Source organism: Triticum urartu, chromosome 1 (assembly GCF_003073215.2).
Source record: "Triticum urartu cultivar G1812 chromosome 1, Tu2.1, whole genome shotgun sequence".
In the NCBI taxonomy this organism is placed as follows: Eukaryota; Viridiplantae; Streptophyta; class Magnoliopsida; order Poales; family Poaceae; genus Triticum; species Triticum urartu.
The window spans coordinates 99160594-99232682 of NC_053022.1; the positions used below are offsets into that span (position 1 = coordinate 99160594).

The 72089-nt window shown below is 47.9% G+C and overlaps 3 protein-coding genes across 3 annotated transcripts; 2 read left to right on the top strand and 1 right to left on the bottom strand.

Annotated features, from left to right (window-relative positions):
* The first annotated feature begins 3497 nt into the window (after positions 1–3497).
* On the top strand, positions 3498–35210 carry LOC125532750 (xaa-Pro dipeptidase-like). Its single transcript, XM_048696684.1, has 3 exons — positions 3498–4432; positions 22394–22890; positions 33976–35210. Exons 1-3 carry the CDS (start codon positions 3498–3500, stop codon positions 35208–35210), a joined length of 2667 nt encoding a protein of 888 aa, XP_048552641.1.
* A 20922-nt stretch (positions 35211–56132) lies between these two features.
* Positions 56133–57948, top strand: LOC125514511 (UDP-glycosyltransferase 91C1-like). Its single transcript, XM_048679876.1, has one exon. The coding sequence runs from the start codon at positions 56260–56262 to the stop codon at positions 57712–57714; it is 1455 nt and encodes a 484-aa protein (XP_048535833.1). The 5' UTR covers positions 56133–56259; the 3' UTR covers positions 57715–57948.
* A 2183-nt stretch (positions 57949–60131) lies between these two features.
* On the bottom strand, positions 60132–60929 carry LOC125514602 (protein SRC2-like). The gene has a single exon (XM_048679972.1). The coding sequence runs from the start codon at positions 60918–60920 to the stop codon at positions 60132–60134; it is 789 nt and encodes a 262-aa protein (XP_048535929.1). The 5' UTR covers positions 60921–60929.
* Positions 60930–72089: the final 11160 nt, after the last annotated feature.

The following is a 72089-nucleotide window of genomic DNA, read 5'->3' on the forward strand; positions in this document are numbered from 1 at the left end:
ACAGGGACTTTTAGTTGTAATATGGTCTTATAGAGAATTATAAGTCCCAGGAACCAAACACGTAGGGACTTTTTAGGGATTTAAGACTTACTAGCAAAACATGCATGTGCGTTGCAACGGGAGAAAAGGTGTCCTTGCGCCGTCCTACTTGAATGCGACATGTAAGCATGTTTATGATCGGAGCAAAATCGGTTGCGACGAATCAGGCGACAATGCGATTCGAACATAGTGCCGGCATGGATGAGCGCAGAGTTGAGGTGTTGAAAATAGCATCGCAAAGACATCCACAACCGTTCGTGATGTTGATCTCTATCTCTAGTGTTGGAGTAAATGAGCGTGGAGCCCAGACGGAAGTTGAAACAGGGCATGTCTTCGGTTGGCGTGAACAGTGTAGTATCCGGACTGTCTCATCTGGTGACAGGGGCATATTTTTTTAGAAGATAGAGCGTAGAAGATGAAAAAATGATACAAATTTTATGTATCAAGCCGGAGTTGTGGGGTTTTATGGGCAGCATGCACGCAACGATCAAGCACCGCTTCCATCATTTTCAACGAAGCCACAACTTCTTTGAACTTCCATAATTCCATTTCCCAGCAAAGCCACAAATTCTTTGAAGAATCCCAGCCTACTATTGCACGCATGCACACATAAGCCTCTTGCATTAATATTAAGCCCAACCAAAGCACTTCTTGCATCACATATGAGCCACTATTTCTTAAGCAAATTTTCAATATATCCCATGTATCATGCAGCCTCCAAAGCACTTCCCCTCTTCCATGTGAGGAGTCCTTTTAATTAGCTCACGTCATACAATGTTGTTAAACATATATAAATTAGTGAAAATAATGTGATTGAAGCTATGTGGGATTATTCAACATGAAATATCCAAAGACATTAATACTGTAGAGTGGGCTCTATTTTTTGTACGTTGATGAAGCCATGTGCACGCGGCCCAGCCGCAAGAGCAACGGCCCAGGCCCAATCCTGATCTAATTACAGGTTGAAGACCATATACAAATAAAGTGCAACTCGAATTTGTTCACAAAAATTAGCTGTCGCAGTTGGTCATCACGTTCCTCCCATTGCAGGCTAGCGGAAAGAAGGTCATTGGTTCGAATCTCCATCCCACTAATTATTTTAGCCTTTTTTAGGGAAAAATAAACCTGGCGTGGACATGCGCAGGGGACGTAGGAAGCCCATACACGTGCAGCGACGGACAAAGGGAGCCCAAGTGGCCACGAGCGTGGTCCAGATGTGAACTTTTTAACGCACATGCCAAGTATATAAAGCAAAACAGAATTTTAGTACCACCTCGTTTATATTACGATTTTGTCTATACGAATCATAAAAGCGTATTACAACTGGGCGAAAGCGTATTGTGACGGTGAACCCACAGAGTCAATCCGTACTTTATTATTAAAAAACTAGCAAAAATGTCCGTGCGTTGCAACGGGAGAAACAAATCCTTACACTTCCCTACTGACCCATCTGCATTACCATTTCTTTCCCTTCGCCGTCATTGTTCATGGTGGTCTTGTTGTGCGCATATTCATAACAAACATGATCAATCCCAAGGCGATGAGCTTGATCATCATACTCGAACATGATGTTTCAACAGCCCCTTCCCGTGCCGACTTGTAATTTTGCGAACTTATAATAATGGTGAGTTATTTTCTCAACTGCACTTGGTGCATGCACCATCACCACACCCATGCTCCCTAGCACAACGCATGTGTTTTGCAACGGTGAAAACACTGGTTCATATGATCCACAATTGGTCTGGTCAAGGAACTGCCCCGGTACACAGTTAATATCAAATTTAAGGATAATATGGTCTAACATTAAATGTAAGTTTATGAATAAGTTTAGGTTCAGACATTTCATGAAGCATCTCAAAGAAATCTAGTAAGTGTGAATTAATTGTCTCAAAATAATTTTGTACCTGACTAAACATATATTTACGATATCAAAACAAAATATGGAACATCATTTGAATCAATTTTAATTCAGAGTACAAATTTTAGAATAAATATTAGGTAAATCTTTTTAACTTTATAGTTGATCTCCAGTCAGTTGCATGACACATTTTGTACATGAATATGAATAAATATGGTTATGATATCAAAAGAATATATGGGACATCGTTTGGATCAAAAGCAAAATAGCAATTCAAAAAATAAAGAATCTTTTTAATTGACCTAAAATATTAGGTAAATCTTACACATAGGTGACAACCTGAATTCAATGGACTTCCATCTTTCTTCAGACTTCACACCGCCTACCCCAAATTCATCACCTTCGTTCCTGCTCATGAATAATTATTTCCTTCCTTGCTCTTTTATTACGTGACCTCGCGCCTCTTTAAATCCAAATTCATCACATTTGTTCCTGCTCATGGATAATTATTTTCTTCCGTGCTTGGATTAAATCTCGTTGAATTAGCCAATGGCAGGGCGCCCCCCAACACTCCTCCTCATGCATTAATTCCTTCCTGACTCATTTTGTGGCCTCCCTTCCTTAAATCTCGTTTAATTAGCCCACGAATCAAGGCCTTCCGTTCCTGACTAATTCCTTCCTGGAAGGTAATTATGTGTTTCCATACACCTCATATTGCTCCTGAGCCAGCTTGTTACCTAGGCCACTTGCGGACATATTTAAACAGAAGTGATTCAATATATGTGGGCGAGGTGGGATTATTTACCTTTTTATGCTATCTCGCATATGTATAAATATAAATATATATATATATATTCCCTCTTTAATAAGACACATCGGTGGTTTGGCCCCGTGGCTAGAGATTGCAACCCCAAAGGTGTTGGTCGTGTGTTCAACTCTTGTGCGTGCCATTTTGCCATTAATTTTTTTCTTTTTCCAGCAGCTGCGTGTGGCCTGTGGAAAAAAAACAGTTAACATGAGGTGGTACTAATTGTTAAGAAAACCAAGCGAAGATAAATAACCAAGCGAAGAGGTATTGCGTGGAAGGTTGTGAGTTCAAATCCTATCGCAAGCATGTATTTTTTATCTCCCTGCGTTGCACTGAAGATGGGCCAACGTACAGCCAGAAGGCCCAAGTGTTTTTTCCTCCCTGAGTTGCAAGCTGGGCCTTTTTTCCTCCCTGCGTTGCAAGCTGGGCCACATACAGAGGACCAAGTTTTAATCATACCGGCAGGATCATAATGTTTTTGACCTACAAGAATAGTACCACCTCAAATAAGTTTTAAAATTCAAAGTGAAAGTGTAAAATAACGGGAAGAAGCGCATTGTGACGGTGAACCCACGGAGTCAATTCATGCTTTATTTATTATTAATTACTACTACTAGGAAGAGATAAATAAATTAAAAGAGAGGAGAGATAAGTTGGGATTAAAAAAAGTCCTAGGCTTATGAACCAAACAAACAAGGCCTATCTATTCGGGCCGGGCGCCGCGTCTTGTAACACCCAGCCCAATCTCGATCGCCGACGTACCACTTGGACGTGCAGGCCCAGGCGTGCAAGATGAGCGAGTCGTCCCACTCCCTCGCTCCACCCGGGGCGTCCATGGCGGAGGTGCACGCCGGCAACCGGGAGCGCCTCGCGGCCGCGCTCCGCGCCCACCTCACCGCCGCCGGCCGCCCTCTCAGCGGCATCGTCCTTCTCCAGGGCGGCGAGGAGCAGACCCGTTACTGCACCGACCACGTCCCGCTCTTCAGGCAGGAGAGCTACTTCGCGTATCTCTTCGGGGTGCGGGAGCCAGGGTTCTACGGCGCCGTCGACATTGCTTCCGGACACTCCATCTTGTTCGCTCCAAGGTTGTCACCGGACGACGCTATTTGGAACGGCAAACCCAAAAAATTGCCGCACTTCAAGGACATGTACAAGGTCGATTCTGCCTTTCATGTCGACGAGCTTGCGCAGGTTCTCCGATGTGAATTCAGTGAGCATGGCCATGGAGAGCCGCTTCTCTTCCTCTTGCACGGAAGGAACACCGACAGCGGGAACTACTCAAGGCCTGCCAGTTTCGAGGGGATGGACAAGTTCGACACCGATTTAACCACGCTCCATCCCATCTTGACTGAATGTCGTGTTACCAAATCTGACATGGAGCTTGCCCTCATTCAGCATGCCAACGATGTCAGCTCAGAAGCACACGTTGAGGTCATGAGGCGGATCAAGCCAGGCATGACGGAAAATCAGTTGGAGAGCATCTTTCGTTTTCATGCATCCATGCACGAAGGCTGCCAACGTTGCGCCTACACATGCATATGCGCCACTGGACAGAACAGTTCCATTCTTCATTATGGACAAAATGATGGGGCGGTGAACGATGAGTACAACTTCTATGCCTTTGACATCACATGTTCATACCCTACCAATGGGAAATTCACAAGAGACCAGGCAGTTGTGTACAACGCCGCCCTCAAGGCTCATAATGACGTGATATCGCGTATGCGGCCTGGTGTCGGTGTACAAAACTAAGGGCACATTTTTGTACCCCTTTTTCTATGCACAGACAGTCAGAGTCGCGCCCGTGACCACACCAAGCAGAGCAAGGGAGGTAAGCCAAGATAAGATTGAAGCCCAAGACGAAGCAAAGCAACGACAAGGACCAAGGCCACAAAGATCAGATGGGCAAAGCACGTTTCCCCGGCAAGGACTCTTGCCGGGGCAGCTCGCCCACGCCAGCCGAGCGAGCCACCCTCGAGCCCACCAACACTCGGCAAATGTATTGGACAGGGCTCGGGAGTCACCTCTGTGGTGGCATGCAGGTCTTCGTGAAGACAAAGAATAGTTAAGATCAAATGAGGATAGGAAGGCAGCCTTCCTCACCGAAGAATCCCACAAGACCCCCGGCGAGATCCTTGCCGGGGACGCCTACACGCCACTGCAAGACCCTCGCCGGGCCACCCGGCAAGGCCCTCGCCAAGCGCACCAGCAGGGCCACCGTCAGGCCCGCACCAGCCAAGTCTCCACCGCCGTTCGCATGCAGCTGCCGACCCAATCAGCTGGGCAGGCACCTGCGTGGCGACATGCAACCCTTCGTGGAGGCTCCACCACCGCACCACCTCAGCTACCTGCCTACCTACATGGCACCGCATGCATCGCTGGCCAGGGCACGTGTCGAAGCTTGGAGGAGCGGCAACGGACGGGACGGGCCTCGCCCCCGCCCCCGATAAAGTGGAGGGACACCTAAGCCTCGCATTTAATGCGCTTTGTCCTGTAATAGCAGGATAACCTCGCAACACTGTTGCCTTTCCACCTCCTGCCTGCCACTGTGGTGACCCCTTTTTCTATAAAAGGAGGCCCAAGGCGACGAGGGGAGGGATTCGGGCTTTTTGAGCTCGTTACACCCCGTAGCTAGTTCAAGAACTCAGAATACATCCACAAAAGTAGGACTAGGGTTTTACGCATCCTCGCGGACCGAACCTGGATAAACGAACCGCGTGCTCTCTGTTAGACCCGCTCTTCTCTCAACCCCGCGCCCCGCAACCGCAGTAGGGATTCTTGTGATCCCATAGGTGTCGTTTCCCACCGACATCTTTGACGCGCCAGGTAGGGGGCGCGTTTGTGAGAATCTGGTCTAGTAGTTAGCCTAGCGGTTCTTCGTCGCCATGGCCCCTAAGAAGATGACGGCCACAGCGATCGGCTCGTTGGGGGCCGAACGGCCCGTGCCGGCGCGGACGAGCAGCGGACCGGTCGCGGACAGGACTCGGGCCGGAGCCTGGTGAGCAGCGTCGTTCGTGCACCAGACGATCGGCCCCACGCCGCCGGATCCAAAGACGAAGCTGGGCCCCCTGCCGGCGGCGCGGGGCCCTCCGGGGGTGTCGTTGCGCCGACTCCGGGCGGTGCGGCGACCTCCAGGACGCATACACCGGCGACCACCGCGCGTTCTTCCCATGGTGTACACGCCGAACAGCGTCACCACGTTGGTGACCCTGGGCACCGCCGTGGGAAGAGCCCTGTGCGTTGTCAGCAAGGCGAAGGAGTTCAACACGCTCGCCGAAGCACTGGTGAAAACGGCACGCAGCCGCTGGGTCGTGATAGAGCTCCTTCTAACATAGTTAGAAGTCGAAGTGTGCCACGATCCACTCAGCTGTCACCGCCACCCACGCGGGCGGAAGCCTTGGCACGCGCGCAGCTGCTCCTCGACTTCCCTCCTGCTGCGGAGAAGCTCGATGAGTGTAGGGCCACCATCCGGAGCCTCGTCGCCATCGCGAACAAAGACGATCCGCGACCGGCGGGGCCCTCGGGTCGGCACTCCACCGAACCGCCGCCTGCTGGCGCTGGGAGGACCCGGGGAGCTGCGGCCACGGTGCACTCTCCTCCTCCTCGCCAGCCGTCGCGGGCGTCGGCCTGTCGCGGCGACGCTGGTGATAACATCTCCATAGCGTCGTCCGACCTACGGACCCTCCGCGACCAGCGCCAGGTCCTTCGGGAGCGAACTCACGAAGACGCTCGAACCACCGTCGAGCGCCGGCGCGAGGCGCGCCGCAAGTCGGACAAGCGGGCGGGACCCACTACGGACCACCCGGCACCGGGGGCCCCGGTGGCCTACCTTACGAGGTGGGCTGCCCGGCTTTTACCCGTGAGCTGAGGCAGTTCCAGTGGCCGTCCCACCGCACGTTCAAGCCCGACGTCGGCGAGAAGTACACCGGCAAGACCCATCTGTCTGAGTTTCTCAGCATCTACACCATCGCGATGTAGGCTACTGGGGCTCACGACGACAAGGTGCTTGCCAACTACTTCCCGCTGGCGCTCAAGCCCAATGTGATGTCTTGGTTGATGCACTTGCCGGCGGACTCCATTTCTTCCTGGTCAGATCTGTGCCATGAGTTCATTGGCACCTTCACGGGAGGCCACCAAGCTCATGGCCAGGCCAGTGATCTGCATATCATTCCCCAGAAGGAAGGGGAGACCCTGCGCAAGTACATCCAGAGATTCAGCCGGGTGTAGTACAACATCCCCGACGTTCATCCCGCCACTGTGATTAGCGCGTTCCATTAGAACATGCGCAATCGCAAGATGCGCAAGGAGCTGGCGATGACCAAGGTTAAAGATGTGGCCGAGCTCTATGTTCTGGCCGACAGGTGCGCCCGGGCTGAAGAGGGAAGGAAGTACCTTGGCGAAAACGCCGGCGCGGAAACTGACTCGACTGAGGAGGACGCCGCCGCCCCGACGGAGAAGGGCCGGCGTCGCAACAGGAAGTGCAAAGGCAAGGCTGTGCTTGCCGTTGAGGGATCTGACGATACCGGTACCAGCAAGAAGGTCAAGGCAGACACCCCCGGTAAGGAGATTGCCGGGTGCGTCGCCTGCCGGGCCTTGGCGGCTACCGACAAGCCAGGAAGCTCCAGCAAGCAATACTGCAAGATCCACCGCACCAAGGGCCACGATCTCCAGAACTGCCGGCAAGTCGAGCTGCTTGCTGAGAAGCAAAAGGCTGAGTACAAAAGGCGGGACAAGGAGAAGGACCAGGATGGTGCCGAGGGATCCGGCAAGAAGCGCGGCGACCAAGGAGGCCGCCCCAGCAGGGACAAACAGCAAGAAAGACCCGCCCGGGGCCGCGATAAGAAACAAGAAGACGATGATCACGACGAGGACGACGAGTCTGGTGAGCAAGGGTTCCAGAAGGCTACAGAGGCCATGTGCGTCGATGGAGGCGCCTCGCTACACACCTCTCACCGCCAGCTCAAGCTGTGGGCGTGAGAGGTCGCAGCGACAGAGCCGTCGTTCGACGCTCAGAAGCCACTAAAGTGGTCCAGCACGCCCCTCATCTTTGATGCCGAGGACCACCCCGATTGCACTACCACGGTCGGGTGTTTGCCGTTGTTTGTTTCGCCAACAATACGCAACCTCAGGGTGAACAAGATGTTGGTTGACGGCGGGGCCGGCCTGAACTTGTTCTCGCCTGTCGTGATCAAAAAGTTGCAAATCCCTGACGGAGACCTCGAGGAAATGGGCACGTTTCAGGGGGTCAATCCGGGGAGAAGCCAGCCAAAGTGAAAGGTCACACTGCCTGTGACATTTGGAGGAGAGTTGAACTTCCGGACGGAGAGGATCGTCTTCGACGTGGCCGAGATCCCCTTGCCCTACAACGGGATCCTCGGCCGCCCGGCATTAGCTAAGTTCATGGCGGCATCACACTATGCCTACAACATGCTAAAGATGCCCGGGCCGTTGACCGTCATCTCCGTCCCCTCCGACAAGAAGGACGCGCTGATCTGCGCCGACCAACTATACCGGGAAGCAGTTGCAGCAGCTGCCGTCGAGGCACCTGCTCCTGCCGCCGAAGGCCCGGGAGGAAAAAAAGAGCCCGACAAGACCTCTCGCACCCACTCCGGCAAGCGCACCTCTTCGGGGTGTTGTGCTACCGTTGAGGACGTGCCAGAGAGCTCTGCCGACAAGAACAAGAGGTCTACCGAACCCCGATCCAGAATCTAGTCGACGCCAACGTTTTCCTCCTCCGACTCAGGTATACCGAACCCCGATCCAGAATCTAGCAGCTGCTGCCTGGATAGCGGAGTCGATCCAACCTTCCCAGTCGGAAGCTGGCCGAGGTCTGGTGCAAATTTGAGCCTTGCTCCGGGCGGCGGGAGAACAGAATATGGTTGTATCTCAGTCGCGGAATAGGATCCATAGTAGGTCCGTGGTTGCGGACACAGTTCAGTCGGCCCATAGCCCAAGATCGCCCCCGAGGCGTGAGGGACGTGGAGATCGACGAGATCAGTACAGGAACCATGAGCAGTATGATCACCGAGTTGATCGTGATGATCGTCGTCGAGTGCCCACTCCTCCCCCAAGGAGTGGGTCGTACGTGCCTCGACAACATGAAGACAGACGCCCTCACAGTGTTGGGCGAGGTATTCCAGTCGACCCCAGGGAGCCAGGCTTTGATGCGAGATCTATTCTCGTTCAGGGTTTGGTCGACAGAAACAGGGCTCACCGAGAAGGCCATGACGGGGGTCCGCAAACCAGCAACAGAGCGCATGTCTTAGGTCCAGAGTGCTTTAGCAGAGCTATCAGAGCTGCAGTGATTCCCCCCAACTTCAGGTTGGCGACTGGAGTCAGTAAGTTCACTGGTGAGTCTAAGCCTGACACTTGGCTTGAAGACTACCGAGTGGCTGTCCAGATTGGTGGCGGCAATGATGAAGTGGCCATGAAACACCTTCCTCTGATGTTGGAGGGCTCGGCTAGAGCATGGCTGAATCAGTTGACGCCTGGCAGTATTTATACTTGGGAAGATGTCACCCGGGTGTTTGTCAGAACATTCGAGGGCACTTGCAAACGGCCGACAGGTTTGACAGAATTACAGTGTTGTTTTCAGAAACCGAATGAAACTTTGAGGGATTATATCCAGAGATGGATCACCCTACACCACACGGTAGAGGATGTGTCAGATCATCAGGAAATTTGTGCCTTTAAGGAAGGTGTCAGGTATCGGGAGTTGAATATGAAATTCGGCCGGACAGGAAATATGACTCTGGCTCGGATGATGGAAATTGCCACCAAGTACGCCAATGGTGAAGAAGAAGAACGACTCCGGAGTGGCAAGCACAAAGCAGTCGCCCACGAAGCCGGAGGAGGAAACTCCGGTCGGAAACAAAAGCGCAAGGCCGAGCCAGCTGCTCCTGGTGAAGCCTTGGCTGTGGTTCAAGCAAAGTTCAAGGGGAAGCCCAAGGGGTCGTGGAACCCCAAGAAAGTAAAAGATCAAGATGGAAATGACGTGTTGGATTTGTCGTGCCACATCCACACCAAAAAAGATGAAGAGGGTAATTTCATTTACCCGAAGCACACCACTCGGCAGTGTCGGCTCCTAATCCAGCAATTCCGAGAGAAACAGCCCAAGGAAAAGGAGAAGGAAGCAGACAAGGCTGAGGATGAGGAAGGGGATGATGATGGTTATCCCCATGTGAATTCCACTCTGATGATTTTTACTGACGTTGAGAGCAAAAGTCGATTGAAAGTCATCAACAGAGAAGTGAACATGGTCGCTCCGGTGACACCCAGTTACCTAAAGTGGTCATAGACCGCCATTACATTCGACCAGTCTGATCATCCAGCACACATAGCCACCCCCGGGAGGCAAGCACTGGTGGTCGACCCGGTGATCGAAGGCACTCGACTGACAAAGGTCCTGATGGACGGTGGCAGTGGCCTGAACATACTGTATGCAGAGACATTGAAGGGAATGGGCATTCCGATGTCCAGACTCAGTGAAAGCAATATGAGTTTCCATGGGGTCATTCCAGGCAAGAAGGTTGCATCCCTCGGTCAGACTGCTCTCGACGTGATTTTTGGTGATTCTAAAAATTACCGCAAAGAAAAGTTGACATTTGAAGTTGTGGATTTCCAGAGTGCTTATCATGCCATTCTGGGCAGGCCAGCTTATGCACGTTTTATGGCTTGACCATGTTACGTGTACCTCAAATTGAAGATGCCTGGTCCCAAAGGGGTGATCACTATCTTTGGTAATCGGAAGAAGGCAGAAGAGTGCTTCCAGAAGGGCTCAAAGATCGCCGATGCTCAGATGGCCGTGGTAGAATTGCAAGAATACCAGAAAAATGCAGATCCGAGTGATTTGTTGCGATCCAAGAAGCAAGCCACGGATTCAGCATTCCAGTCGTCTGGCGAAACGAAGTCGATTCACATTCACCCGACAGACCCCAATGCTGCTCTGACTCACATCTCAACCACACTCGACTCCAAATAGGAAGAAGCGCTCATCCAGTTCCTTCGTGAGAACTGGGACATCTTTGCATGGAAGCCTTCTGACATGCCGGGTGTTCCCAGGGGACTGGCTGAGCATCGTTTGCGAGTCGACCCAAAAGTGAAACCAGTCAAAGAACATCTTCGGCGGTCTGCTGTACAGAAGAGAAAGGCAATCGGTGAAGAGGTGGCTCGGCTTTTGGCAGCTAAGTTTATCCAAGAGATTTACCACTCCGAGTGGTTAGCCAATGTTGTCATGGTCCCAAAGAAGGACGACTCACTTTGCATGTGCATTGATTTCAAGCATATCAATCGGGCCTGCCCAAAAGATCACTTTCCTCTCCCTCGCATCGACCAGATAGTCGACTCGACTGTAGGGTGCGAGCGTTTGTCCTTTTTGGACGCCTACTCCGGGTACCACCAGATCCGTCTGTACGGACCCGACGAGATAAAGACAGCTTTTATCACCCCGTTTGGGTGCTTCTGTTATGTCACAATGCCATTCGGTTTGAAGAACGCTGGAGCCACATTCATGCGGATGATTCAGAAGTGCCTGCTCACTCAGATCAGTCGGAATGTGGAAGCATACATGGATGACATTGTGGTCAAGTCACGTAAAGGTTCTGACCTACTGACTGACCTTGCTGAAACCTTTGCCAGCCTCAGAAGGTATGATATCAAGCTCAATCCATCAAAGTGCATGTTTGAAGTTCCGGGCGGAAAATTACTTGGTTTCCTCGTTTCCGAACAAGGAATTGATGCTAACCCAGAGAAAGTGGGTGCTATACTCCGAATGAAATGCCCTGTGCGTGTGCATGATGTCCAGAAGCTTACTGGTTGCTTGGCCGCCCTAAGTCGATTCATTTCTCGCCTCGGTGAAAAGGCGCTGCCTCTTTACCAACTGATGAAGAAATCAGATAAGTTTGAGTGGACCCCAGAAGCTGATGCAGCATTTGCAGAGCTAAAAGCCCTACTTTCCACCCAGCCGGTGCTTGCTGCTCCAATCAGCAAAGAGCCTTTACTGCTTTATATAGCAGCCACTGGACAAGTTGTCAGTACAGTACTTATGGTCGAGCGGGAAGAAGAAGGAAAAGCTTATAAAGTTCAGTGCCCGGTTTATTATATTTCTGAAGTCCTGACTCCGTCAAAGCAGAGATATCCGCACTATCAGAAGCTTGTCTATGGGATTTACATGACCACGAAGAAGGTTGCACACTATTTCTCTGATCACTCTGTTACAGTCGTCAGCGATGCTCCATTGTCAGAGATTCTGCACAACAGAGATGCAACTGGTCGAGTGGAAAAATGGGTGATTGAACTCCTTCCCTTGGATATCAAGTTTGAGGCAAAGAAAGCTATCAAGTCCCAAGAAATAGTAGATTTCCTCACCGAGTGGATCGAACAGCAACTACCGACTCAAGTTCACTCGGAGCACTGGACCATGTTCTTTGACGGATCCAAAATGCTGAATGGTTCTGGTGCTAGGGTAGTACTGGTATCCCCCCGAGGAGACAGGCTCAGATATGTCCCCCAGATTCACTTTGATTCCTCCAACAATGAAGCAGAATATGAAGCACTCCTATATGGGTTGCGCATGGCCATCTCACTCGGTGTCCGTCGCCTCATGGTCTATGGCGACTCAGATTTGGTAGTCAATCAAGTGATGAAGGAGTGAGACGTCAGAAGCCCAGCCATGACTGGTTACTGCAACGCGGTGAGGAAGCTGGAAAAGATGTTTGAGGGGTTAGAGCTCCATCACATTCCCCGACTGAAAAATCAAGCAGCCGATGGCTTGGCAAAGATAGGTTCCAAGAGAGAAGCCATTCCCAGCAATGTGTTTTTGGAGCATATTCACACGCCGACAGTTCAGGAAGATCCTTTTACTGAAGAGCCCCCGCAGCCTAAGAGCGCCACAGATCCGACTAAAGTTGAGGTCCCAGCCGTGGTCGACCTGATCATGGAGGTTCTGGCCATTACTCCCGACTGGACAGTGCCCTACATTGCGTACATCCTCAGGAAAGAACTCCCATAGGATGAGGAAGAGGCTCGACAGATCATCCGTCGATCCAAGGCCTTTACTATGATAAGAGGACAATTGTTCAGGGAAAGCGTGACTGGAGTCGGTCCGAAATGCATAACACCAGAAGAAGGTCGAATGATCCTCAATGACATCCACTCGGGGACCTGTGGTCACCATGCGTCCTCTCGGGCCATCGTGGCTAAAGCATACCGAGCTGGATTCTATTGGCCACGAGCAAATGAAATGGCGAAGATATAGTCGACAGATATGAAGGATGCCAGTTTTACTCCGACATGTCTCACAAGCCAGCGTCAACCCTGAAGACCATCCCCCTCATTTGGCCCTTTGCTGTTTGGGGACTGGATATGGTTGGACCACTGAGAACTGGCAGGAGCGGCTTCACTCATGTGCTCGTTGCAGTTGACAAGTTTACCAAATGGATCGAAGCTAAACCTATCAAGAACCTTGAGGCCAGCACCGCTGTCAGTTTTATCAGAGAATTGACATTCATATATGGAGTCCCACACAGCATCATCACGGACAACGGGTCGAACTTCGATTCTGATGAGTTTAGAGCTTTCTGCGCTTCTCAAGGCACACAAGTCGACTATGCTTCAGTCGCTCACCCGCAGTCGAACGGACAAGCAGAAAGAGCCAATGGCCTAATTCTCAAAGGACTGAAACCCCGACTGATGCGTGATCTCAAACACGCAGTAGGCGCTTGGGTTGATGAACTCCCGTCAGTTCTGTGGGGTTTAAGGACAACTCCTAATCAGTCGACCGGACGAACTCCTTTCTTCTTAGTCTATGGAGCCGAAGCTGTTCTGCCAAGTGACCTACTCCACAACGCACCCCAAGTCGAGCTCTTCTCCGAAGAGGAAGCAGAGCAGGACCGGCAAGATTCAGTCGATCTCTTAGAGGAGGAAAGAGAGATGGCCTTGATCCGTTCGACCATTTATCAGCAAGACTTGCGTCGATTCCATGCCAGAAATGTGAGCGGTCGAGCCTTTCAAGAAGGAGACCTGGTTCTTCGAGTGGATCAACAGAAACCACACAAGCTCGTCCCGGCTTGGGAAGGCCCCTTCATCATCACCAAAGTTCTTCACAATGGAGCGTACCATCTTTACAGTGTTGAGCATTAGAAAGACGAGCCACGGGCTTGGACACGGGCTTGGAACGCGGAGCTGCTCCGCCCCTTTTATACTTAAGCACTCGTTCGAATAAAATGTAATAAGAAACACCTTTGTAATTTGTTTATCAAAGACAAGAGCTTACGGTCCTCTCATACCGATTGTTGTTTCTTATTTACTTCTGAAATCCCCCAGTGGGTGGGCTTAGTCGCGAATCCGTTTCGCCTAAGTTCGAAAAAAATCCTACCGAGTGGAGAGCAATCCTCCCACTCGGGGGCTTAGCTGCAGTCCAGTACTCGCCTAAGTTCTCTCACTAGGAGACTTAGCTGTCCAGTACTCGCCTAAGTTTGAAAAAATCCTACCGAGTGGAGAGCAATCCTCCCACTCGGTTAGCTGCAGTCCAGTACTCGCCTAAGTTCTCTCACTCGGAGACTTAGCTGCAGTCCAGTACTCGCCTAAGTTTGAAAAAATCCTACCGAGTGGAGAGCAATCCTCCCACTCGGGGGCTTAGCTGCAGTCCAGTACTCGCCTAAGTTCTCTCACTCGGAGGCTTAGCTGCAGTCCAGTACTCGCCTAAGTTTGAAAAAATCCTACCGAGTGGAGAGCAATCCTCCCACTCGGGGGCTTAGCTGCAGTCCAGTACTCGCCTAAGTCTCTCACTCGAGACTTAGCTGCAGTCAGTACTCGCCTAAGTTGTAAAAATCCTACCGAGTGGAGAGCAATCCTCCCACTCGGGGGCTTAGCTGCAGTCCAGTACTCGCCTAAGTTCTCCACTCGAGACTTAGCTGCAGTCATACTCGCCTAAGTTTGAAAAATCCTACCGAGTGGAGAGCAATCCTCCCACTCGGGGGCTTAGCTGCAGTCTAGTACTGGCCTAAGTTCTCTCACTCGGAGACTTAGCTGTAGTCCGATACTCGCCTAAGTTTGAAAAAATCCTACCGAGTGGAGAGCAATCCTCCCACTCGAGGGGCTTAGCTGCAGTCCAGTACTCGCCTAAGTTCTCTCACTCGGAGGCTTAGCTGCAGTCCAATACTCGCCTAAGTTTGAAAAAATCCTACCGAGTGGAGAGCAATCCTCCCACTCTGGGGCTTAGATGCAGTCCAATACTCGCCTAAGTTCGAAACATATCCCTATCCGCAAGGACGACGAGGTGCAGGTCGACTGCAACCTTCTCTTTCGGACTCCAACGCAAAGACTATTCCGAGCAGTGAACAAAGTCCATTCGAAGGCAAAATGCAAGCACATTCGGAGATAAACCAAATTCGGATAAATTCTAAAGTTCCAAGCAGCAAATCCAAAGTATTCGGGCATCAAGCCCGAAGGAGTTTAACGGTTACAGCAGTCACTTGGCTTTCCGAGGAAAATTTAAAGCAGATTCAAGTCTCATAAGTTTGTTCACTCGGCAGGAGGAGGGCTGGCAGGCTCGACGAATGCGTCCAGGTCGATCCCATCAGTGGTCCGAGTAGCGGTTGCGATGAAAGTCTCCATGAAGGATTGGAAGTCATGCTTTTTGGTGTTAGCAACTTTGATCGCAGCCATCTTGTCTTCACGAGCCTCCTTGTAATGGACTCACACCAAGGACAGCACCACGTCAGCACCACACCGGGCGGAGGACTTCTTCCATTCTTACACTCGGTCAGGGATCTCGTTCAGTCGAGCCATCAGGGATTCCAGGTCATTTTGAAGCGTCGCCCTTGGCCAAAGCGTTGAGTCGATTCGGGAGACTACCTCCTTCAGGCGCACGAGGTAGCTTGTGGCGCTGGCGATACGGGACTCCAGTCGGAGCACGTTCATTGCAGTTTCCTCGCAAACTGGAGAAGCGATAGGGTCCATACCCGTCTCGACCTTTCCAGTTTCCTCGTCGAAGTCTTGGCAGAATTCTGCAGCCAAAAATTAGTGAGTCGACTGAGCAGGATCCGATCGCAAGCATCAACACAGTCGGTTTAAAAGAAATACCTTCCAGCATGAGATAGAGCTTCTTGGCAAGAGTCCTCAGATAAGCTTCCGTGTCATTCCTCTTGCGGATTGCGGACTCCAGCTTTTCACTCAGGGCAACCTTGTCCTTCTTCAGACTAGTCACTTCACGGTTAGCTTCATTGAGGCAAGATTTCAGTTTGTTCACCTCCCCTTCCAGCGTTCCGACTGAAGCAAGCTTCTGGTCCGCGAGAGCAGTTTTATCTTGGTCTGCTTTTTGCGCGGCGGCGAGGTCCAAGTCCTTCTTCTCCAGAGCCAACTTCATTTTCTCTGCAAAAGAAGCAATCGAATCAAACAAGAAGATCAAAGAAATATATTGAAAGTCAGTCGACAGCCAGTTACCTTCCATACCAGCAGCTTCGTCTTGAGCTTTCTTCAGATTCTGCTGGGCTAATTCCAAGTCGAGGTTGAGTTGCCTCTGCTTCTCCTCAAGTTCAGCAAACTTGGAAATAAGAGTACAAGACTTCTGCAGGAGGCAAAAGACGGGTCAGTCGATAAGATCAAAGGTTGTTTACTTCCGAGTGAATAAAACCTAAAGAAGTTCGCTTAGACCCCAGCCGACTGCACACAGTCGACTGCGGTCTCGGGGGCTACACCCCGCGGGTGCACTTGGCGTGCCCCCGCTGATTAAGACCCAACTCGACCGGTCCGCCCGGACCAAGTTAAAAAAAACTTTTCAGACCATAGTCGACTATCAGCAGTCGACCGCGGTCTCGGGGACTACACCCAGTGGGTGCACTTGGCGTGCCCCCACCGGTTCAGATCCTACTCGACTGGTCCGCCTGAGTCGAGTGGAAGAAAAGAAAAAGAAAGGAAGATAGAACTCAAACCCCAGTCGACTGCCAGTAGTCGACCGCGGTCTCGGGGACTACACCCAGTGGGTGCACTTAGCGTGCCCCCACCGGTTCAGATCCCACTCGCCCAGACCGAGTAGAAGAATGCAAATATCAAAGACAACAAAACACCCAGTGGGTGCTCTGATTTGACGCAAACAACAGGAGATTGTGTAGAAGAAATTTTTTCGGGTAGCATATCCTCATAGAACAAGAGCAGTCGGAAAGTCTACTTACCTGGACATTGGCCCGAAGAGCAGCGCTGGCGTCATAGGTAGCCTGGCTATTCTCATGCACCGTCTTCACCCGCTCCATCATCACGTCAGCCTGTCGGATGGCTTCCACAGCCGCTTCCGACTGGTTGTCCGGGACGATGTAGCTGGTGAAAAAGAGAGAAGACGACCCAGGTGTGTCAGCTTGGAGCTCCGTGGCGTGGAGTTGGACGACTAAAGGAATCACCGGTGTAATCGACGGTGCGGGGTGCTCACTCGACAAGGGTGCAGCGAAGGTTACAGAGGCCCTGCCCGCGTCTTCAGGTTGACGGACGGGTGTTGTTGTTGTTGGCCCTTGCCGAGACATCTTGCCAGCTGCTACCTTCTTGCTCTTCCTGGGCTTAAGAGCCACATCTTCATCGTCATCTGGAAGATCGATGACGTTGGGTGGAGCTGCAAGACAGATCATTCGACCCCAAGTGAACCACTAGAATGCAATCGACCAAGGAATCAAGAACAAGATCATAAGAGTTTCTACCTGGGTTAGAGGTAACCACGTCTTCCATCTCCTCGTCTCGGTACTGGAGAGAAGAGGTTCCTAACGTAGCAGCACTACAAAGACCCGCATCCAGTCGGTTATGTTCTGTTACTTGAGTCAACGAAAAGAACAAGTCAGATGATTACCCGGAGATAGTAGGGACAGTCACTTTGATCCTGGGCAAAGCCTTTGGCAGTTTGGAGGAGGTGGCTTTCGGTGCTTTCGGTGCTGGAGGCGGCACAACTTTGGGCTGCTTCGGAGCCTTCTCAATCGGCGTTGGGGAAGACATCCTGGGACACTTCGAAGATTGCCCAATCGGCGCGGCCACCAGGCCCGGAGCGCTCGCCGGGTCGTGAGCGTGTTTGGATCTCCTCTCCCTGCGAGGAGGCGAGTCGACCTCTTCGTCATCAGTCGATTCGTCACTCTCCTCGTCCTCCTCGGCATCCAAGTACCCTTTGCCGCTCCAAGTGACCTGCTCCACAACGCACTCACCCTCCCTTGGCTGCGGCTCGGTCTCATTCCCCGGGAGCCGTGCCGACTTGTGGGGGATCAGTCCCCCCCTCCACCAGGTCGTCGAGGTCGTCCTGGCTGATCGTCGAGCGGATCCAGTCGCCCTGGATCTAGCCCGGCGGCAGGCCGGATCTCGACAAGGATCCGCCCCGGCTGGTCCGCTTGCCCTTTGCTTTCGCGGTCGCCTTCTTCGCCCGCTCCAGCGCCCCCGTCTTCTCTTTCCCCATGGCGACGGATCGAGTTCGAGCGAGGGTCCGGCGACGAGAGCAGAAGCGAGCGTGGCGGAGAGGTCGGAGGAAGAAGAAAAGAGAATGGGAGCGCATGGGGCAGAGGCCTGGTCCGGTGCCTTTTATAAGGTCATTCCCCAAGTGACTGACTGGTGGACCCAGACGATCTAAACAAATCCCACAACTGTCGCGCGTGCAGTACGTGGTGAAAAAGGTGGCGCGAAGATCAAGGAGACTTGCCTAATCCGCCCCGATTACCACGGTCTCGCCCGTCCGGCGCGCTTCCCAAAATTCGAATCCCGCGGAGAGCAGAGCAACTTGCTAGACTGTAAACGTCCTCTACATTATCATTCGGAATTCTACCGTGAAAATTCACTCGACAAAAACCAAGAATGGACCAAGGCGACTGAAAAAGGAGTTGACGTCGTCTCCTCAGTTCATTGTTCCAGAACAAGATATGCTCATAGCACAAAGAATGAGTCGGAAGTGTTCCCAACTCCTTCCTCACTCAAACCCTGATTCATTCGGGGGCTAATGATGAAGCTATGTACCTAGGGTAGGGTCATGGATCTGTCCAACATACCCTCCCCAAGGGCATCTCTACAAAGAATCAGAAGCAGTCGAAGAGAAACCATCATCCACTCGACCATGAAGATGTGTTCACTCGACCACCTTGAAGACACTCGACCACCAGAAGATGAGAAGCCCTTCACTCCGCAACGGTCTGGGTTTAAGTCATAGCTTTATGGACATTTATAGCACTTTACTTCGGACATTACCAGTAACGCTCCTCCTTTATGAACATTGAACCCTGTGTGAAAAGAGGGGAGCTGGGGTCCTAGCGCACTCTATATAAGCTACCCCCCTCCTCTGGGACAAGGGTTCGCACTTTCTGTAATTCACATGCATATATCCAGTCGACCGCCTCCGGGCTCCGAGACGTAGGGCTGTTACTTCCTCCGAGAAGGGCCTGAACTCATAAAACTCGTGTGTACAACTCCTCCATAGCTAGGATCTTGCCTCTACATTCCTACCCCCCTATTCTACTGTCAGTCTTAGAACCACGACAGGGGCTACAAGAGCAAAGATCCACCCGCGGCAAGCCAAGGTTGCCGGGGGCTGCATATTCAGATAAGTTCTCTATCCCTTATCATGTGTTTCGTTATGAACTGAGGTATGTGAAACCTCGTTTTATCCTTAGGCTACCGTGCCCCCCTCATTCCGGATCCTAGGACTCGTTTCCTGGGACCGAATTGGTCGTAGTCGCAGCAGCAAGGAAATGAAACGAAGAGCCTAAGCCCACCTCATCCCTGCCTCCGCCAAGGGCGTGAGAAAGGTCGAGCGAAGTGGGGGGACGGCAAGGCCTGTTGCCGGGCGGGAAAACGTTTACCTTAAAGGTAACAAGGATTTATTCCTTGTCGTGGGTTTTACCTGCGAACGGAAAACCCAGCAAACATCCCTTTTTCATTAAAAAAACATACCGTACATGTACAGTTCATACGAAATGAAAAACATGAACAAAGGGATTACAAGTTCTAAAGTTAACAAAGGCCCGAAGGCTTACAAGACTAAAAAGAGATAAGATGCCCGTAATACCTTTCTTGTCTCTCTCCTCAGGAAATGGAACAAGAAAGCAGAAGGGCAAAAGGGGCGCCTAGGCGAGCTACGAGTGGCATAAGACACCAAGAGGACATCTTGGTGGCCGTCCAAGGGCTGGATGGTGATGGCGGCGTTGGAGGCAGAGCTCGAAGACGAGGCGGCAGGACGTCGGTACGCGACGAAGGCGTCGGTGCCCGCGTACTCCGACTTGACGGCCTTGCCGCCCGCCCTCTTCCTCTTCCGCAGCCTCCCAACGCTAGCCGCCCAAGGAGACGACCCCAATAAGTTGAAGGAGCCGGCGACACGGATGATGGGGTCGCCAGTGCCGCTCAGAGCGGCGCCCGACGCCTAATCGGACCCGTCATCCTGCCACCCGCTAGCCTCGTCGTCGCTGCCGCTATCCTCCTCGCCGCTCTCGCTCGAGGAGGAATCTTCATCGTCGGAAGAGCTCTCCACACAGCACCTTACGCGAGTCCCGAAGTGCCCGAAGATCTTGACAGAGAGGAGGCCACCCTCCATTAGTTTGAAATGGAGAGTGAGCCCATCCGTCAAGCTGTGGAGGCAAGCGAAGGTTTTCCACCCTCGGTGGAGATACATGACGTGAGGGGTGGGGAACTCGACGTCGGCCCATGTGCCGCTGTTCCCGCAGCCCCTCATATGCAACCGCAACGCCTGCGGCGGATCCAGCTCCATCTCCCGCGCGAATGGAGTTGGGAGGCGAAGGCGGCGGCGCGGTGGCTGGCGCAGCCTGACGAAGAATTCGCAGGGGTTGCCTCCTGCATGGCCCTCCATCGGAGGAGGAGCTGCTGGCGGAGGAGAGGCTGATCTACCGCCCCATCCTCCCCTTCCCCGAGCACCGTGACCTCTGCCCCGGCCTCGCCCACGGCGTCGCCCCCTCCCCCTTCCCCTCGCGGCCGACTCTGCCAACACGGGCTCAGGGGGAAGAGAGGCGCGTTGTCAAGCGGCGACCCTCGCCGCCATCGTCGAAGGACCAGGATTCCCTTTCTCCATGGTGGATGAAAGGAAGGAGCGGAAGTGAAGAGAGGTAGAAGATAGAAGAATGCGGGATGCCATCCCCCTTCACCCTTTTTATAAAGGAACGGGGTTGGGGCTCGGCCGCCCCGCTCGGCCAATCAAGACACGAGAGGTGCAGGGAACCAAGACCGACCCGCCGCCCCAACCAGTGACGGCTCGGTTTCCCGCCTCCACCGTTTGCCACCCCGAGCGCATGAAAGACACGTGGCAGACGTGCATATCCTAGGGGACGGGTGAGGCGATCACTCGCCACCCCGTAATCAAGGGAGTGGACACCTTGAAGACTCATTCAGTAAATGAGCCGTGCCTCCACGCCTCCCTCCCTTTACAGGGAAGGCGCGAGCCGCCCCTTTACTGCAATGTGACGCATGCGTGTGAAAACCGCTCTACGCATGCCGCCTACGTCATGCATGCCCCTCCACCCCGCGCCGCGCGTGCGGGTCGTGGGAGGCACAACGCGCGAAAAAATTTACCGCGATAAAAACCGCCCCGCCTGCCCACGCACCGTCTTGGGCCTGACCCAACATACGTGTCGCGCTTATGTGTGGCTCAGGCCCGGGGGCTCCTATCGGTGTACAAAACTAGGGGCACATTTTTGTACCCCTTTTCCTGTGCACGGGCAGTCAGAGCCGCGCCCGTGACCACACAAGCAGAGCAAGGGAGGTAAGCCAAGGTAAGATTGAAGCCTAAGACGAAGCAAAAGCAACGACAAGGACCAAGGCCACAAAGATCAGATGGGCAAAGCAGGTTTCCCCGGCAAGGACCCTTGCCGGGGCAGCTCGCCCATGCCAGCCGAGCGAGCCACCCTCGAGCCCACCAACACTTGGCAAATGCACTGGCCAGGGCTCGGGAGGCACCTCTGTGGTGGCATGCAGATCTTCGTGAAGACAAAGAATAGTTAAGATCAAATGAGGATAGGAAGGCAACCTTCCTCATTGAAGAATCCCACAAGACCCCCGGCGAGGTCCTTGCTGGGGACGCCTACACGCCACGGCAAGACCCTTGCCGGGTGGCCCTCGCCAAGGGCACCAGTAGGGCCACCATCAGGCCCGCACCAGCCAAGTCTCCGCCGCTGTTCGCATGCAGCTGCTGACCCAACCATCTGGGCACGCACCTGCGTGGCGACATGCAACCCTTCATGGAGGCTCCAGCACCGCGCCACCTCAGCTGCCTGCTTACCTACATGGCACCGCATGCATCGCTAGCCAGGGCGCGTGTCGAAGCTTGGAGGAGCGGAAACGGATGGGACGGGCCTCGCCCCCGCCCCTGATAAAGTGGAGGGACACCTAAGCCTCGCATTTAATGCGCTTTGTCCTGTAATACCAGGATAACCTCGCAACACTGTTGCCTTTCCACCTCCTGTCTGCCACTGTGGCGACCCCTTTTTCTATAAAAGGAGACCCAAGGCGACGAGGGGAGGGATTCGAAATTTTTGAGCTCGTTACACCCCGTAGCTAGTTCAAGAACTCAGGATACATCCACCAAAGCAGGACTAGGGTTTTACGCATCCTCGCGGCCCGAACCTGGATAAACGAACCGCGTGCTCTCTGTTAGACCCGCTCTTCTCTCAACCCCGCGCCCCACAACCGCAGTAGGGATTCTTGTGATCCCATAGGTGTCATTTCCCACCGACACCTGGGGTGAAATGGATCGGCATGCACAAGCTGGCAGAGCGGAGAATACTCGAGTCTTTAGAGAAAGAAGATATTATCCATGGTGATATTGATGACATGATGGACAGAAGGTTGGGTGCTGTCTTCATGCCTCATGGTCTTGGGCACTTGCTTGGAATCGACGCGCATGATCCCGGAGGCTACCCCGAGGGTTTAGAGAGGCCGGAGGAGCCGGGATTGAGATCCTTGCGCACCACAAGAGGGCTTAAAGAAGGCATGGTTATTACGGTCGAGCCGGGATGTTACTTCATTGACGCTTTGCTGAGGCAGGCCGGGAATGATCCAATTTGCTTAGAGTTCTTCAACTGGGAAAAGATACAAATGTACAGAAGCTTTGGTGGTGTTCGCATTGAAAGTAATGTGTACATGACGGCACAAGGATGCACGAACCTCACGAACTGCCCTCGAGAGATCTGCGAAATAGAAGCGGTAATGGCTGGCGCAGCATGGCATTCACGTGATTCCTGTTCCACTGCGACAATAACAGAGAATGGCCTTCCCAGGTCCTAAGCACTTCAATTCGTCATGCCCTTGTGAGAAAAAAGATAACAATAATAATTTTATGAAATATAGGGTACTTTTTTTGCCGAATAAATATAGGGTACTTTGATAAACAGAGAGCCTCTCACAAGTTGTTGGCTGGTTTGGGATTTTTATTACTCCATCTATATTGAAATACTTGTAGTTGGGGGAAACAATACAGAGGGAGTATAATATAGGATAGACTAAGATTCGTTCTAACTTGTCTTATACTCAAAGAATATTATGTACTTCTATATATATGCCCACGAGGCTCGAGTAATACAATAAACAATTCCAAGCTATCATGTATACATCCTCTTCTAGCTTTATCATGTATGCATCCTCTTCAAACTTTTCAGTTAGAAAAGTTTTTCATCTGCCATATATCGTAGTCAAAATATGTAGCTGTTAGCAGTTCTCTCCACTCTCCCACGCACTGCATGCATCTACCCACGATCCCATGCACGTACTAGAGTTGCTCTCTCTCTCTCTCTCTCTCTCTCTCTCTCTCTCTATTGTACTGGCGCTCCGCGCGCCTATTGTACTGGCACCCCGCGCCTATATATTCTTGGCAATGGCAATGGCAGCACCTAAGTGCTTTGCTCTTCCTCTCCACCGATCCACATGGTATCAGACGTTGGTTTTCTCCTTCGTCGCTGAACCACTCTTCCGCTGCCTCTCCAACTCCCCAGAACCGCCATGGCATCTCCCACTCCCCCACCTCCTCCTCCTCTCGGCAGCGGCCCTGGAACCGGTGACGCCCCGTGATACGTCCATTTTGCATCATGCTTTTATATCAATATTTATTGCATTATGGGCTGTTATTACACATTATGTCACAATACTTATGCCTATTCTCTCTTATTTTACAAGGTTTACATAAAGAGGGAGAATGCCGACAGCTGGGATTCTGGGCTGGAAAAGGAGCAAATATTAGAGACCTATTCTGCATAGCTCCAAAAGTCCTAAAACTTCACGGAAGATGTTTTCCAAATATATAAAAAATACTAAGAGCAAGAACTTCACCAGGGGGGCCACACCCTGCCCACGAGGGTGGGGGGCGCGCCCCCTACCTCGTGGCCCCCCCTGGTGGCCCTCCGGTGGCCATCTTCTGCTATATGGAGTCTTTCGATGGGAAAAAATCATAAGCCATCTTCTTAGACGAAACTCCGCCTCCACGAGGCGGAACCTTGGTGGAACCAATCTAGGGCTCTGGCCAAGCTGTTCTGCCGACGAAACTTCCCTCCCGGAGGGGGAAATCATCGCCATCATCATCACCAACGCTCCTCTCATCGGGAGAGGGAAATCTCCATCAACATCTTCATCAGCACCATCTCATCTCAAAACCCTAGTTCATCTCTTGTATCCAATTCTTGTCTCCAAGTCCGGGATTGGTGCTAGTAGGTTGCTAGTAGTGTTAATTACTCCTTGTAGTTGATGCTAGTTGGTTTAATTGGTGGAAGATCATATGTTCAGATCCTATATGCATATTAATACCCCTCTGATTATGAACATGTTTATGCTTTGTGAGTAGTTACTTTTGTTCCTGAGGACATGGGAGAAGTCTTGCTATTAGTAGTCATGTGAATTTGGTATTCGTTCGATATTTTGATGAGATGTATGTTGTCTCTCCTCTAGTGGTGTTATGTGAACGTCGACTACATGACACTTCACCATTATTTGGGCCTAGAGGAAGGCATTGGGAAGTAATAAGTAGATGATGGGTTGCTAGAGTGACAGAAGCTTAAACCCTAGTTTATGCGTTGCTTCATAAGGGGCTGATTTGGATCCATATGTTTCATGCTATGGTTAGGTTTACCTTAATACTTTTGTTGTAGTTGCGGATGCTTGCAATAGAGGTTAATCATAAGTGGGATGCTTTTCCAAGTAAGGGCAACACTCGAGCACCGGTCCACCCACATACCAAATTATCAAAGTACCGAATGCGAATCATATGAACGCGATGAAAACTAGCTTGACGATATTCCCATGTGTCCTCGGGAGCGCTTTACATCATATAAGAGTTTGTCCAGGCTTATCCTTTTCTACAAAAAGGATTGGGCCACCTTTCTGCACCTTATTTACTTTTGTTACTTGTTGCTCGTTACAAATTATCTTATCACAAAACTATCTGTTACCACTTAATTCAGTACTTGCAGAGAATACCTTGCTGGAAACCGCTTATCATTTCCTTCTGCTCCTCGTTGGGTTTGACATTCTTACTTATCGAAAGGACTATCTTAGATCCCCTATACTTGTGGGTCATCAAGACTCTTTTTTGGTGCCGTTTCCGGGGAGTGAAGCGCCTTTGGTAGGTGGAATTTGGTAAGGAAAAATTTATATAGTGCGCTGAAATTTACCGTCACTTTTTACCATGGAAGGTAATCCTTTGAGGGGCTTGTTCGGGGTATCTTCACCCCGACCAGTAGAGCAAAGAGTTGCTCCTCAACCTACTGAACCTACTGAAAATGAAAATGAAAATGAAAATGAAAAATGCTTGCTTTGAAGTTCAAACTGCTAGCTAATCCTTTTTTAGGAGATGGAACAAAACATCCTGATGAACATTTGATATATGTGGATGAAGTTTGTGGATTATTTAAGCTTGCAGGTGTACCCGGAGATGTTGTTAAGAAGAATATCTTCCCTTTATCTTTGAGGGGAGATGCATCGACATGGTATAGGCTATGTGATGATATGATGTCTTGGAATTACAAACGATTGAAATTGGAATTTCATCAGAAGTTTTATCCTATGCACCTTGTTCATCGTGATCGCAATTATATATATAATTTTTGGCCTCGCGAAGGAGAAAGCATCGCTCAAGCTTGGGGGAGCCTTAAATCAATGTTATATTCATGCCCCAATCATGAGCTCTCAAGAGAAATGATTATTCAAAATTTTTATGCTCGGCTTTCTGGTAACAATCGCACCATGCTTGATACTTCTTGTGCTGGCTCTTTTATGATGAAGACTATTGAATTCAAATGGGATTTATTGGAAAGAATTAAATGCAACTCTGAAGATTGGGACCTCGACAATGGTAAGGAGTCAGGTATGACACCTAGTTTTGATTGTGTTAAATCTTTTATGGATACCGATATTTTTCATAAATTTAGCACTAAATATGGACTTGACTCTGAGATAGTAGCTTCTTTCTGTGAATCTTTTGTTGCTTATGTTGATCTCCCAAAGGAGAAGTGGTTTAAATATCATCCTCCCATAGAAGTAAAAGTAGCTGCACCTATTAAAGTTGAAGAAAAGACTATCACTTATAATGATCCTATTGTTCCTACTTCTTATGTTGGGAAACCACCTTTCCCTGTTAGGATAAAGGATCATGCTAAAGCTTCAACTGTGGTTCATAAAAGCAATATTAAAACATATACACCTCCTGAGCAAGTTAAAGTTGAACCTAATATTGCCATTGTTAAAGATCTCTTGTCTGATAATATAGATGGGCATGTTATTTATTTCTGTAATGAAACTGCTAGAATTGCTAAACCCCGTGATAAACCTAGACCTGTGGTAGGCATGCCTATTATTTCTGTTAAAATAGGAGATCATTGTTATCATGGCTTATGTGATATGGTGCTAGTGCTAGTGCAATACCTTATTCCTTATACAAAGAAGTTATGCATGATATTACACCTGCTGAGATGGAAGATATTGATGTCACAATTAAACTTGCCAATAGAGATACTATTTCACCAATGGGAATTGTTAGAGATGTTGAAGTCTTGTGTGGGAAAACTAAATATCTTGCTGATTTTCTTGTTCTTGGTTCCCCACAAGATAGCTTTTGTCCCATTATATTTGGTAGACCCTTCTTGAACACTGTTAATGCTACCATAGATTGCAAAAGAGATGTTGTTACTATCGGTTTAGATGATGTGACTCATGAATTTAATTTTTCTAAATTTAGTAGACAACACCGTGAAGAAGAATTACTTAGTAAGGATGAAATTATTGGTCTTGCTTCTATTGTCGTACCTCCTAGTGATCCTTTAGAACAATATTGGCTAGACCATGAAAAGGATATATTTATGAATGAAAGAAGGGAATTAGATGAAGTATTCTTTAAACAGGAACCTATTCTGAAAAACAATTTACCTGTTGAAATCCTAGGGGATCCTCCTCCACCCATGGGTGATCCCGTGTTTGAGCTTAAACTGTTACCTGATACTCTTAAATATTCTTATCTTGATGAGAAAAAGATATATCATGTTATTATTAGTGCTAACCTTTCAGAGCATGAAGAAGAGAGATTATTGAAAACTCTGAAGAAGCACCGTGCTGCTATTGGGTATACTCTTGATGATCTTAAGGGCATTAGTCCCACTCTATGTCAACATAAAATTAATTTGGAAGAAGATGCTAAACCAGTTCGTGATCATCAATGCCGGCTGAATCCTAAAATGAAAGAAGTGGTAAGAAAGGAGATACTAAAGCTCCTTGAGGCAGGTATAATTTATCCCGTTGCTGATAGTCAGTGGGTAAGCCTTGTCCATTGTGTCCCTAAGAAGGGAGATATTACTGTTGTTCCTAATGATAAAGATGAATTGATTCCTCAAAGAATTATTACAGGTTATAGGATGGTAATTGATTTCTGCAAATTAAATAAGGCTACTAAAAAAGATCATTACCCCTTACCTTTTATCGATCAAATGCTAGAAAAATTATCTAAACATACACATTTTTGCTTTCTAGATGGTTATTCTGGTTTCTCTCAAATACCTGTGTCAGCCAAAGATCAATCAAAGACTACTTTTACATGCCCTTTTGGTACTTTTGCTTATAGACGTATGCCTTTTGGTTTATGTAATGCACCTGCTACCTTTCAAAGATGCATGATGGCTATATTCTCTAACTTTTGTGAAAAGATTTGTGAGGTTTTCATGGACGACTTTTCCATCTATGGATCTTCTTTTGATGATTTCTTGAGCAACCTTGATCGAGTTTGGCAGAGATGTGAAGAAACTAATCTTGTCTTGAATTGGGAAAAGTGCCACTTTATGGTTAATGAAGGTATTGTCTTGGGGCATAAAGTTTCTGAAAGAGGTATTCAAGTTGATAAAGCCAAGGTTGATGCTATTGAAAAGATGCCATGTCCCAAGGACATCAAAGGTATAAGAAGTTTCCTTGGTCATGCCGGTTTTTATAGGAGGTTCATTAAGGACTTCTCAAGAATTTCTTTGCCTCTGACTAATTTATTACAAAAAGATATACCATTTGTCTTTGATGATGATTGTGTAGAAGCATTTGAAACACTTAAGAAAGCATTGATTTCTGCACCTATTATTCAGCCACCTGATTGGAATTTACCCTTTGAAATTATATGGGATGCTAGTGATTATGCTGTAGGTGCTATTCTAGGACAAAGAGTTGATAAGAAACTAAATGTTATTCAATATGCTAGTAAAAATCTAGATAATGCTCAAAGAAATTATGCTACTACTGAAAAAGAATTCTTAGCAGTTGTATTTGCTTGTGATAAGTTTAGACCTTATATTGTTGATTCTAAAGTAACTATTCACAGTGATCATGCTGCTATTAAATATCATATGGGAAAGAAAGATGCTAAACCTAGACTTATTAGATGGGTTCTCTTACTACAAGAATTTGATTTGCATATTGTTGATAGAAAAGGAGCTGAGAACCCCGTTGCAGACAACTTGTCTAGGTTAGAAAATGTGCTTGATGACCCACTACCTATTGATGATAGCTTCCCTGATGAGCAATTAAATGTCATAAATGCCTCTCATACTGCTCCATGGTATGCTGATTATGCTAATTACATTGTTGCTAAGTTTATACCACCTAGTTTCACATACCAGCAAAAGAAAAAGTTCTTCTATGATTTGAGGCATTACTTTTGGGATGACCCACATCTTTATAAAGAAGGAGTAGATGGTGTTATTAGACGTTGTGTACCTGAGCATGAACAGGAACAGATCCTACGCGAGTGTCACTCCGAAGCTTATGGAGGACACCATGCTGGAGATAGAACTGCACATAAGGTACTGCAATCTGGTTTTTATTGGCCTACTCTCTTCAAGGATGCCCGTAAGTTTGTCTTATCTTGTGATGAATGACAAAGAATTGGTAATATTAGTAGACGTCAAGAAATGCCTATGAATTATTCACTTGTTATTGAACCATTTGATGTTTGGGGCTTTGACTATATGGGACCTTTTCCTTCCTCTAATGGTTATACACATATTTTAGTTGCTGTGGATTACGTTCTAAGTGGGTAGAAGCTATTCCAACTAGTAGTGCTGATCATAACACTTCTATTAAAATGCTTAAAGAAGTTATTTTTACAAGATTTGGAGTCCCTAGATATTTAATGACTGATGGTGGTTCACATTTTATTCATGGCGCTTTTCGTAAAATGCTTGCTAAATATGATGTTAATCATAGAATTGCATCTCCTTATCACCCTCAGTCTAGTGGTCAAGTAGAATTGAGTAATATAGAACTCAAATTGATTTTGCAAAAGACTGTTAATAGGTCTAGAAAGAATTGGTCCAAGAAACTTGATGATGCATTATGGGCCTATAGAACTGCATATAAAAATCCTATGGGTATGTCTCCGTATAAACTGGTCTATGGAAAAGCATGTCACTTACCTCTCGAACTAGAACACAAGGCTTATTGGGCTATTAAAGAACTTAATTATGATTTTAAACTTGCCGGTGAGAAGAGGTTATTTGATATTAGCTCACTTGATGAATGGAGAACCCAAGCCTACGAAAATGCCAAATTGTTTAAAGAAAAAGTTAAAAGATGGCATGACAAAAGGATACAAAAGCGTGAGTTTAATGTAGGTGATTATGTATTGCTATACAACTCTCGTTTAAGATTTTTTGCAGGAAAACTTCTCTCTAAATGGGAAGGTCCTTACGTTATCGAGGAGGTCTACCATTCCGGTGCCATAAAAATCAACAACTTCGAAGGCACAAATCCGAAGGTGGTGAACGGTCAAAGAATCAAACATTATATCTCAGGTAATCCCATAAATGTTGAAACCAATGTTATTGAAACCGTAACCCCGGAGTAATACATAAGGGACACTTTTCGGAACATTTCAGACTCCGAAAAGGAATAGGTATGTGGTACGGTAAGTAAACCGACTCCAAAACAGTTTTTAAGGCAATATTTCTCCGTTTTGGAATATTTAGAAAAATAGAAAAATAAGCAGCAGTCCGGGAAGGACACGAGGCCTCCACGAGGGTGGAGGGCGCGCCCTACCCTACTGGGCGCGCCCCTACCTTGTGGGCACCTCGTGTGCTCTCCGGACTCTGTTTTCGTACACGACACGTATTTTGATCGGTAAAAATTCATTATATAATCTACCGGGGGCTTTGACTCCCGTATCACGCAAAAATCTCCTGTCTTTGTTTCGAGCTGTTTTTCTGACAGATCTAGATTATCATGACGTCTCCATGTGCCCACAAGGACAAGTTCTTCGAGAAGGTCATCAACCCTTACCTCGCGGAGGTGCAGCGACACCCTCAAACCATTGAGATGCGTGATGGGTTGCTGCACATCCGTGATGCTGAGGGACCGAAGGGGACCGGAAGCGTGGAGGCGAGGCTCGAAGCAATGGAGCAACAAGTTTTCAAGTGTCAGGGGATGGTGGAGCGTGGACTCAACTCCAACCACATGATGATCGCAGAGTTCACCAACAAACACAAGCCGGATGCCGACAACATCGGGGAGACCATCTTCAAGCTTCATGAGAAAATCGAGCACCTTCAAGCTCAAATCTATGACCTGCAAAACCAAAACTGTGAGTATGAATATAGATTCAAAAGGATGAGTTTGGCTGTAGATTTGAGGATCCCAGAGACTCGGTCATCCTTCTGTGATGGTGAGCCTATGCCTTGGAAGAAGGACGAAAAGCCTACGCCATCAACAAAATCACCACCGTCTCCACCAACAAAGAAGAATTGAGTATCTGGTATGGGCACTCCACTTGGCAACTGCCAAGCTTGGGAGAGTGCCCCGGTATCGTATTGCCATCACTTTTATCTTTACCGTTTTCCTTAGTTCGATCCTTTTGTTAATATCTTGATCTAGTAGAATAAAAGTTCTTAGTATGATTTAGTTGTGAGTTTTGCTTTATTATTCTTCTATGTAATCAAGTCCGTGAGCTATATAATAAAGATTAGTGTTGAGTCAAGGGCTTGATTATTTTTCCATGATCCTAAAGGAATAAAAGAAAAGAGAAAGAAATAAAAAGAAACAAAGAGATCATATGAGTCTTATGGAGAGTAATGAGCTCACATAGAAAGAGTATGATGAATAAAAGTTGTTGAGAGTTGACAAACATAGTTTTGGTCATCGCTGCAATTAATAGGAAGTAATAAAGAAAGAGAGGTCTTCACATATAAATATACTATCTTGGACATCTTTTATGATTGTGAGCACTCATTAAAATATGACATGTTAAAGAGTTGACATTGGCCAAGGAAGACAACGTAATGGGTTATGTTTTCTTACATCTGAGATAAATTATATCGTCTTGAATCTTCCAACATGATGAGCTTGCCTTTCCCCCTCATGCTAGCCAAATTCATTGCACCAAGTAGAGATACTACTTGTGCTTCCAAATACCCTTAAACCAGTCTTGCCATAAGAGTCCACCATATCTACCTATGGATTGAGTGAGATCCATCAAGTAAGTTGTCATTGGTGCAAGCAATAAAAATTGCTCTCCAAATATGTATGATTGATTGGTGTGGAGGAAATAAGCTTTATACGAGCGTGTGATATGGAAGTAATAAAAGTGACAGACTGCATAATAAAGGTCCATATCACAAGTGGCAATATAAAGTGACGTTCTTTCGCATTAAGATTTTGTGCATCCAACCATAAAAGTGCATGACAACCTCTGCTTCCCTCTGTGAAGGGCCTATCTTTTACTTTTATCTCCTACATTGCATAAGAGTCAGGGTGATCTTCACCCTTCCTTTTTACATTTTATCCTTTGGCAAGCACAGTATGTTGGAAAGATCCTGGTATATATGGCTAATTGGATGTGAGTTTCCATGAACTATTATTGTTGACATTACCCTTGAGGTAAAACATTGGGAGGCAAAACTATAAGCCCCTATCTTTCTCTGTGTCCGATTAAAACTCCATACCCATAAGTATTGTGTGAGTGTCAGCAATTGTGAAAGATTATATGATAGTTGAGTATGTGGACTTGCTGAAAAGCTCTTATACATTGACTCTTTCCTATGTTATGATAAATTGCAATTGCTTCAATGACTGAGATTGTAGTTTGTTAGTTTTCAATGAAGTTTACGATTCATACTTGATATTGTGATTGAATTATTACTCTAGCATTAGATACTATATGACAAAGAATTATATGAGTTGTTGTTCTAAGAATGATCATGATGCCCTCATGTCCATATTTTATTTTTATCGACACCTCTATCTCTAAACATGTGGACATATTTTTCGACTTCGGCTTTTCGCTTGAAGACAAGCGAGGTCTAAGCTTGGGGGAGTTGATACGTCCATTTTGCATCATGCTTTTATATCAATATTTATTGCATTATGGGTTGTTATTACACATTATGTCACAATACTTATGCCTATTCTCTCTTATTTTACAAGGTTTACATAAAGAGGGAGAATGCCGGCAGCTGGGATTCTGGGCTGGAAAAGGAGCAAATATTAGAGACCTATTCTGCACAGCTCCAAAAGTCCAGAAACTTCACGGAAGATGTTTTCCAAATATATAAAAAATACTGAGAGCAAGAACTTCACCAGGGGGGCCACACCCTGCCCACGAGGGTGGGGGTCGCGCCCTACCCCCTGGGCGCGCCCCCTACCTCGTGGGCCCCCTGGTGGCCCTCTGGTGGCCATCTTCTACTATATGGAGTCTTTCGATGGGAAAAAAAATCATAAGCCATCTTCTCGGACGAAACTCCGCCGCCGCAAGGTGGAACCTTGGCGGAACCAATCTAGGGCTCTGGCGGAGCTGTTCTGCCGGGGAAACTTCCCTCCCAGAGGGGGAAATCATCGCCATCATCATCATCAACGCTCCTCTCATCGGGAGAGGGCAATCTCCATCAACATCTTCATCAGCACCATCTCATCTCAAAACCCTAGTTCATCTCTTGTATCCAATTCTTGTCTCCAAGTCCGGGATTGGTGCTAGTAGGTTGCTAGTAGTGTTAATTACTCCTTGTAGTTGATGCTAGTTGGTTTAATTGGTGGAAGATCATATGTTCAGATCCTATATGCATATTAATACCCCTCTGATTATGAACATGTTTATGCTTTGTGAGTAGTTACTTTTGTTCCTGAGGACATGGGAGAAGTCTTGCTATTAGTAGTCATGTGAATTTGGTATTCGTTCGGTATTTTGATGAGATGTATGTTGTCTCTCCTCTAGTGGTGTTATGTGAACGTCGACTACATGACACTTCACCATTATTTGGGCCTAGAGGAAGGCATTGGGAAGTAATAAGTAGATGATGGGTTGCTAGAGTGACAGAAGCTTAAACCCTAGTTTATGCGTTGCTTCGTAAGGGGCTGATTTGGTTCCATATGTTTCATGCTATGGTTAGGTTTACCTTAATACTTTTGTTTTAGTTGCGGATGCTTGCAATAGAGGTTAATCATAAGTGGGGTGCTTGTCCAAGTAAGGGCAGCACCCGAGCACCGGTCCACCCACATACCAAGTTATCAAAGTACCGAACACGAATCATATGAACGCGATGAAAACTAGCTTGACGATATTCCCATGTGTCCTCGGGAGCGCTTTACATCATATAAGAGTTTGTCCAGGCTTATCCTTTTCTATAAAAAGGATTGGGCCACCTTGCTGCACCTTATTTACTTTTGTTACTTGTTGCTCGTTACAAATTATCTTATCACAAAACTATCTGTTACCACTTATTTCAGTACTTGCAGAGAATACCTTGCTAGAAACCGCTTATCATTTCCTTCTGCTCCTCGTTGGGTTCGACACTCTTACTTATCGAAAGGACTACGATAGATCCCCTATACTCGTGGGTCATCACCCCGCGCACACCTGCCACGCCGGTCTCCTCCTCCTCCACCCAGACACTGCTGACGCCAGCTGCACTCACTCGCGGACCGCTCTTCCTGCTGGACCCGACCGCGTCGTCCTCCACGGGTGTTCACAACCTCTCCCCCCTCGCCGGTGTCTTCATCAACCAGAAGGTCCTGCTCATCCTCGGCCTGAACCCGCCCAACTTCTCCCAGTGGCGTACTCTGTTTGAGGTTACCATCCAGAAGTACGCCGTCCTCGACCACATCTCCGGCGTGCCTCGCCCCACTGATCCGGTGTGGCTGCAAGACAACGCACACATCGTGTCGTGGCTCTACAACCGCATCAGCCCAAAGGTGTTCGGGCTCGTACACCAGCACGGCGCCACCGCCGGCGAGGTCTGGGCCGCCATCTGCAGCCTCTTTCTGGAGAACCGCGAGCATCAGGTGGTTTTCCAGGCCACCGAGTTCCGGCGGATCGAGCAAGGGTCCTCATCGATCCTCACCTACTTCGCCCGGCTCAAGGAGTGCCCCGACTGGCTCGCCGACCTCGGCTCTCCCGTCGACGATCGTGATCAGGTGCTCAACATGATTCGTGGCCTTCACCCCCGTTTCCGTTATGCCGTGCCCATCCTCACCATGCAGAGCCCCTTCCCCTCCCTCCTTCACTGTCGTGCCTTCCTCCTCCTCGAGGAGGGCTGGCAGTCCACCGACCACAACATAGAGGCCACGCTCCACTTCGAGCACGCACCGAGCAACCACAACGGCGGCGGTGGCGGCGCCAACTCCCGCAACTCGGGCGGTGGCAGGCGCTACAAAGGAAAAGGCAAGGGAAACTACTCCGGCGGGGGATCCTCCTCGCACTCTGGCGGGGGCTCCGCCCCTCATCCAGGTGGTGGGGCTCCTCCTCGCACATCTGCTCCGGCGGCCGCGCCCTGGACTGGCATGGTCCATCTGTGGCCGATGCCATGGCATACTCACACCCCTGGTGCGGGCATCCTTGGGCCTCGCCCCGGTGGCGCGTCCCCCTTCGCTGGTGTGGCTGCGCATTACGGCCCCAACGCGTCCCCGCCACCCCCATCCATGCCGGCACACTTGACAGATGGCACGGTGCTGCCGCACCCGCTGTATGGTGCCCTCGCCGGTGGAGCGCCCAACTCCAACGCGCCTGCCTGGGACCAGAGCGCCCTGGTACAGGCGCTCAACGCCATGACCCTATAGCAGCAACAGCCTCAGCTTCCTGGCTCCGACTGGTACATGGATACTGCCTCTACCACACACATGGCGTCGTCCCCGGTATGCTCTCCTCCTCTGCTCCCTATTTTTCTACTTCCATTGTAGTTGGCGACGGGTCCTTGCTCCCCGCCACGCACATTGGCCACACCACCATTCCTACAACCCAATCACCCCTCTCTCTACAACACGTTCTAGTCTCCCCACACATCATCAAAAACCTTCTATCCGTCAAAGCCCTTGCTCGCCACAACCCTGTTAATGTCGAGTTTGATGACATTGGTTTTTCTGTTAAGGACCGAAGAACGAAGAAGGTGATCCTCTGATGTAACTCCGACGACGACGAGCTCTACCCCATGTCCACAACATCGCCACCGAGCCACACCCACCATGCCCTGACTGCCGTCTCCCGTGATCTATGGCATCAACGCCTTGGGCATCTAGGTACTGATGCTTTAGCCCACACTCTCAAGAGCTCGTAGCTGGATCATGTAGCTAGCCCTAGCACTGTTTGTCAAGCGTGTCAATTAGGAAAAAGTGTTCGTCTACCATTTAGCACTTCCGAACATGTGTCGTATTTCCCTTTCCAGCTTGTACATTATGATGTATGGACATATCATGTGCTTAGTATCTCTGGTTATCAGTATTACCTTGTTCTACTCGATGATTACAGTCACTTTGTATGGACGTTCCCGCTTCGCCACAAGTCTGATGTGCTACCCACTCTCCGCGCTTTCACTACATTCATCCACAACCATTTTTGTCTATCCATCCTTACTATCCAAACTGATAATGGCAAGGAGTTCGACAATCATGCATTGCGCCAATTCTTCTCCTCGCTAGGCACAGTGCTTCGCTTATCATGCCCCTACACATTGCTGCAGAACGGACGCGCCGAGCGCATACTCCGGACACTCAATGACATCGCCAGATCACTCCTTATTCACGCACGTATGTTGTTTCCCTACTGGGCCGAAGCCCTCAATACCGCCACCTTCCTCCTCAACCGACGTCCGTGCCGGCCACGCCACAACCAAACGCCTTTCTTCCTACTCTACGGTGTCCACCCCACCTACACCACCCTGCAAGTCTTCGGTTGCATGTGTTTTCCCAACCTAGTAGACACGGCACCCCACAAACTCGCGCCTCGCTCGGCCCCCTGCGTCTTCCTAGGGTACACCGCAGACCACAAAGGCTACCGGTGTCTCAACCGTGCCACTGGCCGCGTCATCACATCTCGCCATGTCGTCTTCGATGAGCATAGCTTTCCCTTCCACACCGAACAAACAAACCCAGCACCGGTAGCTGATCTCCTCGACGACCTCCCTACCATACCCATCCGACCCCACTCCAAGCCCTCACCAGAGCCCGCGTCTGCCCCAGCCGCCACCAATACCACGCCTGTCTCCCAACCCCCGTCCGACCGCACTACCGCCCCGGCCCCTCCTGAAGTAAATATGCCCTAGAGGCAATAATAAAGTTATTATTTATTTCCTTATATCATGATAAATGTTTATTATTCATGCTAGAATTGTATTAACCGGAAACATAATACATGTGTGAATACATAGACAGACAAAGTGTCACTAGTATACCTCTACTTGACTAGCTCGTTAATGAAAGATGGTTATGTTTCCTAACCATAAACAAGTAGTTGTTATTTGATTAACAGGATCACATCATTAAGTGAATGATCTGATTGACATGACCCAATCGTTTAGTATGTTGCTATTGCTTTCTTCATGACTTATACATGTTCCTATGACTATGAGATTATGCAACTCCCGTTTACCAGAGGAACACTTTGTGTGCTACCAAACGTCACAACGTAACTGGGTGATTATAAAGGAGCTCTACAGGTGTCTCCAAAGATACATGTTGGGTTGGCGTATTTCGAGATTAGGATTTGTCACTCCGATTGTCGGAGAGGTATCTCTGGGCCCTCTCGGTAATGCACATCACTTAAGCCTTGCAAGCAATGCAACCAATGAGTTAGTTGCGGGATGATGTATTACAGAACGAGTAAAGAGACTTGCCGGTAACGAGATTGAACTAGGTATTTGGAATACCGACGATCGAATCTCGGGCAAGTAACATACCGATGACAAAGGGAACAACGTATGTTGTTATGTGGTCTGACCGATAAAGATCTTCGTAGAATATGTAGGAGCCAATATGAGCATCTAGGTTCTGCTATTGGTTATTGACCGGAGACATGTCTCGGTCATGTCTACATTGTTCTCGAACCCGTAGGGTCCGCACGCTTAAGGTTACGATGACAGTTATATTATGAGTTTATACATTTTGATGTACCGAAGTTTGTCCGAAGTCCCGGATGTGATCATGGACATGACGAGGAGTCTCGAGATGGTCGAGACATAAAGATTGATATATTGGAAGCCTATGTTTGGATATCGGAAGTGTTCCGGGTGAAATCGGGATTTTACCGGAGTATGGGAGGTTACCGGAACCCCCCGGGAGCTAAATGGGCCATGATGGGCCTTAGTGGAAAAGAGAAGAGGCAGCCCTACATGGGCCGCGCGCCCCTCCCCTCCCTTGGTCCGAAAGGTCAAGGAGAGGGGGCCGGCCCCTCTCTCTCTTTTCCCCGCTCTGCGAATCCTATTCCAACTAGGATTGGGGGGGGGGGGAATCCTACTCCCAGAGGGAGTAGGACTCTCCTGGCGCGCCCTCCTTGGCCGGCCGCCTCCCCCCTTTTTAGTCCTTTATATACGGAGGCAGGGGCACCGCAGAGAGACACAAGTTGATCCACGTGATCTATTCCTTAGCCGTGTGCCGCGCCCCAGCCACCATAGTCCTCGATAATATTGTAGCGGTGCTTAGGCGAAGCCCTGCAGCAGTAGAACGTCAAGATCGTCACCACGCCGTCGTGCTGACGGAACTCTTCCCCGACACTTTGCTGGATCGGAGTCCGGGGATCATCATCGAGCTGAACGTGTGCTAGAACTCGGAGGTGCCGTAGTTTCGGTGCTTGATCGGTCGGATCGTGGAGACGTACGACTACATCAACCAAACGCTTCCATTGTCGATCTACTAGGTATGTAGATCATACTCCCCCTCTCGTTGCTATGCATCACCATGATCTTGCGTGTGCGTAGGAAAATTTTGAAATTACTACGAAACCCAACAGTGGCATCCGAGCCTAGGTTTTATGTGTTGATGTTATATGCACGAGTAGAACACAAGTGAGTTGTGGGCGATATAAGTCATACTGCTTACCAGCATGTCATACTTTGGTTCGGCGGTATTGTTGGATGAAGCGGCCCGGACCGACATTACGCGTACGCTTACGCGAGACCGGTTCTCCCGACGTGCTTTGCACAGAGGTGGCTTGCGGGTGACAGTTTCTCCAACTTTAGTTGAATCGAGTGTGGCTACGCCCGGTCCTTGCGAAGGTTAAAACAGCACCAACTTGACAAACTATCGTTGTGGTTTTGATGCGTAGGTAAGATTAGTTCTTGCTTAAGCCCATAGCAGCCACGTAAAACTTGCAACAACAAAGTAGAGGACGTCTAACTTGTTTTTGCAGGGCATGTTGTGATGTGATATGGTCAAGACATGATGCTGATTTTTATTGTATGAGATGATCATGTTTTGTAACCGAGTTATCGGCAACTGGCAGGAGCCATATGGTTGTCGCTTTATTGTATGCAATGCAATCGCGATGTAATGCTTTAATTTATCACTAAGCGGTAGCGATAGTCGTGGAAGCACAAGCTTGGCGAGACGACAACGATGCTACGATGGAGATCATGGTGTCACGCCGGTGATGATGGTGATCACGATGGTGCTTCGGAGATGGAGATCACAAGCACAAGATGATGATGGCCATATCATATCACTTATATTGATTGCATGTGATGTTTATCTTTTATGCATCTTATCTTGCTTTGATTGACGGTAGCATTATAAGATGATCTCTCACTAAATTATCAAGTAGTGTTCTCCCTGAGTATGCACCGTTGCGAAAGTTCTTCATGCTGAGACACCATGTGATGATCAGGTGTGATAGGCTCTACGTTCAAATACAACGGGTACAAAACAGTTGCACACGTGGAATACTCAGGTTAAACTTGACGAGCCAAGCATATACAGATATGGCCTCGGAACACTGAGACCGAAAGATCGAGCGTGAATCATATAGTAGATATGATCAACATAAAGATGTTCACCAATGAAACTACTCCATCTCACGTGATGATCAGACATGGTTTAGTTGATTTGGATCACGTAATCACTTAGAGGATTAGAGGGATGTCTATCTAAGTGGGAGTTCTTTAAGTAAATTAACTGAACTTAAATTTATCATGAAACTTAGTACCTGATTAGTATCTTGCTTGTTTATGTTTGATTGTAGATAGATGGCTCGTGCTGTTGCTCCATTGAATTTTAATGCGTTCCTTGAGAAAGCAAAGTTGAAAGATGTTAGTAGCAATGATGCGGATTGAATCCGTGATCTGAGGTTTATCCTCATTGCTGCACAGAAGAATTATGTCCTTGATGCACCGCTAGGTGATGGACCTATTGCAGGAGCATATGCAGACATTATGAATGTTTGGCTAGCTCAATATGATGACTACTTGATAGTTTAGTGCACCATGCTTAATGGCTTAGAATCGGGACTTCAAAGACGTTTTGAACGTCATGGAGCATATGAGATGTTCCAGGAGTTGAAGTTAATATTGTTGGGGAACGTAGCATAAATTCAAAATTTTCCTACGTGTCACCAAGATCAATCTATGGAGTCATCTAGCAACGAGGGAGGAGTGGATCTACATACCCTTGTAGATCGCGCGCGGAAGCGTTCAAGAGAACGGGGTTGATGAAGTCGTACTCGTCGTGATCCAAATCACCGATGATCCTAGCGCCGAACGGACGGCACCTCCGCGTTCAACACATGTACGGAACGGAGACGTCTCCCATGCCTTGATCCAGCAAGGAGGAGGGAGAGGTTGATGGAGATCCAGCAGCACGACGGCGTGGTGGAAGTAGCGGGATTCCAACAGGGCTTCGCTAAGCGCTGCGGGAGGAGGAAGATGTGTCACGGGAGGGAGAGGGAGGCGCCAGGCCTTAGGTGTGTTTGCTCCTCCTTTTCCCCACTATATATAGGGCCAAGGGAGAGGGGGAGGCGCAGCCCTTGCCCCTTCCTCCAAGGAAGGGTGCGGCCAGGGGGGGAGGAGTCCATCCTCCCCAAGGCACCTCGGAGGTGCCTTCCCCCTTTAGGACTCTCCCCTTTTTCTCTTCTCTTGGCGCATGGGCCTCTTGGGGCTGGTGCCCTTGGCCCATAAAGGCCAAGGCACACCCCCTACAGCCCATGTGCCCCCCCGGGGCAGGTGGCCCCACCCGGTGGACCCCCGGGACCCTTCCGGTGGTCCCGGTACAATACCGGTGACCCCGAAACTTGTCCCGATGGCCGAAATAGCACTTCCTATATATAATTCTTTACCTCCGGACCATTCCGGAACTCCTCGTGATGTCCGGGATCTCATCCGGGACTCTGAACAACTTTCGTGTTACCGCATACTAATATCTCTATAACCCTAGCGTCACCGAACCTTAAGTGTGTAGACCCTACGGGTTCGGGAGACATGCAGACATGACCGAGACGTTCTCCGGTCAATAACCAACATCGGGATCTGGATACCCATGTTGGCTCCCACATGTTCCACGATGATCTCATCGGATGAACCACGATGTCAACGACTTAATCAATCCCGTATTCAATTCCCTTTGTCTAGCAGTACGATACTTGCCCGAGATTCGATCGTCGGTATCCCGATACCTTGTTCAATCTCGTTACCGGCAAGTCTCTTTACTCGTTCCGTAAAACATCATCCCGTGATCAACTCCTTGATCACATTGTGCACATTATGATGATGTCCTACCGAGTGGGCCCAGAGATACCTCTCCGCTTACACGGAGTGACAAATCCCAGTCTCGATTCGTGCTAACCCAATAGACACTTTCGGAGATACCTGTAGTGCACCTTTATAGTCACCCAGTTACGTTGTGACGTTTGGTACACCCAAAGCATTCCTACGGTATCCGGGAGTTGCACAATCTCATGGTCTAAGGAAATGATACTTGACATTAGAAAAGCTTTAGCATACGAACTACACGATCTTTGAGCTAAGCTTAGGATTGGGTCTTGTCCATCACATCATTCTCCTAATGATGTGATCCTGTTATCAATGACATCTAATGTCCATGGTCAGGAAACCGTAACCATCTATTGATCAACGAGCTAGTCAACTAGAGGCTTACTAGGGACATGGTGTTGTCTATGTATCCACACATGTATCTGAGTTTCCTATCAATACAATTCTAGCATGGATAATAAACGATTATCATGAACAAGGAAATATAATAATATTTTATTTATTATTGCCTCTAGGGCATATTTCCAACAGTCTCCCACTTGCACTAGAGTCAATAATCTAGTTCACATCGCCATGTGATTAACACTCACAGGTCACATCGCCATGTAACCAACATCCAAAGAGTTTACTAGAGTCAATAATCTAGTTCACATCACTATGTGATCAACACTCAATGAGTTCTGGGTTTGATCATGTTGCTTGTGAGAGAGGTTTTAGTCAACGGGTCTGAACGTTTTAGATCCGTGTGTGCTTTACAAATCTCTATGTCATCTCCTAGATGTAGCTACCACGTTCTATTTGGAGCTATTCCAAATAACTGCTCTACTTGGAGCTATTCCAAATTGTTGCTCCATTATACGTATCCGGTATCTCTACTCAGAGCTAGCCGGATAGGTGTTAAGCTTGCATCGATGTAACCCTTTACGATGAACTCTTTTTACCACCTCCATAACTGAGAAACTTCCTTAGTCCGCTAGTTACTAAGGATAACTTTGACCGCTGTCCTATGATCCATTCTTGGATCACTCTTGTACCCCTTGACTGACTCATGGCAAGGCACACTTCAGGTGCGGTACACAGCATAGCATACTGTAGAGCCTACGTCTTAAGCATAGGGGACGACCTTCGTCCTTTTTCTCTATTCTGCTGTGGTCGAGCTTTAAGTCTTAACTTCATACCTTACAACTCAGGCAAGAACTCCTTCTTTCACTGATCCATCTTGAACAACTTCAAGATCATGTCAAGGTATGTGCTCATTTGAAAGTACCATTAAGCGTTTTGATCTATCCTTATAGATCTTGATGCTCAATGCTCAAGTAGCTTAATCCAGGTTTTCCATTGAAAACACTTTCCAAATAACCCTATATGCTTTCCAGAAATTCTACGTCATTTCCGATCAACAATATGTTAAAACATATACTCATCAGAAATTCTATAGTGCTCCCACTCACTTCTTTGGAAATACAAGTTTCTCATAAACTTTGTATAAACCCAAAATCTTTGATCATCTCATCAAAGTGTACATTCCAACTCCGAGATGCTCACTCCAGTCCTCAGAAGGATTGCTGGAGCTTTGCATCCTTATTAGCATCTTTTCAGGATTGACAAAACCTTTCGGTTGTATCACATACAACCTTTCCTCAAGAAAATCGTCGAGGAAACAATGTTTTGACATCCTATCTGCAAAATTTCATAAATAATGCAGTAATCGCTAATATAATTCTAACAGACTCTTAGCATCGCTACGAGTGAGAAAGTCTCATCATAGTCAACTCCTTGAACTTGTCGGAAAACATCTTAACGACAAGTCGAGCTTTCTTAATGGTGACATTTACCATCATTGTCCGTCTTCCTTCTAAAATCCATCTGCACTCAACAGCCTTACGACCATCGAGCTGTTCTGCCAAAGTCTACACTTTGTTTTCATACATGGATCCTCTCTCGGATTTTATGGCCTCGAGCCATTTATCGGAATCCGGGCCCACCATCGCTTCTCCATAGCTCGTAGGTTCATTGTTATCTAGCAACGTGACTTCCAAGACAGGATTACGTACCACTCTGAAGTAGTGCGCGTCCTTGTCATCCCACGAGGTTTGGTAGTGACTTGATCTGAAGTTTCATGATCACTATCATAAGCTTCCACTTCAATTGGTGTAGGTGCCACAGGAACAACTTCCTGTGCCCTGCCACACACTAGTTGAAGAGACGGTTCAATAACCTCATCAAGTCTCCACCATCCTTCCACTCAATTCTTTCAAGAGAAACTTTTCCTCGAGAAAGGACCCGATTCTAGAAACAATCCCTTATTGCTTTCGGATCTGAGACAGGAGGTATACCCAACTGTTTTGGGTGTCCTATGAAGATGCATTTATCTGCTTTGGGTTCGAGCTTATCAGCCTGAAATTTTTTTCACATAAGCGTCGCAGCCCCAAACTTTTAAGAAATGACAGCTTAGGTTTCTCTAAACCATAGTTCATACAGTGTCATCTCATCGGAATTATGTGGTGCCCTATTTAAAGTGAATGTGGTTGTCTCTAATGCCTAACCCATAAACTATCGTGGTAATTCGATAAGAGACATCATGGTATGCATCATATCCAATAGGGTGCAGTTATCATGTTCGGACACACCATCACACTATGGTGTTCCAGGCTGTATTAGTTGTGAAACAATTTCCACAATGTCTTAATTCTGTGCCAAACTCATAATTCAGATATTCATCTCTATGATCATATCATAGATATTTTGTCCTCTTGTCACGACGATCTTTCAACTTCACCCTGAAATTACTTGAACCTTTCAATAATTCAGACTCGTGATTCATCAAGTAAATATACTCAATATCTACTCAAATCATCTGTGAAGTAAGAACATAACGATATCCACTACACGCCTCAGCACTCATTGGACTGCACACATCAAAATGTATTTCTTCCAACAAGTTCCTTTCTAGTTCCATTTTACTGAAAACGAGGCTTTCAGTCATCTTGCCCATGTGGTATGATTTGCATGTCTCAAGTGATTCAAAACCAAGTGAGTCCAAACGATCCATTTGCATAGAGTTTCTTCATGCATATCTACCAACAAACATGGTTCGCATGTCTCAATCCTTTCAAAAATGAGTGAGTCCAAAGATCCATCAACATGGAGCTTCTTCATGCGTTTTATACCGATATGACTTAAGTGGCAGTGCCACAAGTAGGTGGTACTATCATTACTATCTTTTGGCATGAACATGTGTATCACTACGATCGAGATTCAATAAACCATTCATTTTAGGTGTAAGACCATTGAAGGTATTATTCAAATAAACAGAGTAACCATTATTCTCCTTAAATGAATAACCGTATTGCGATAGACATAATCCAATCATGGCTATGCTCAACGCAAACACCAAATAACAATTATTTAGGTTTAACACCAATCTCGATGGTAGAGGGAGCGTGCGATGCTTGATCATATCAACATTGGAAATACTTCCAACACATATTGTCGGCTCACCTTTAGCTAGTCTCCGTTTATTCCGTAGCCTTTTGTTTCGAGTTACTAACACTTAGCAACTGAACCGGTATCTAATACCCTGGTGCTACTAGGAGTACTAGTAAAGTACACATCAACACAATGTATATCCAATATACTTCTATCGACCTTGCCAGCCTTCTTATCTACCAAGTATCTAGGGTAATTCTGCTCCAGTGGCTGTTCCCTTTATTACAGAAGTACTTAGTCTCGGGTTTGGGTTCAACCTTGGGTTTCTTCACTAGAGCAGCAGCTGAATTGCCGTTTCATGAAGTATCCCTTCGTGCCCTTGCCCTTCTTGAAACTAGTGGTTTCACCAACCATCAACAATTGATGCTCCTTCTTGATCTCTACTTTTGTGGTGTCAAACATCGCGAATATCTCAAGGATCATCATATATGTCCCTGATATATTATAGTTCATCACGAAGCTCAAGCAGCTTGGTGGTAATGACTTCGGAGAACCATCACTATTTCATCTGGAAGATCAACTCCCACTCGATTCAAGCGATTGTTGTACTCAGACAATCTGAGCACAAGCTCAACAATTGAGCTTTTCTCCCTTAGTTTGCAGGCTAAGAAAATCGTCGGAGGTCTTATACCTCTTGACGTGGGCACGAGCCTGAAATCCCAATTTCATTCCTCGAAACATCTCATATGTTTTCGCGACGTTTCAAAAACCGTCTTCGATGCCTTAACTCTAAACCATTTAGCATTACGCACTGAACTATCATGTAGTCATCAAAACGTGTATGTCAGATGTTCGCAACATCCACAGACGACGTTCGAGGTTCAGCACACTGAGCGGTGCATTAAGGACATAAGCCTTCTATGAAGCAATGAGGACAATCCTCGGTTTACGGACCTAGTCCGCATAATTGCTACTATCAACTTTCAACTAAATTTTCTCTAGGAACATATCTAAACAGTAGAACTATAGCGTGAGCTTCGACATAATTTGCAAAATCCTTTTGACTATGTTCAGAATAATTAAGTTCATCTTATGAACTCCCACTTAGATAGACATACCTCTAGTCATCTAAGTGATTACATGATCCGAGTCAACTAGGCCGTGTCCGATCTGTGCGTGAGACGGACTAGTCAACGTCGGTGAACATCATCATGTTGATCGTATCTTCTATACGACTCATGCTCGACCTTTCGGTCTTCTGTGTTCCGAGGCCATGTCTGTACATGCTAGGCTCGTCAAGTTAACCCTAAGTGTTTTTGCATGTGTAAAACTGTCTTACACCCGTTGTATGTGAACGTAAGGATCCATCACACCCGATTAACACGTGGTGCTTAGAAACGACGAACTGTAGCAACGGTGCACAGTTAGGGGAGAACACTTCTTGAAATTTTAATGAGGGATCATCTTATTTACTACCGTCGTTCTAAGCAAATAAGATGTATAAACATGATAAACATCACATGCAATCAAATAATAGTGACATGATATGGCCAATATCATATAGCTCCTTTGATCTCCATCTTGGGGCTCCATGATCATCTATTACAAGAACATGATCAATCTCATACATCACATATATTTTTCATCACATCCTTTTGGCCATATCACATCACATAGCATACCCTGCAAAAACAAGTTAGACGTCCTCTAATTGTTGTTTGCATGTTTTACGTGGCTGCTATGGGTTTCTAGCAAGAACGTTTCTTACCTACGCAAAACCACAACGTGATATGCCAATTGCTATTTACCCTTCATAAGGACCCTTTTCATCGAATCCGATCCGACTAAAGTGGGAGAGACAGACACCCGCCAACCACCTTATGCAATTAGTGCATATTTGTCGGTGGAACCGGTCTCACGTAAGCATACGTGTAAGGTTGGTCCGGGCCGCTTCATCCCACAATACTGCCGAATCAAGATAAGACTAGTAATGGCAAACATATTGAACAAAATCAATGCCCACAACTACTTTGTGTTCTACTCGTGCATAGTAACTACGCATAGACCTAGCTCATGATGCCACTGTTGGGGAACGTAGCATAAATTCAAAATTTTCCTACGTGTCACCAAGATCAATCTATGGAGTCATCTAGCAACGAGGGAGGAGTGGATCTACATACCCTTGTAGATCGCGCGCGGAAGCGTTCAAGAGAACGGGGTTGATGAAGTTGTACTCGTCGTGATCCAAATCACCGATGATCCTAGCGCCGAACGGACGGCACCTCCGCGTTCAACACATGTACGGAACGGAGACGTCTCCCATGCCTTGATCCAGCAAGGAGGAGGGAGAGGTTGATGGAGATCCAGCAGCACGACGGCGTGGTGGAAGTAGCGGGATTCCAACAGGGCTTCGCTAAGCGCTGCGGGAGGAGGAAGATGTGTCACGGGAGGGAGAGGGAGGCGCCAGGCCTTAGGTGTGTTTGCTCCTCCTTTTCCCCACTATATATAGGGCCAAGGGAGAGGGGGAGGCGCAGCCCTTGCCCCTTCCTCCAAGGAAGGGTGCGGCCAAGGGGGGGGGGGAGGAGTCCATCCTCCCCAAGGCACCTCGGAGGTGCCTTCCCCCTTTAGGACTCTCCCCTTTTTCTCTTCTCTTGGCGCATGGGCCTCTTGGGGCTGGTGCCCTTGGCCCATAAAGGCCAAGGCACACCCCCTACAGCCCATGTGGCCCCCCGGGGCAGGTGGCCCCACCCGGTGGACCCCCGGGACCCTTCCGGTGGTCCCGGTACAATACCGGTGACCCCGAAACTTGTCCCGATGGCCGAAATAGCACTTCCTATATATAATTCTTTACCTCCGGACCATTACGGAACTCCTCGTGACGTCCGGGATCTCATCCGGGACTCCGAACAACTTTCGTGTTACCGCATACTAATATCTCTATAACCCTAGCGTCACCGAACCTTAAGTGTGTAGACCCTACGGGTTCGGGACACATGCAGACATGACCGAGACGTTCTCCGGTCAATAACCAACAGCGGGATCTGGATACCCATGTTGGCTCCCACATGTTCCACGATGATCTCAACGGATGAACCACGATGTCAACGACTTAATCAATCCCGTATTCAATTCCCTTTGTCTAGCGGTACGATACTTGCCCGAGATTCGATCGTCGGTATCCCGATACCTTGTTCAATCTCGTTACCGGCAAGTCTCTTTACTCGTTCTGTAACACATCATCCCGTGATCAACTCCTTGATCACATTGTGCACATTATGATGATGTCCTATCGAGTGGGCCCAGAGATACCTCTCCGCTTACACGGAGTGACAAATCCCACTCTCGATTCGTGCTAACCCAATAGACACTTTCGGAGATACCTGTAGTGCACCTTTATAGTCACCCAGTTACGTTGTGACGTTTGGTACACCCAAAGCATTCCTACGGTATCCGGGAGTTGCACAATCTCATGGTCTAAGGAAATGATACTTGACATTAGAAAAGCTTTAGCATACGAACTACACGATCTTCGAGCTAAGCTTAGGATTGGGTCTTGTCCATCACATCATTCTCCTAATGATGTGATCCTGTTATCAATGACATCTAATGTCCATGGTCAGGAAACCGTAACCATCTATTGATCAACGAGCTAGTCAACTAGAGGCTTACTAGGGACATGGTGTTGTCTATGTATCCACACATGTATCTGAGTTTCCTATCAATACAATTCTAGCATGGATAATAAACGATTATCATGAACAAGGAAATATAATAATAACTTATTTATTATTGCCTCTGGGGCATATTTCCAACAAATATTTCAAGCAAATACCCGAGTTGAGAGATATGAAGTCTCCAACAAGTTCTATAGCCAAAAGATGGAGGAGAATCGCTCAACTAGTGAGCATGTGCTCAGATTGTCTGAGTACTACAATCGCTTGAATCAAGTGGGAGTTAATCTTCCAGATAAGATAGTGATTGACAGAATTCTCTAGTCACCATCACCAAGTTAGTAGAACTTCGTGATGAACTATAGTATGCAAGGGATGACGAAAACGACTCCCGAGCTTTTCATGATGATGAAATCGATGAAGGTAGAAATCAAGAAAGAGCATCAAGTGTTGATGGTAGACAAGACCACTAGTTTCAATAAAAGGGCAAAGGGAAGAAGGGGAACTTCAAGAAGAACGGCAAGCAAGTTGCTGCTCAAGTGAAGAAGCCCAAGTCTGGTCCTAACCCTGAGACTAAGTGTTTCTACTGCAAAGGGACTGGTCACTGGAAGCGGAACTACCCCAAGTGATTGGCAGATAAGAAGGATGGCAAAGTGAACATAAGTATATTTGATATACATGTTATTGATGTGTACTTTACTAGTGTTTATAGAAACCCCTCAGTATTTGATACTAGTTCAGTTGCTAAGATTAGTAACTCGAAACGGGAGTTGCAGAATAAACAGAGAATAGTTAAGGGTGAAGTGATGATGTGTGTTGGAAGTGGTTCCAAGATTGATATGATCATCACCGCAGACTCCCTATACTTTCGAGATTAGTGTTGAACCTAAATAAGTGTTATTTGGTGTTTGCGTTGAGCATGAATATGATTTGATCATGTTTATTGCAATACGGTTATTCATTTAAGTTAGAGAACAATTGTTGTTCCGTTTACATGAATAAAACCTTCTATGGTCATACACACCAACGAAAATGGTTTGTTGGATCTCGATTGTAGTGATACACATATTCATAATATTGAAGCTAAAAGATGCAAAGTTAATAATGATAGTGCAACTTATTTGTAGCACTGCCGTTTAGGTCATATTGGTGTAAAGCACATGAAGAAACTCCATGCTGATGGGATTTTGGAATCACTTGATTATGAATCACTTGATGCTTGCGAACCATGCCTCATGGGCAAGATGACTAAGACTCCGTTCTCCGGAGCGAGCAACTGACTTATTGGAAATAATACATACTGATGTATGTGGTCCGATGAGTGTTAAGGCTCATGGCAAGTATCGTTATTTTCTGAACTTCACAGATGATTTGAGCAGATATGGGTATATCTACTTGATTAGACATAAGTATGAAACATTTGAAAAGTTCAAAGAATTTCAGAGTAAAGTGGAAAATCATCGTGACAAGAAAATAAAGTTTCTACGATCTGATCGCGGAGACAAATATTTGAGTTACGAGTTTGGTCTTCAATTAAAACAATGTGGAATAGTTTCACAAACTCATGCCACATGGAACACCTCAGCATAATGGTGTGTCCGAACGTCATAACCGTACTTTATTGGATATAGTGCAACCTATGATGTTTCTTACCGATTTACCACTATCGTTTTGGGGTTATGCATTAAAGACAGCTGCATTCACGTTAAAAAATGGCACCATCTAAGTCCATTGAGACGACACAATCTGAACTGTGGTTTGGCAAGAAACCAAAGTTGTCGTTTCTTAAAGTTTGGGGTTGCGATGCTTATATGAAAAAGTTTCATCCTGATAAGCTCAAACCCAATTCGGAGAAATGTGTCTTCATAGGATACCCAAAGGAGACAGTTGGGTACACCTTCTATCACAGATCCAAAGGCAAGACATTCGTTGCTAAGAATGGATCCTTTCTAGACAAGGAGTTTTTCTCGAAAGAAGTGAGTGGGAGGAAAGTAGAACTTGACGAGGTAACTGTACCTGCTCCCTTATTGAAAAGTAGTACATCACAGAAAACTATTTCTATGACACCTACACCAGTTAGTGAGGAAGCTAATGATGATGATCATGAAACTTCAGAACAAGATACTACTGAACCTCGTAGATCAACCAGAGTAAGATCCGCGCCAGAGTGGTACGGTAATCCCGTTCTGGAAGTCATGCTACTAGATCATGATGAACCTACGAACTATGAAGAAGCGATGGTGAGCCCAGATTCCGCAAAATGGCTTGAAGCCATGAAAGCTGAGATGGGATCCATGTATGAGAACAAAGTATGGACTTTGGTTGACTTGCCCGATGATCGGCAAGCAATTGAGAATAAATGGATCTTCAAGAAGAAGACTGACGCTGACGGTAATATTACTGTCTACAAAGCTCGACTTGTCGCAAAAGGTTTTTGGCAAGTTCAAGGGATTGACTACGATGAGACCTTCTCACCTGTAGCGATGCTTAAGTCTGTCCGAATCATGTTAGCAATTGCCGCATTTTATTATTATGAAATTTGGCAGATGGATGTCAAAACTACATTCCTGAATGGATTTCTGGAAGAAGAGTTGTATATGATGCAACTAGAAGGGTTTGTCGATCCAAAGGGAGCTAACAAAGTGTGCAAGCTCCAGCGATCCATTTATGGACTGGTGCAAGCCTCTCGGAGTTGGAATAAATGCTTTGATAGTGTGATCAAAGAATTTGGTTTTATACAGACTTTTGGAGAAGCCTGTATTTACAAGAAAGTGAGTGGGAGCTCTGTAGCATTTTTGATATTATATGTAGATGACATATTACTAATTGGAAATGATATAGAATTTCTGGATAGCATAAAGGGATACTTGAATAAGAGTTTTTCAATCAAAGACCTCGGTGAAGCTGCTTACATATTAGGCATTAAGATCTATAGAGATAGATCAAAACGCTTAATTGGACTTTCACAAACCACATACCTTGACAAAGTTTTGAAGAAGTTCAAAATGGATCAAGCAAAGAAAGGGTTCTTGCCTGTGTTACAAGGTGTGAAGTTGAGTAAGACTCAATGCCCGACCACTGCAGAAGATAGAGAGAATATGAAAGATGTTCCCTATGCATCAGCCATAGGATCTATCATGTATGCAATGCTGTGTACCAGACCTGATGTGTGCCTTGCTATAAGTCTAGCAGGGAGGTACCAAAGTAATCCAGGAGTGGATCACTGGACAGCGGTCAAGAACATCCTGAAATACCTGAAAAGGACTAAGGATATGTTTCTCATATATGGAGGTGACAAAGAGCTCATCGTAAAAGGTTACGTTGATGCAAGCTTTGACACTGATCCGGACGATTCTAAATCGCAAACCGGATACGTGTTTACATTAAACGGTGGAGCTGTCAGTTGGTGCAGTTCTAAACAAAGCGTTGTAGCGGGATCTACATGTGAAGCGGAGTACATAGCTGCTTCGGAAGCAGCAAATGAAGGAGTCTGGATGAAGGAGTTCATATCCGATCTAGGTGTCATACCTAGTGCATCGGGTCCAATGAAAATCTTTTGTGACAATACTGGTGCAATTGCCTTGGCAAAGGAATCCAACCAAACACATCAAGAGACGCTTCAATTCCATCCGGGATCTAGTCCAGGTGGGAGACATAGAGATTTGCAAGATACATACGGATCTGAATGTTGCAGACCCGTTGACTAAGCCTCTTCCACGAGCAAAACATGATCAGCACCAAGGCTCCATGGGTGTTAGAATCATTACTGTGTAATCTAGATTATTGACTCTAGTGCAAGTGGGAGACTGAAGGAAATATGCCCTAGAGGCAATAATAAAGTTATTATTTATTTCCTTATATCATGATAAATGTTTATTATTCATGCTAGAATTGTATTAACCGGAAACATAATACATGTGTGAATACATAGACAAACAAAGTGTCACTAGTATGCCTCTACTTGACTAGCTCGTTAATCAAAGATGGTTATGTTTCCTAACCATAAACAAGTAGTTGTTATTTGATTAACGGGATCACATCATTAAGTGAATGATCTGATTGACATGACCCAATCCACTAGCTTAGCACCCGATCGTTTAGTATGTTGCTATTGCTTTCTTCATGACTTATACATGTTCCTATGACTATGAGATTATGCAACTCCCGTTTACCAGAGGAACACTTTGTGTGCTACCAAACGTCACAACGTAACTGGGTGATTATAAAGGAGCTCTACAGGTGTCTCCAAAGGTACATGTTGGGTTGGCGTATTTCGAGATTAGGATTTGTCACTCCGATTGTCGGAGAGGTATCTCTGGGCCCTCTCGGTAATGCACATCACTTAAGCCTTGCAAGCAATGCAACCAATGAGTTAGTTGCGGGATGATGTATTACAGAACAAGTAAAGAGACTTGCCGGTAACGAGATTGAACTAGGTATTTGGAATACCGACGATCGAATCTCGGGCAAGTAACATACCGATGACAAAGGGAACAACGTATGTTGTTATGCGGTCTGACCGATAAAGATCTTCGTAGAATATGTAGGAGCCAATATGAGCATCCAGGTTCCGCTATTGGTTATTAACCGGAGACATGTCTCGGTCATGTCTACATTGTTCTCGAACCCGTAGGGTCCGCACGCTTAAGGTTACGATGACAGTTATATTATGAGTTTATACATTTTGATGTACCGAAGTTTGTTCGGAGTCCCGGATGTGATCACGGACATGATGAGGAGTCTCGAAATGGTCGAGACATAAAGATTGATATATTGGAAGCTTATGTTTGGATATCGGAAGTGTTCCGGGTGAAATCGGGACTTTACCAGAGTACCGGGAGGTTACCGGAACCCCCCAGGAGCTAAATGGGCCATGATGGTCCTTAGTGGAAAAGAGAAGAGGCAGCCCTACATGGGCCGCGCGCCCCTCCCCTCCCTTGGTCTGAATAGGACAAGGAGAGGGGGCCGGCCCCTCTCTCTCTTTTCCCCCCTCCGCGAATCCTATTCCAACTAGGATTGGGGGGGGGGGAATCCTACTCCCAGAGGGAGTAGGACTCTCCTAGCGCGCCCTCCTTGGCCGGCCGCCTCCCCCCCCCTTTTTAGTCCTTTATATACGGAGGCAGGGGCACCCCAGAGAGACACAAGTTGATCCATGTGATCTATTCCTTAGCCGTGTGCGGCGCCCCAGCCACCATAGTCCTCGATAATATTGTAGCGGTGCTTAGGCGAAGCCCTGCAGCAGTAGAACGTCAAGATCGTCACCACGCCGTCGTGCTGACGGAACTCTTCCCCGACACTTTGCTGGATCGGAGTCCGGGGATCGTCATCGAGCTGAACGTGTGCTAGAACTCGGAGGTGCCGTAGTTTCGATGCTTGATCGGTCGGATCGTGGAGACGTACGACTACATCAACCAAACGCTTCCGTTGTCGATCTACTAGGCATGTAGATCATACTCCCCCTCTCGTTGCTATGCATCACCATGATCTTGCGTGTGCGTAGGAAAATTTTGAAATTACTACGAAACCCAACACCTCCCACCCCACGTCATGTCATGCCGGATGCCTCCCCGCCAGCCCAGCCACCACCACAGTCCGCCGCGGTCACCCCCCTCGCCACCACAGGCACCACGACGCCAACCCCCTCCTGCACCTACACACAAAATGCAGACAAGAGCTCAGGCTGGAAAATTCTTCCCTAATCCCAAGTATGAACAACACCACCTCGCTACTACTCCATCCAACATCTCACCCATCCCTAAAACCGTGCGTGAGGCTATGCGAGATCCTTGTTGGCTTTCTACTATGCAGGTAGAATACAGGGCTCTCATGGAGAACCGGACGTGGCGCCTCGTCCCTCGACCTCGCGGCGCCAACATCGTCACCGGCAAATGGCTCTTCCGCCACAAGCTCAAGTCCGATGGCTCGCTCGAACGCTACAAGGCACGCTGGGTGGTGCGCGGCTTCTCGCAGCGCCCCGGCGTCGACTTTGACGAGACATTCTCTCCGGTGGTCAAGGCGGCCACAATCCGCGTCGTGCTCACCATCGCCACCACGCGCCAGTGGCCAGTGCACCAGATGGACGTCAACAACGCGTTCCTCCACGGGCATCTCTCCGAGCAGGTATACTGCCAGCGGCCGGCCGGCTTCGTCGACACGGATCGCCCTGAGCACGTGTGTCTGCTGGACAAGTCACTCTATGGGCTCAAGCAGGCGCCGCGGGCTTGGTTTGGTCGGTTCGCCACCTTCGTCCACAGCCTCGGCTTCACCAGTTCGCGGGCGGATCCGTCGCTCTTCGTGCTCCACTCCGACGCCGTCACTGCATACCTCATGTTGTACGTAGACGACATTGTGCTCACCGCCTCGACGACGGCGCTTCTCCGACACCTCCAGCAGCTCCTGTCGACCGAGTTCTCCATGAAAGACCTCGGGCCTCTACACTACTTCCTCGGGATCGCCGTCACTCGCACCGCGGATGGCTTCTTCCTCTCCTAGAGCAAGTACGCCGACGAACTACTCGAGCGCGCCAACATGCAGGGCTGTAAGCCGGCGCCAACGCCGGTCGACACGCGCGCCAAGCTGTCCGCCAGTGATGGTGCCCCCGTCTCCGACGCCTCTGAGTACCGCAGCATCGTCGGCGCACTCCAGTATATGACCATGACTCGGTCAGACATCACCTACGCCGTCCAACAGTGTTGTCTGGTGATGCATGATCTCCGCGACGTCCACCGTGCGCTGGCCAAGCGCATCCTACACTACCTACGCGACACTTCATCACATGGGCTCCATCTCCGACGGTCCGGCTCCCTCGACCTCGTCGCCTACTCCGACGCGGACTGGGCTGGCTGCCCAGACACGTGTCGGTCGACATCCGGCTACGCTGTGTACCTCGACGACTCGCTTGTATCATGGTCATCCAAATGACAGGCGACGGTGTCTCGCTCAAGCGCCGAGGCAGAATACTGCGCGGTTGCAAACGCAGTTGCTGAGAGCTGCTGGATCCGTCAACTTCTTGGCGAGCTCGTTGTACCTCTACCTCGCGCCAGCGTCATCTTCTGCGACAACATCTCGTCCGTCTACATGGCGGCCAACCCCGTCCACCATCGCCGGACCAAGCACATCGAGCTCGACATCCACTTTGTGCGCGAGAAAGTGGCATTGGGCGAGCTGCGCGTTCTCTACGTGCCAACCTCCAACAGTTCGCCGACGTGCTCACCAAAGGACTGCCCATGGCGGCGTTTCAAGATTTCTGGTCCAGCTTGTGCGTCCGGCCGCCAGACGCTCAAACTGCGGCGGGGTGTTAGCAGTTCTCTCCACTCTCCCACGTACTGTATGCATCTACCCACGATCCCATGCACGTACTAGAGTTGCGCTCTCTCTCTCTCTCTCTGTTGTACTGGCACTCCGCGCCCTTGTTGTACTGGCGCCCCGCGCCTATATATTCTTGGCAATGGCAATGGCAGCACCTAAGGTGCTTTGCTCTCCTTCTCTACCGATCCACGGTAGCAATTACCAACATATGCACAGACTTAAGCATACCGACAAGCGTTAAAGTCTTGTCTTAGTGAACTTCTTGAATTTGCAGAAACCCTTTCACGAAAAGCCTAGCATTATAGATAGTAGGATTATCATCCACCTTCATCTTTCTTTTGAAAATCAATTAACATTCAATAGGTTTCACTCCCTCTTAAGGCTCTACCAAGCTCCACACTTGATTTTCGTACATGGAACTGTTGGTTTATGTAAAGCTCCTGACAAGAGGGGTTAGTGGCATGTTACCATCGTATACTCCACATGGAGTATTAATTTTCACAAGATGTAACCAGCATATCTTAATTTTTTACATACCAACAAAACAAATAATATCTTTATTTTTTACAAGTTGTTGCCGCCCTATATTTTTTTTAGAAGATGTTACCATCATTGATATATTTTATACAGGATCCTACCATCATCTATGGTCTCTGGTCTCGGGTGATAAATTAAATACGTTGCCATCGCCGTGTGAGCAGAGCACTGCTACCAAGCTGATCACCCTTAGCCATGGACGCCGGGTTCTCAACTACCGGGCCGCTTCGTATCGTGATCTGCCCGTGGCTGGCGTTCGGCCATCTGCTCCCGTACCTGGAGCTCGCGGAGCGCCTGGCGTCGCGCGGCCACCGCGTGGCTTTCGTCTCCACGCCGCGCAACCTCGCTCGCCTCCCGCCGCCCGCGTCGCCGTGCAACGTTGACCTCGTCCCGCTGCCGCTGCCGCGCGTCGACGGCCTCCCCGAGGGCGCCGAGTCCACCAACGACGTCCCCGACGAGAAGCGGGAGCTCCACTGGAAGGCCTTCGACGGCCTCGCCGCGCCCTTCGCGGACTTCCTTGCCGCCGCGTGCGCGGACGACGGCAGGAGGCCGCACTGGATCATCGCCGACTGCTTCCACCACTGGGCCGCCGCCGCCGCCCTCGACCACAAGGTGCCATGCGCGGTGCTCCTGCCGACGGCCGCTATGCTCGCTGCCGCGCCCCGCCAGCAACCGTTGGAGTCGGAGCCCGTCGAGGCCGCCGCTGCCTCCGTGCTTGGACAGGCGGCCGCGGCCGTGCGCCTCGCCGTGCCCCGTTACGAGCGGGACGACGTGGCACCGTCTTACGCCGACGACTGCGCGTCGGGTATGTCCATCGCCCAGCGCTGGTTCTTGGCGAAAGAGAGGTGCACGGTCCTGGCCATCCGGAGCTGCGTGGAGTGGGAGCCCGAGACCTTCCCGCTGGTGGAGGCACTCCTCGGCAAGCCGGTCGTGCCCCTGGGCCTCCTGCCGCCGTCGGCCGACGGCGGCAGGCGCCGCGCGGCCGGATCGTCAGAGGACCACGTCACGCTACGCTGGCTAGAAGAGCAGCCGCCCGACTCCGTCGTGTACATCGCGCTGGGGAGCGAGGTGCCGCTGAGCGTTGAGCAGGTGCACGAGCTGGCCCTGGGGCTGGAGCTCGCCGGGACACGCTTCCTCTGGGCTCTGCGGAAGCCCGCCGGCGCCGTCCTCGACAACGACGACGCCCTGCCCCCCGGTTTCCAGGACCGCACCCGCGGCCATGGGGTGGTGACCATGGGATGGGTGCCCCAGATCAGCATCCTGGCGCACGCCGCCGTGGGCGCGTTCCTGACGCACTGCGGCCGGAACTCGCTCATCGAAGGGCTTCTGTTCGGGCACCCTCTCGTCATGCTGCCCATCTTCGGGGACCAGGGCCCGAATGCCCGCCAAATGGAGGCGAAGAAGGTAGGGTTGCAGGTGGCGAGGGACGACGACGACGGGTCGTTCGACCGCCATGGCGTTGCGGCCGCGGTCCGGACCGTCATGCTGGACGGAGAAGCCAGGAGGGGATTTGTGGCGGGTGCCCTCAAGATGCAGGCGATCGTGGCCGACAAGGAACGCCATGAGAGATACATCGACGAATTTGTTCAACAACTCAGATCGTATCTGCCAACTGACGATCTCACTACTGCCACCCCCAACTCCAGCTGAGACTGAGAGAGCCTGCACGAATAAGATGTGAGTACGCCAGGATTAGGTGCCTCCGAAATTGTGCTGAATATTTCTCGGGTGCGTCGACGAGTTGTCCATAACAGTACAGTTAGGGCATCTGACCCGGTAACCCTCCATCCGGACGTGTTTGTCATTCAACGTTGTCATGCATCGATCCGTTTCGCAGTCTGGACAACCTTTTTCCTAAGGTGACGGGTGTCCGGTTTGTTGCCACTCCCGTGTCTTACTAATTTGCCTTATCAAAATACTTTTTCTGCACCCACACATATGTTTCCGTCTGAAAAGGTCAACGCCTTTCCAAAGCACTAGTGTCGCATTCTTGTTGGCTCAGAGCGACGCGACCTTCCATAGCGCCCCGACATTGAAACGGTACGTTGGCCGAGAGTGCCGCCCTCGCCGCTTCCCCGCACATGCGGCTGCCCAATGTTCGAACAACAGCTTGTCTGTCCGCCTACCGGCATTAAACATGTGTGCGATTGCCGATGAACGGTGAGTCGGTGCCACCCATCTGTTCGTATGCTGCCCATCACTAATCACGTCACCAGTTGCTCTGCCATCCTCCCGCTATATAAACCACGGGCCCAGCCATAACTGCATTTATCATCCTCCACTTCCTTCATCCTCTCTGCACAACGCCCGTCATAGCCTCCTCGAACTCCAAATCAAAGCTGTCTGGGACAACCTCTCGTCCGAGCAGAAATAGGAGATCGCCACCATTGCAAGCCGACATGCAAGCGGAGGCGCGTTGCAGACATCCCAATGGAGGACGCGACCAAGGACGAGTCGGCGCCACCCCCCTCGCCGGTCACTGTCGGCATCATCATGGGCGAGGCCGTGCTCACTATGTGGACATGGTGCTAGAGGAGCAGGAGGCAGTGTTCTGGTAGGCGCAGGCCGACCAGGTCTACAACCTCCGCCTCCACGATGAGCACCGATACAGAGGAGTTACGCAAGGCCGGCATAGCCATTGCGCCGGACGATGACGTGCCTGAGCAGGAGGCACTGCTCAAGTCCTATCGCTCCGCCAGCGAGATCCGCCGCAACCGCTGGCGGTACCGCTAACGTCAGGCGGAGTTAGAAGCCGTATACATGGGGTTCGGCGAGGCGGCGGATGAGGTGTTCGACAAGAGTGAGGACGAAGACAAGCAAGCCAGCTCGGCTGCGCCCCGCCGCCATGACCACGAAGTCGGCACATCCGTAAGCACTGCCGGCAGCGAGGAAGAGTAGCACATGGGAGGTCGCCGACGCTTGTATCTCATGAAAGCCATCGCTCCTCCCCTCCTGTTGAAGCCAAGCTTGGTGGGCTCAACATTGTCGGTCGATTACTGCCAAGCGACTAATGCGGTTAGCTTTGGATGGCCAGCTCCCGCATTCGTGCCTGTGGACCGGCCTCCCTGTCCGCCGAGAAATGCGGTGTCTGGTTTGGGATCGGCGTCGGAGAGGCCCTTAGATGCATCAAAGCACACAATCAATATCAACATCAACACATACACAAATAACAAACCAACAAATAGCAAAGTCCTATAAAACCAAAGCTATGTGTAAACAAGAGAAAAAACAAGAAAAAATGACCAAATCTGCGATTGAAATCTATGTGATAATCAGATGCGCATCAATCATCTTATGACATTACACGGACGACAAGCTTCTTCCACATCAACGCCTTGAGGAAGGCGGTATCACCGGATCCAACCACTCAATGCGAAAAACTAGATTTTCACCACAAAAACCCAATACAAGCATATCAGATCAACGCCTTGAATAAGGTAACGACAAAAAAAACCATCAACATTGCAGGAGCTTGAGACCTAAGCTTTCACGAAGGAGCTCGAGACCACGATGTTTGATATCATTAAAGCTTCTCTCGTACTTAATTTTCTGCCAATAAAAAGAAGCGGCAGAATTGAATGCACTTTGCATTACCTTCTATTAATTTCTTTTGACTTAATTAGATAAAAAAGCTTAAATATACACATTGTAAGATCCCTGATACAAGTACAACTAAAGAGTCCTGATAAAGTTGACTTCATCAGTTCAACACGTAAACGATGTCATTCGCAGCATCACTGCAAAACATTGGCTATGTACCTCGAACGAGATTGCCGGGATGGGCGCGCGGATGGCAATGAAGCTAAGTTTATTTATTGGAAAACCCCTAGAAGGAGAGTGGCGACTGCGTCAAAGTCGTGGATCATTTTCACGTCGTCACAATCACAACTCACAAGCAGTTTCTCTGAGGATCAAAAGAAAATCGCAACGCACTTGAATACGCGCGCGCGCGCACGAGTCGGTCCAATGCTTCCAAGGGATCGAGCAGCACTGTGATTGGCCAACGTACTACGTGTTCTAAGTGAGCCGTGCGTGTATGCATGCATGCAAGACGCGTCGGACGCGGATCAGAAGCAGCCGTCCATGCTCATGTCCGAGTCGGCGATGATCTCGCCCACGCCATCGCCGAGGCCCATCATCATCCCGCCGACCGCCGCGCCGAGGAGCCCCATCCCGAACCCGGAGCCCATCCCGACGCCTCCGTCTTGCCTGGCCGCCGCGGCGGACGGCGCGCCGTACCCGTAGGGAGCGGCCGCGGCGGGGCCGTAGCCGTACGACGCCCCCGCGTACCCGTACGGCGGATTGTAGCCGTACGGCGGCACGGCGTGCTGCTGGTGGTGGTACGGCGGGTACGCGGTCACCGGGTCGGCGCCGGCCTTGGCCGCCGCGTTCGTCTGCATGTACTGCGCGTCGCCCGGCGCCGCCGCCGTGGGGGCAGGCGCGTCGGAGAGGCTGTAGGAGATGTGGAGCACGCCGCGCTTCCGGCCGCTCATCGGGCTGCGCACCTGGTAGCTGAGGTGCCGATGCTCGCCGGCGGGCGGCGCCACGGCGACGAGGTCCTGCACCGGCACCACCACCTCGCCGACGTCGCGGTCACCGAAGGAGCGCTCGGCGCGGAGGAGCACGTGCAGCGCCAGCCCCCGCGGGTCGGCGGCGGTCGGGATGGGGAACCGCAGCGGCGCGTGCCACATGGGGTTCCGGCCGCCGTGCCGGTCCGAGTGCGTCCTGTGCGTCGGCGTCCTCGGGTCGCCGCCGGAGATGGACACCACCGCGTACACGCGCATCTTGGAGAACATCGTCACCTTCTTCAGGTCCTTGGCCGAGATCAGCGTCACCTCCAGCACCCGGTACGCCATGATCGCGCCGCTCGCTCGCAGGAGCCCGTTGTGATCGCTCGGTCGATATGTCGGTGTGTGATCGGGAGACGATGATTTGTGGAAGACGATGGACGGATGGAGGAGCAAGCTATGAATGATTCTCAATGGTAAGTAGATCTTGGAGGCTACGAATGATCCAAGGGAGATGGCTAGTGACGGTTTGGGTCGTAGGGTTGCAATGTTTGGTCTGGTGGTGAGTTTAGTGGGTAATTTTGTGCAAAAGTTTTAGGTCTTTTTGCTGGAAGACCTAATAATAGCATGGGTTGTGTTAATTTAAGCTTTTGCTGATTGTGTGGTGACCCGTTCATGTCGGTAGCTTAACAACAATGGTATTTTTGGTCCAAGTTTTTTTAAGGAACACAATCATGGCTATTTTATTTTATTTTTTTGCGCGAAAACTTTCAATCTATTCATCTTCAATCATGACAGTACAACGAACACCAGAAATAAGAATTACATCCAGATCCGTAAACGACCTAGCGACAACTACAAGCACCGAAGCGAGCCGAAGGCGCGCCGCCGTCATCGCGGGAGCTGAGCACAACTTGTTGTAGTCGACAGTCGGGAAGTCGTGGTGCTAAAGCTCCATAGGACCAGCACCTCAGAACAGCAACCGCCGCTGATGAAAAATAACGTAGATCGGAAGGATCTAAACCACACGAATGTAGACGAACAAAAACGAGATCCGAGCAAATCCACCAAAGATAGATCTGCCGGAGACACACCTCCACACACCCACCAATGATGCTAGATGCACCGCCTAAACGGGGGCTAAGAGGGAAGACTTTTATTCCATCTTCAGGAGCCGCCACCGTCTCACCTTCCCGAGTAGAACACAAACCGTAACAAGATTAAAAAAACGACTAAAAACAGAGCCCTCCCGCCAGCCCTTGCCAGGATCCACCGCGCCTCCATGGCCCTAGGCCCACCGGAGACGAGGCGGACCTGCGCCGGAGCCGGCGAGAGGCACAAACCCTAACTTTCTTTCTTAAAGGAGGAGGAGGAGGCGGAACCCTGGCTCTAGATACGTATCATGGCTACTTTATTGACCTCAAATAACACTTAGAGAGTTAAAAATAAAATCAGGATGTCCATCCATCCAGTTACAAGAAAGCGTACTCTCAAAACAAAATCTAGCAATCTCTTGAGCGGTATGATTTTTGCTTCACGTAAACAATGTTTAAAATGAACGTTTCCAATCTCCACAAATAGATCCATACAATTCGCATATATTGCCGCAGCTTCTATCCATCAATAGTTTGTTCATGTGGGTGCATTAACAACTTTCAAGGAGTTTGATTCTGCAATGATATGGTGCAAACCGAGCGAATGCTGCCAAACTAAAACCATGTTTCATAGCTCTCCAGGTTGTGATGGGAGGAAAAGTATCACCATGAGTTGCATGTCTGCAAACCCACCATAAATACAACAAGAGGTGGCAATTCCCTCGGGAACACCCACTTGCTGAAGATGGGTGTGACTATCTCGGTTGTGACATCAGCCAGTGCTCTTCATAGGAATCAAACTCGGCACCTGGCACTGAGGAACGCCAGCTCCTAACACTCCAGCTGATGACTGCTATTGACCTATTGTCATTTACAAAGCGAGAAATTTAAATAACGTAATACAACATCAACATTAGAAGACATTTTTGATTTTTTTTAAAAAATCTCATTTTTTGCAAATTGTGAACAAATTAAAAATGTTGATTATATTTGAAAACCCAAGTAATTTAAATTTTTGGAAAAAATCAAATAGGAATACAATTTTTAATTCCAAACATTTTTTGAAAAATAAGAACAAAATTTTGTATTCCAAACAATTTCTTCACAAATAAAATTTGAAAACATGAACAATTTTTGAAAAACCCCAAACAGTTTCTAAAGTGTGGACACATTTGAAAATTCCGAACAGTTTTTGAAAAACACGAATAAATTTAATAGTGGACGTCCCACAACGACCGTCCCGTGCGGCGGGCTCGTGCGCGCTATGACTCTGGCGCGTCGCTATCAAACAACAGTAGGACACAGTGAAGACAAATACAGAACGCTACAATATCTTTACATTCTGGCGATGCACTCTTTTGCTATAGTTGCCATGAATGCGGGTGCTTCGCAGCACTACAGTACCTTGCATGTTGGTGTAATGGGACTAGTGCATGCATCGAGTGATTAAAGTACTGACCTGTTAGCTACTCGACGGTGGGGCATTGCTAAATCATTTAAAAAAAATCATGGATTTAAAAAAATAAAGAAGGAAAAAAAATGTTAATCATGTATGTCAAAAAGTTAAACATGTATATACAATATGTTTTTAATGTATACAAAAAATGTTAAATGTGTATTCAACACCTGCAAAAAAAGAATGTGCATTACAAAAGTTCACATGTGTTGAAAAAAAGGAACCGATGAAAATCGACAAAAGAACAAAGAAAAATGAAGAAACCCAATAAAACCCAAAAAAGGAAAACCAAAGAAAACAAAAAAAAAAGAAAATGAAAACTGAAGAAAACCTATGAAAAAGAATGAAACAATGAAAACCAAGAAATAAATAAAGGAAAACAAAAAACCCGATAAAAATCAAGAAAGAAACAATGAAACCCGAAAAAAAACAAAGGAACCAACGCAAAAAATGGAAGCAGTAAAACCCAAGAAAGAAAAAAAAGGAAACCAAGAAAGAAAAAAGGAAACCAAGAAAGAAACAAAGAAAAGGAGAATAAAAGAACAACCAGTGAAAACTAAAAAAGTAAACAGATATAACAATTAAGTTATAATAATAATTAAAGAAATCATATATTGAAAACATTTGTTACAAATTGAACAAAAATAAATTAAAAATAAAAATAAAAGATCGAGCCCTAGTTGAGAGAAGGTGGGATTGTGATTGGGAGAAAAAGCCAAGCCCTAGTTACGAGTTGAGCGTGAGATTGCAACTAGGACAAAAAAAGGTCGGACCCGAGTTGCGAGTCAAGAGTGGACATGCAACTGGAACAAAAAATTCCGAGGGCCTAGTTGCGGGTCGACGATTGACTTGCAACTTGGAAAAAAAACTGGTTCAATTGCGAGTCAATGGTGGAATTGCAACTAGGGCAAAACAAACCTTAGGGCCTAGTTGCGAGTCGAGGGTGGACTTGCAACTAGAAAAAAAAGAGTTTGGTCCAGTTGCGAGTCGACGGTGGACTTGCAACTAGGACAAAACAATTCTCAGGGCCCAGTTGTGAGTAGAGGATGACTTGCAACTAGGGGAAAAAGGTTTGGTTCAGTTGCGAGTCGATGGTGGACTTGCAACTGAGACAAAAGAAGTTTGGGCCCTAGTTGCGAGTCGAGTGTGGGATTGCAACTGAGACAAAAAAAGGTCTGGCCCCAGTTGCGAGTCGAGTGTGGACTTGCAACTGGAAAAAAACATCGTGCCCCAGTTGGGTGCCGAGGGTGGATTTGCAATTGTGACAAAGAAAGACCGGGCTCCAGTTGCGAGTCGAGGATGAACTTGCAACTGGGACTAAAATATGTTGGGCTGTAGTTGCGAGTCGTGGGTGGACTTGTAACTGGAACAAAAAAAAGTTACGGACCCCAGTTGCTAGTTGAGGGTGGACTTACAAATGACACACACACAAAATGGTGAGGTCTAGGTTGCGAGTTAATGGTGTGATTTCAACTAGGACAAAAAGAATGATTGGACCCCAGTTACAAGTTGAGAGTGGACTTGCAACTGAAACAAAAAACCCTTGTTTGGTGGTGGATAGTCAACTAAGAGCGATGAGGAAAATTCATGGGTTTTTAGAAAATAAAAAATAAAAAATGGAAAAGAGAAAAAAATAAAAATAAGAAATGAATGAATTGAAAAAGTTTACAAATTTGAAACACACAAATGAAAAAATAAAGCAAAAGGTAAAAAGAAAATAAGAAAAGAAGATTGGTTCGGTTGCGAGTCCATGGTGGAATTGCAAATAGGACAAAAATTTGTCACGGCCTAGTTGCGAGTCGAGGGTGGACTTACAACTAGAAAAAAAGTTTGGTTCAGTTGCGAGTCGACGGTGGACTTGCACCTGCTACTTCTTGAGCTTGTATTGATTTTTCCCTTGAAGAGGAAAGAGTGATGCAGCAAAGTAGAGATAAGTATTTCCCTTAGTTAATAACCAAGGTATCAATCCAGTAGGAGGCACAAGCAAGTCCCCAATATATGCACCTGCACAAATTAACAAACACTTGCACTCAACGCGAAAAAGGGGTTGTCAATTCCTCCACGATCACTTGCAAGAGTGAGATCTAATAGAGATAGATATAAAAGATAAGTAAAAGGCAAAATAAAGTAAATATAAATAAATTGCAGCAAGTTATTTTTGGGTTTTTGGTTTTATAGATATGAAAATACATGATGGAAAATAGACCCGGGGGGCATAGGTTTCACTAGAGGCTTCTCTCTTGAAGAAAGCATACGGTGGGTAAACAAATTACTGTTGAGCAATTGATAGAAAGCGCAAATTTATGGCGATATTTAAGGCAATGATCATGAATATAGGCATCACGTCCGTGACAAGTAGATCGAAACAATTTTGTATTTACTACTATTACTCCACACATCGACCGCTATCCAGCATGCATTTAGAGTACTAAGTTCATAAGAACGGAGTAACGCCTTAAGCAAGATGACATGATGTAGAGGGATAGATCCAATCAATATGGTAAAACCCCCATCTTTTTATCCTTAATGGAAACAATACAATACGTGCCTTGTTACCCCTACTGTCACTGGGTGAGGACACCACAAGATTGAACCCATCACAAAGCACCTCTCCCATTGCAAGAAAAACCAATCTAGTAGGTCAAACCAAATCGATAGATCAGAGAGAAATACAAATCTATCTTAATCATGCATAAAAAAGTGCAAAAAAGACTCAAATAATATTCATAGATAATCTGATCATAAATCCACAATTCATCGGATCTCAACAAACGCACCGCAAAAGAAGATTACATCGAATAGATCTCCAAGAACATCGAGGAGAACATTGTATTGAAGATCAAAGAGATTGAAGAATCCATCTAGCTACTAGCTATGGACCCTGAGGTCCATGGTAAACTACTCACGCATTATCGAAAGGGCAGCAAGGTTGGTGTAGAGGCCCTCCATGATCGAATCCCCCTCCGGTGGAGTGCCGGAAAAGGCCCCAAGAGGGGATCTCATGAGAACAGAAGCTTGCGATGGTGGAAAAGTATTTTTGGTGTGCCCTTTGATGTAAAGGAAATATTTGGGAATTATAGTGCTGGAGTTAGGGTTAGGAGAGCCACGAGGGGCCCACAAGCCTAGGGGGTGCCCCCTTGTGACGTGCCCCTAGGGCTTGTGGCCTCCTCGTGGGTCTTGTGGCCTCCTCCTGAAGCTTCCTAGGTGTCTTGTTGTCCAAGAAAAATCGTCAAAAAGTTTCCTTCTGTTTGGTATTGATTTTCTGTAAAAGACCAAAACAAGGAAAAAACAAAAACTGGCACTGGGCACTAGGTCAATAGTAAACCCGGGCAAACGTCGGGCCAGGCCTGGTTTCGGTCCGGGCTTGTAAAAGCCCGACCTTCATTTTTTAAGCCCGAGCCCGGCCCGAAGCCTGAAATACTCCCTGTTTTCAAGCCCGAGCCCGGCTCGAAAGCCCGGCCCAAATGCTATTTTTTAGTACGCGCACGTGCAAGCCCGGCCCGAAGCCCGGCCCGAAATACAGAAAAATGAAGCCCGAGCCCGGCCCAAACTATCTTTCATGCTGCAAAACAAAGCATGAGCCTGGCCCGGCCTAGCCCGGGTTTTTCGGGCCGGGCTCGGGCCGGGTCGTCGGGTCGGGCTGCCCATGCCCGGGTTTAGTTAATAGGTTAGTCCCAAAAATAATATAAAATAACATATTAATTCATATAAAACATCCAAAACAGATAATTTAATAACATGGAACAATAAAAAATTATAGATACGTTGGAGACGTATCAAGCATCCCCAAGCTTAATTCCTGCTCGTCCTCGAGTAGGTAAATGATAAAACAGAATTTTTGATGTGGACTGCCACCTAACATATTTATCAATGCAATTCTTCTTATTGTGGCATGAATGCTCAGATCTATAAGATTCAAAACAAAAGTTTAATATTGACATAAAAAATAATAATACTTCGAGCATACTAATAAAACAATCATGTCTTCTTTTTAGAGAAAAGGCTAGAGCCCGACTTTATAAATAAAGCCACCAGTCAGAGTCATAACAGAACACAACAAACATTCATAGAGCACACACAGAGTATCAACCAGAACCACAGAGGTTAAAGTAAAACGTACATGGCACGCAGGCCGGAGATACTAAAGGCAACAACATCAGGGCCAACAACTCCTAACTACCGGCTTGAACTGGAGAAAGGGAGATAGCTGAAGCCTGAATCTTGGATATCATCATATCGAATGCATCCCTATCCTCCTCCTTAATCAATAATCTCCAAGAATATGCAAGTTCTAAATAAGCAATCAGCCAGTTTAGCAGGAAAAACATGTTCAATAGTAAATTTGTTTCTCGTCGTCCAAAGAGTCCAACACATCGCTGCAAAGCCTACCCAAAACATTCTCCTCTGGGCCCCAACCTGTTTGTTGGCCAAGAGTCGAAGGTCTGAGAATGAGGACGGTCTCCCGGAAACACACAACCAAGATCTGATACACCAAAAAAGTTTAGCCAGAACACAATTAAAGAAAATATGCGCCGTGTCTTCTCTTAGCCCACAGAGGGCGCAGCAGTCAGACCCAGGGCCATTACGTTTGCGGATCTGATCCCCAGCTGGCAACTGACCGCGAGAAGCTTGCCAGAGGAAAATCTTAATTTTAGGAGGGATACAAGCCCTCCAGATCCACTTGAATTTGGAAGTGATGGATCCAGAAATCAGCTTACCATATAACGATCTCACAGAAAAACGACCAGAAGGGGAGTGGGGACAAACCACCGTGTCCTCCTCCTCCTCCTCGAGCATAGGGAAGAAGGCAACAAGGCGCTGCCAGTCAACCAACTCTTTAGGAGAGAGAGAGCGATGCAGTTGCAGATCCCAATTATTGGCAGAGAGCTCAAAGATTGAGATCTCAGGGTCAGGGCAATATGAGAAAAGAACAGGAAAAGAATTTGCCAGCGTGGTTGAACCGCACCACCAATCGAGCCAGAATCTGGTGGATCTGCCATTGTGAATAACAAACTTAACGAGGCCTTGGAAAATAGGCCTAATTTTAACAAGGTCTTTCTAGAACTAAGAGGCCCCCGAGGCACGGGCAAACATAGGGCTAGAAGAAGGGAAATATTTAGCTTTGAGGATGTTGTACCAAAGAGGCTTATCCGAGGTGATGGTCATGATCTTCCACCACCATTTGATGATCAAGCATTTGTTCATGACTAAAGTGTTGATGATACCCAGCCCCCAAGGCTTTTTGGTCTGCAAATAAAGTCCCATCTGATCATGCGATACTTGCGTTTGTTGTCAGCCACGTTCCAATAAAAGGCACCTCTATGTTTATCAAACCCAGTGTGAGTGCCATTAGTTAGCAGATAGAAACCCATAAGGAACATAGGTAGAGAAGAAAGGCATGCATTAATCAAGGCCACTTTACCTGCCTGGGTATTATATCAGCCCCTTCGGGGCATGACACGATTGCCAACTTTAGCCACCGTAGGGGTAAAGTCTTTAGCCAAGAGCTTGCCAGAGGTTATTGGTAGACCCAGATACTTAAGAGGAAAGGAGCCAAGAGAGCAATTCAGTAATCGGGCAACGTGTAAGGCATTGGTGTCTGAGACCCCAGTGACAATGGCTTCACTTTTGGAGATGCTGATTTTTAGACCAAAGAGTGCCTCGAAGCAAAGAAGAAGAAATTTGAGGTGGGCAATGCATTGATCATTAAGTTCCACCATAATAATTGTATCATCAGCATACTGAAGGTGTGTAATCCCTTGCGGAATAAGATGGGAGCTAACAGGAATAATGTGGCCAGCCCCAGCTGTCGGTGTCAAAACCGGCAGATCTCAGGTAGGGGGTCCCGAACTGTGCTCTAAGGATCGATGGTAATAGGAGACAGGGACACAATGTTTACCCAGGTTCGAGCCCTCTTGATGGAGGTAATACCCTACGTCCTTCTTGATTGACTTTGATGAGTATAGGGGTTACAAGAGTTGATCTACCACGAGATCGTAATGGCTAAACCCTAATTGTCCAGCCTGTATGATTATGACTATGTCTCTACGGACTAAACACTTCGGTTTATATAGACACCAGAGGGGGCTAGGGTTGTATATAGTCGGTTTACAGAGAAAGGAATATTCATATCCGCACGCTAAGCTTGCCTTCCACGCCAAGGAGAGTCCCATCCGGACACGAGGGAAGGCCTTCTATCTTGTATTTTCACGACCCATCTGTCCGGCCCACATCACGTAATCTGGACACTCGAGGACCCCATAATCCAGGACTCCCTCACCCGCGACCCTAGACAGAATATTAGAAAGGGCGTCCGCCACAAAATTGAAGATGATGGGAGAGGTTGGTTCACCTTGCCTAAGGCCTCTAGAGTTTTTAAAGAAATTGCTAACTTTCTGAAAGTGCAACTATCCCTGGGTGGTTTTGGTAATTCCTAACAACATATAACTCATTGAGCTAATGCTACTTGAAGATAAATATTTCAGGAAAAGCTCAATGATTGGCATGGCATGGATTAGAAAGTGGACCCCTCAAAATGCTAAGGACAAAAGATTGGCTCAAGCTCAAAGCACAAGACTCTACATTTTACTTTTAGTGATCCAAGATCACATTGAGTCCATAGGAAAAGCCAATACTATTAAAAGGGGCTGAGGTGTCGCTTAATGAGTTGCTTGCTCAAAATGCTTAGTGATATGCTCCAAAAACCCTCAACTACTTTCCCATATCCACATATGTCCCAAACCAAAAGTCAAACTCGGCCCCACCGAAATCTTCTATCCGGCGCCACCCAGTTCACTTGACATAGCTACTGCCAAAAACCCTAGTCACATCGGTCTCACCGATAGGGATCTCGGTCTCACCGAGATGGGATTGCAAACTCTCTTTTTACCTTCGTAATGTTTCGGTCCAACCGAGATGAGCGGTCGGTCCCACCGAGATTGCAATGCAAACTCTCTGTTTCCCCTTCGTAACGTTTCGGTCTAACCGAGATGAGCGAATCGGTCCCACCGAGTTTGCCTATTACCAAAATCGGTCCCACCGAGTTTGTGTAATCGGTCTCACCGAGATTACGTTATGCCCTAACCCTAATGGAATCGGTCCCACCGAGTTGACATATCGGTCCCACCAAAAATCCTAACGTTCACATTTTGAACTAAATCGGTCCGACCGAGTTATATGATTCAGTCCCACTGAGTTTGGTGATTTGTGTGTAACGGTTAGATTTTGTGTGGAGACTATATATACCCCTCCACCCACTCTTCATTCGTGGAGAGAGCCATCAGAATATGCCTACACTTCCAACATACATTTTCCGAGAGGGAACCACCTACACTTGTGTTGAGGTCAAGATATTCCAATCCAACCATATAAATCTTGATCTCTAGCCTTCCTCAAGTTGCTTTCAACTCAAATCATCTTTCTACCAAATCAAATCCTATGAGAGGGAGAGTTTAGTGTTGAGGAGACTATCACTTGAAGCACAAGAGCAAGGAGTTCATCATCAACACACCATCTATTACCTTTTGGAGAGTGGTGTCTCCTAGATTGGTTAGGTGTCACTTGGGAGCCTCCGCGAAGATTGTGGAGTTGAACCAAGGAGTTTGTACGGGCAAGGAGGTTGCCTACTTCGTGAAGATCTACCCTAGTGAGGCAAGTCCTTCGTGGGCGATGGCCATGGTGGGATAGACAAGGTTGCTTCTTCGTGGACCCTTTGTGGGTGGAGCCCTTCGTGGACTCGCGCAACTGTTACCCTTCGTGGGTTGAAGTCTCCATCAATGTGGATGTACGATAGCACCACCTATCAGAACCATGCCAAAAATCTCTGTGTCTACATTGCGTTTGCTCCCTCCAAAGTCCTCCCTTTACCTTCATATGCAATTGTTTTACATTCCGTTGCTATACTCTTAAAATTGCATGTGTAGGTTGATTACTTGTTTGCGCTAAGTTGCTAAAATCTGCCAAGACTTAAAATTGGGAAAAGGCTAAATTTTTATTTGGTTAAGTAGTCTAATCACCCCCTCTAGATATACTTTCGATCCTACAAGTGGTATCAGAGATTTGGTCTCCATTTTCCTTGATTTCCATAGCTTTGGTGATCATAGCTTGGTTTCACAACCTAGGAGAGTATGGCGTCTAGTGATGGAAATTACCACCGTAGAGGTCCTTACTTTGATGGTACTAATTTTGCTAGTTGGAAGCATAAGATGAAAATTCATATTCTTGGGCATAACCCCGCCGTTTGGGCTATTGTGTGTATGTATTGGCTTGCAAGATGAATTCTTTGATGGGAGAGAACCGAACTGTGAGGCTAGCATGGAAGAGTTGAAGATGCTGCAATACATTGCTCAAGCTTGCGATATTCTCTTCAACGGATTGTGCCCCGAAGAATTCAACAAAATTAGCCGTCTTGAGAATGCAAAGGAAATTTGGGATACATTGATTGATATGCACGAAGGTACCCACTCCGTCAAGGAATCCAAATTGGGTGTGCTTCAAAGTCAACTTGACAAGTTCAAAATGAAGGATAGTGAAGGTGTCGCTGATATGTACTCTAGGCTTGCTCTCATCACAAATGAGATTGTCGGCTTCGGAAGTGAAGAGATGACCAATAGATTCATCATCAAGAAGATCCTAAGAGCCTTGTATGGAAAATATGATACCGTGTCCACATTGATCCAAATGATGCCCAATTACAAAGATCTCAAGCCAACGGAAGTCACTGGAAGGATTGTTGCTCATGAGATGTCACTCAAGGATAAGGAAGAGCTTCACAACATGTCAAATGGTGCTTATAAAGCCTCATGTGATGCTCCCACATCATCAAGTGAGAAACAAAACTTCAATGAAGAATTGAGCCTAATGGTGAAGAACTTCAACAAGTTTTACAAGAATAGAAGCAAGGAAAGAAGTTCCTGTTGGGGAACGTTGCAGAAAACAAAAATTCCGTTGCAGAAAACAAAAATTTTC

Coding starts and splice junctions, on each gene's coding strand:
- LOC125532750 (XM_048696684.1), top strand. CDS start 3,498: ATGAGCGAGTCGTCCCACTCCCTCGCTCCACCCGGGGCGTCCATGGCG. Junction 4,433..22,393: donor GACGTGATATCGCGTATGCG/GCCTGGTGTCGG, acceptor TTTCCCACCGAC/ACCTGGGGTGAAATGGATCG. Junction 22,891..33,975: donor TGGCGCAGCATGGCATTCAC/GTGATTCCTGTT, acceptor GGACTACGATAG/ATCCCCTATACTCGTGGGTC.
- LOC125514511 (XM_048679876.1), top strand. CDS start 56,260: ATGGACGCCGGGTTCTCAACTACCGGGCCGCTTCGTATCGTGATCTGC.
- LOC125514602 (XM_048679972.1), bottom strand. CDS start 60,920: ATGGCGTACCGGGTGCTGGAGGTGACGCTGATCTCGGCCAAGGACCTG.